The 72,089-nt window shown below is 46.9% G+C and overlaps 1 protein-coding gene across 2 annotated transcripts; it reads left to right on the top strand.

Moving 5' to 3' along the window:
- The first annotated feature begins 24,700 nt into the window (after positions 1-24,700).
- TMEM92 (transmembrane protein 92) lies at positions 24,701-57,719 on the top strand. Of its 2 annotated transcripts, XM_069634356.1 has the most exons (6): positions 24,701-25,111; positions 40,038-40,063; positions 41,305-41,379; positions 44,839-45,049; positions 45,948-46,064; positions 57,035-57,719. In XM_069634356.1, the coding sequence occupies exons 1-5, from the start codon at positions 25,019-25,021 to the stop codon at positions 46,029-46,031; spliced, it is 489 nt and encodes a 162-aa protein (XP_069490457.1). In that variant the 5' UTR covers positions 24,701-25,018; the 3' UTR covers positions 46,032-46,064; positions 57,035-57,719. The 2 variants fall into 2 exon arrangements, with proteins under 2 accessions (XP_069490457.1, XP_069490456.1); XM_069634355.1 differs by lacking the exon at positions 45,948-46,064.
- Positions 57,720-72,089: the final 14,370 nt, after the last annotated feature.

Here is a 72,089-nt window from a genome sequence, read left to right as displayed (position 1 = left end):
TGCTGGTTATAAATGCCCATCTCATCCACCCTGACATTGGTCCGGTATATGGCTGTACTTTGGAACTTGTACTTGTCCCTTTCACTCGAACATACATGTCTGTCACTACTGTCTCTGTGGTTTTCTTCTTCAGTCTCTAGTCTTTCCACTATATCTGCTTCCTTCATTTGGCTCTTTACTTTACTTATAGTGATATTTCCCATAGTAGGCATTCTTTTCTTCTCTGGGGTTTTGATTTGTGGTTCTGCAGTCATTGACACTAGGCCTGTTGCGTGTGCATTCAGTGTTTGCATGAGTGTGGTTGTCAGTAGTCTTTCTTCATTCACTCTTTGTCGACCCTATCTCCGGCCTTTCTTTTTGTTTGTTACCACAAGTGTGTGTGTGTGTGTGTCATTGCTAATCACATCCATTTCAAGCTTGTTCATTCTACCATCAGATCTTCTAGGGACCGGAATGACTATGTAAGGTCTGGGTGCCTTTGTGGGTTTCATGCGTTCATCATTAGGTGGGTTAATGGCAGTAAAACAATGATGAATATGATACACAAATACATTATGCCCCTATAGGTCAGTCGGCAGCATTTACTTCCAGGGTAAGATGGAAGTCTCTCCTCCTGTTGGAAGACAAGATTGCTGCTCTGGATCCCCATCTCGATCGTTCGCAAAATGTCTACCTTTTAAAATTCTTCTTTAAAAAACTTTGCCTGTCAGATTCTGTGATTACGAGGTTCAGGTGCTCTACAAGTGTCCCCCCTCTTGCAGCGTGAATTGTCTCTTATTTCAGGATACAGTTCCTTTGCTGAACTATGGGAAAAAATCAAATCAAATAACACTTCGGCAAGTCCTTTTACTCTGAATGTTCAAAGTAGGTCAGCTCCCAGTCCACGCCTCAGATTTGCTTCAGTCCCGAAGACATGTTGTATACTGGTCAGGATGAAGAATAGAGACAAAATAACAACAAATGTAAGAATGTGAAGCCCTTGACACTGCTTCCTCGATCTGTACCTCGGCGGAAAGCTTTTAGAATCTCCTCAGATAGATCTGTTGATGGTTAGAGAGTTCTATTTGTAGTACGATTCCATGCTAGAGCATGCCCATGTGTGCAACATTAGCTGGATCTCTGATGAATGTGAGGACATCAATATCGATCGGTCTCCCCGCTAGCTCTGGAAAGTCAGTGACTAGACGAAAGAGGACGTTGTGAGCCAACCTGCTGTCTTCTAGTGACAGGGACATCCGTCCTGTCTTGCTGTTTCAGAATTGTATGCTTTCTCTTCAATGTAAACAATGTCTGCACTGTCCGTTCGCGTGGAGTGCAACTAAGATCACAATTTTATTGAGGGGTTGGCTTAGATGTTTTGTATTCACAGGATCTCAAAGAAATGTGAGTTTGTCTGTCGTTCTTCCGACAAGATTTGGACAGTCTTCAATTATTCGAAAGAACAATGTATTGACAAGCTCATTTATTTTCTTCTCTGCTTGAGACATTTGGTTTCTCCTCACTGTATTCAGGAAGTAAGAGGAATTGTTTGCCAATTACACTAAGCAATCTTCTTATTGTCTTTTCATTTTCAGGATCTTGAAGAAAGTCAGTAACACTGGTGAGTCTCCCCACCAATGACGGGTATTATCTTAGCACTAAGTTGAAGTAGGTAACCACATCTTTGGTGATGTCGCTACTGCGGGACACCATAAGTGATTCTGAATAGGGTCTCAGTGTGGAATGAGTCTGGATACTGTATTTTCTTCCAATTTATGTGTCCTCGTTCAAAATTTTGCATGTTGTTTCCTCGCCACAGTTTTAATGTGTCTCGATTCAGGGTTCAAGTTCAGCAGACTATGTTGTGGCTTATACATGCAATTTTCTTCTTCACCCTGTGACTAGGATGCACAGAGTTCCGTTTTTATGTCCTTATCCCCTTTTTTGCTTAGAGGAAGTGTCCAATTTAAGTCACAATTTACAAAACGTTCTTTATCTTTGTTTGGGTGGTCATGCATCCTTTTTCTTTGTCATGGATCTCATCTGCACGTGCTGTGGTACTTCCCCATCGCTCGTAGACTCCTCTCATTGGGGTGCAGCGGGGGGCCTTCTCCGATGTAGGATTTGATATCACCCAGAAATCTTCTGTCTTGTAGTTTTACTGCAGATGGAGTGGAGTCCTCCACTGTGAAGGGACCATTAAATCTTAGCTCATCCCACTTTTTCCTTGTATGGTTCCTTACAAGGACGGTGTCTCCAGGGAAAACGGATGGTACACAAAGTCCCTGTGCTGTGTCTGTAGTAGTATCTCCTTCTGTGTTCCATGCTGCCCTGCACCCCTTTCGTCGTTGCTGCAGCTGGTCTGAAATTACAGTAAGACAAGATGTCATGCAATTCAGGTAATTTTGCATTTCAGACCCTAATATTTCTCCTGTTTACTGGGCATCACATCTAGCTCTATCTCGGGGTGTCAGGGGAGTATGCATTCTTCTTCCTGTGGCTATCTCATGTGGCGTAAGATGATGGTCGGAACCGGGTTGATTCCTAAGTGCATACAGTGCCAAAGGAAGGCAGTGCAACCATCCCTTTCTTAGAGTAAGATTCAACTTGGCTATCATTTCCTTTAATAAGACGTTGAGCTTCTCAAAGATCCCATTACCTTGTGGATGATACGCCGATGAGAACTTTTGCTTTTTACCAAGCAGCAAGCTAATCTGTTTGAATGTCTCGTTTAAAAAGTGAGCTCTGTTATCTGATCTCATGAACTTGCACACCCCCCACCTGGGGAACACTTCTCTCACTAAAAATGTGGCCGCACAGGTAGAGTCTGGGTGTGTACAGAGACCTGCCTCAATCCATCGAGAGAATGGACATCTGTTACATACTTGAATCATGTCGACGTAATCAATATGCAAGTGCTGAAAAGGCCCATTTGGCCTGGGGATGACTCCTCTCATTACCTTTAATGTGTGCCCAGCTGTGAATTGTTGGCAGATTAAACAATTCACTATAAAGAATGCAACGTGCTTGGTTAAAACCGGTATGAACCAGTCTTCTGTGAGTGTTGCTGCTCAATTTTCTTTTGTCATGTGTGCCGGATAATGCAACTGTTCCAGGGCTATTTTTAATAGGGCTACAGGCATCAGTGGTTTATCCCTCGTTGTTTCCAAAGATTCTTCTCTTTCTGTGGTGTCTCCCCTTGGAGTTCCATTCGCTGTGTTTGTCCCAAATTACTGTAACTTTCAGGTGCAATCCGTGCAACCATCATTCTCTCATTGGTATGGGTGATTTCCATTTCCATGATTGTCTCACTTTTGGATGCCATATGCTTGGCTTCCGTGTCTGCTGCTTGATTTCCGCGTGAGATAAAATCTGTATTCTTCATGTGGGCAGCACATTTCATGACAGATATGCCCACTGGGAGCTGTAGTGCCTTAATCAGCATGCCAATAAGGCTGCGTGCTGCCCTGGCATGCCGTCTCCTCAGAGGTAGCCCTCCTTTTTCAGCGCGCTAAGCCTGCGTATACTGTCGATGTCACATAGGCCGAGTCACTGTATTCTGTTACTTCCTGGTCTGCGTGATTCTCGCTAGCAAGTATCAGCACCAATAATTCTGCAGCCTGCGCTGATTAATGAGATGGTATTCTCACACTAATAAGTACTCAAAATTCTCCATTTGTTGTGTGTTTCATCACAGCAACGCCTGGATATCTTTGTCCTTCATTATGATCGATCCTTGAAGAATCGTCAATAAAGACACTCTCTCCTTCTGCAAAGGCATTTTATTTCACCCTGGGAATTTCATAATAGAATTCTTCATAGTTTGCACAGTCATGTATTGACTCTCCTTCAGTGACTGGCTCTGCTATAAACATAGCTGGGTGCACTATCTTGCATCGGACTATCTTAATTGATGGATTTGATATGATCACTTCACAAGCAGAAGCTCTTTGAGATGTCAATGTGCCCTTTGGTTTCTCTAGAATGGCAAAAAGCGAGTGCTCGAAGTACAACGTCATTGAGCAACCCATTACAATGATTGTCGCTTTCTCTATGGCGAACGCTCTCATTACTGCGTCCAAATTTCCACGATAGTATGCCAGGGGCTTGTACCCCAGTGTGGTTCTCTGAGTGAGCACCGCCGTCATGACGCTGCCATTGGGTTGTGAAAACAGGTACAATTCCTCTGCATAAATGGGAATCCCTAGAACTGGTGCTGTGCAAATAGCTTTCTTGAGTTCAGCAAATCCTTCCTCCATGGTCTCAAACCATTCAACCTTTTCATTTGTCACTTGGGCCTTCTTTAGGGCCTGAAGTAAAGGCTTAGTGTAAGAGCTATAGTCGAAGACCCATGCTCTGACATAGTTGCATAGGCCTAAAAAGCTCTTCATCTGTTTTATCGTGTGTGGCTTAGCCGTGTTCTGTATGGCCACAGCCCTTCCTGGGGTTACTCTCTTTCCCTCATGTGAGATCAGCTGGCCTATGTACAGCACTTCCCGTTGACAATATTGCAGCTTCTCCTTGTCAACCTTATATCCTTTCTCAGCCAGTATAGTCAATACCTGAACATAATCATGCCTGCGTTGCTCTTCTGTCGTGCTGCAAACTAAGATGTCATCCACATATTGCAGGACGACACTTTTTAATGTGATATTGCTTAAGTCCATCTGCAGGACTCTATTAAAACTAGAGGGAGACTCACAGTACCCCCGGGGTAGCCTCGTGCTTTTCAGATGCATCTGACATCAGATCTTGTGAGTCATGGTGCAACAGGATTGAGAAAAATGCATTTTTCAAGTCAATCACTGTGAAATATTTTGCCTCAACAGGTATATTACATAGGATTGTAGCCGGGTTAGGGACTAAAGGGAACTCGGCCTCAACAATATCATTTATTGGGCATAAATCCTGGATTAGCCTCCAAGACCCTCCCTTTGATTTCTTGATCGGATAAAAAGCAGTATTGCATGACGACTCTGACATCACTAAGATGCCTTGCTCCATCATAGCCGAAATCGTCTTAAAAATCCCCTCATCTGCCTCTCTGAACATGGGATATTGTCGTGCTTTGGGTAAAATTGCTCCTGTTTTCAGTTTAATTGTCACTTCTCCAACCCCTTTCAGGACGCCTACTTCATAGGGTCTTGTAGTCCATACTGAGACAGGCACCTGGGCCATGTCGTCATCAAGATATTCAGGACGGTTCAGTGCCACCATCATTCTCTGTGGCACTTCTCTTTTGATCATTCTGATCCAAAAAGTGAGACTCACTTCCACCATTGTCTCTCCCATATCTGCTTGCTCTTCAAACAGATCGTCATCGGTGATGTCAGTCAATCGATATCCTTCTTCAGTGGTGATTACTATGCACCATTGTCGGCCTTCATCATCATAACCATCTATTAAGGCCATTCTCCCTCGTACTGCAACTGTGTGTATCATCAAGGGAAATACGTGTCCCTTCTCCTCGTGCATCAGTATTCTTGGTCTAAATGGAAATTCATCTGGGGTTCTCATGATGCTGTCTGCAAGACCCGGCAGCCCTGCCATAAGTATGCGCATACCATACACAAATATTTCTGGCTCTAATGGTCTGGCCCTCATAGCTGTGTGTCCTGCATATGCTTTGATCATTTCGCATACGTTTGAATAGTGCATTCCTGGAGTTGAACATACTATGCCCTCCTCCGTCAATGAGATTGTCATGTTTAACTTTGTCATTAAATCTCGACACAGAATGTTTACTGGAGTCTGACATGAATATAATAAAGGCAGATTCATTTTACATTCTCCTATAGAGACTGGAAATGTGTTTGTAAAGGGAACACGCTTGTAGCTCCTGTGAAACTCTGAGCATTTATGGCCTCGCCGGACAAGGAAAACTTGCCTTTACGTATGCACGAGCGTGTTGCACCCATGTTAACTAAGAAGGAATATTCTTTATCCCCTATAATGACATCTACCCTAGGTTCCTGGTGAGGGTCTGGTGTCACTGATAGGATAGAACACATCAGGGTTCCCAGTGAGCTGTCCTAGTCCATATATAATTTTGTACCACCTTGTGCGAATGGACTTCCCCCATCACCAGTGTTACTCCTTATTCCAGGGTTCATGGTCTGCCCGAGCTCGCTGTTTGTGACAATTGCAGCGGTGACTGTTGGGACTGCCCTTGTGGAAGACTCACTTTATTTTGGGGCTGTGGGTTTTGCTGAGCTCCTGGTGTTTGCTGTTGAACCGTGTGATTCTGTGCAACTCCCTGCTGTAAAACTGCAGGTGGATTCACCACGCCTGCTCCCATACCTTGGCCGTTTTGCATCATGCCTTGGTTTCTGCATGTGCGCACTAAATGCCCAGTCATCCCACACAACCAACATACTGGCGGTGGTTGGATCATTTGCCCATTTGACATATCTCGATTGCCATTCTGCACGTTTTGGAAACCTCCTTGATTATTCTGAAAACCTCCCTGATTACTCTTCCATCCTCTTCCTCTAAATCCTCTTCCCCTTGGGTAAAACCCTGCATTGCCCTGATTATTCTGTTGTGGATTATTGACCTGCTGCATGCTCGATTCAGCTGTGCTAGTTATCATTGCTCCCTCAAGAGCATATTTTGACAATTTCTTCTGCACCAATTTCGCTTCCTCACCCTTTTGTGCAGCTTCCCTTTTGCGATTCTTCTCTTGGATTAGCCTGCAATAGTGTGCAATGGTCAGCTGTATTTCTACCCAGGTTTAGCCTCAATTCCTAGCAGTTCGGGCTGGACTGCCCCTTTTGGGGTGGGGCCAAGCCTGATTTGCATATGGTCTTTCCCTTCTGTAATGGCTTGGCAGGCGAAGAACGGTGGTCTGGAGGGTTGCCCAGAGCGTTGCCAGTGGTTAAGATTAATTCTAAACCTTCCAGCCATCACCTCTTTGTTTTTGCTATGTCACCCCGAGTGGGACGGGTATGCCCAGACGTGGGTCCCGTGCCTGCTGGGCCTAGAGACCCAAGCTACTCCTCACTGATGAGCCCCAACAAGGGCGAAACATGTTTGGGGATGCTTGTGGTCTCGTGCAGAGGGGATGTGGCCTAGCAGTTCGGACTGGACTGCCCCTTTTGGGGTGGGGCCAAGCCTGATTTGCATATGGTCTTTCCCTTCTGTAATGGCTTGGCAGGCGAAGAACGGTGGTCTGGAGGGTTGCCCAGAGCGTTGCCAGTGGTTAAGATTAATTCTAAACCTTCCAGCCATCACCTCTTTGTTTTTGCTATGTCACCCCGAGTGGGACGGGTATGCCCAGACGTGGGTCCCGTGCCTGCTGGGCCTAGAGACCCAAGCTACTCCTCACTGATGAGCCCCAACAAGGGCGAAACATGTTTGGGGATGCTTGTGGTCTCGTGCAGAGGGGATGTGGCCTAGCAGTTCGGGTTGGACTGCCCCTTTTGGGGTGGGGCCAAGCCTGATTTGCATATGGTCTTTCCCTTCTGTAATGGCTTGGCAGGCGAAGAACGGTGGTCTGGAGGGTTGCCCAGAGCGTTGCCAGTGGTTAAGATTAATTCTAAACCTTCCAGCCATCACCTCTTTGTTTTTGCTATGTCACCCCGAGTGGGACGGGTATGCCCAGACGTGGGTCCCGTGCCTGCTGGGCCTAGAGACCCAAGCTACTCCTCACTGATGAGCCCCAACAAGGGCGAAACATGTTTGGGGATGCTTGTGGTCTCGTGCAGAGGGGATGTGGCCTAGCAGTTCGGGCTGGACTGCCCCTTTTGGGGTGGGGTCAAGCCTGATTTGCATATGGTCTTTCCCTTCTGTAATGGCTTGGCAGGCGAAGAACAGTGGTCTGGAGGGTTGCCCAGAGCGTTGCCAGTGGTTAAGATTAATTCTAAACCTTCCAGCCATCACCTCTTTGTTTTTGCTATGTCACCCCGAGTGGGACGGGTATGCCCAGACGTGGGTCCCGTGCCTGCTGGGCCTAGAGACCCAAGCTACTCCTCACTGATGAGCCCCAACAAGGGCGAAACATGTTTGGGGATGCTTGTGGTCTCGTGCAGAGGGGATGTGGCCTAGCAGTTCGGGCTGGACTGCCCCTTTTGGGGTGGGGCCAAGCCTGATTTGCATATGGTCTTTCCCTTCTGTAATGGCTTGGCAGGCGAAGAACGGTGGTCTGGAGGGTTGCCCAGAGCGTTGCCAGTGGTTAAGATTAATTCTAAACCTTCCAGCCATCACCTCTTTGTTTTTGCTATGTCACCCCGAGTGGGACGGGTATGCCCAGACGTGGGTCCCGTGCCTGCTGGGCCTAGAGACCCAAGCTACTCCTCACTGATGAGCCCCAACAAGGGCGAAACATGTTTGGGGATGCTTGTGGTCTCGTGCAGAGGGGATGTGGCCTAGCAGTTCGGGCTGGACTGCCCCTTTTGGGGTGGGGCCAAGCCTGATTTGCATATGGTCTTTCCCTTCTGTAATGGCTTGGCAGGCGAAGAACGGTGGTCTGGAGGGTTGCCCAGAGCGTTGCCAGTGGTTAAGATTAATTCTAAACCTTCCAGCCATCACCTCTTTGTTTTTGCTATGTCACCCCGAGTGGGACGGGTATGCCCAGACGTGGGTCCCGTGCCTGCTGGGCCTAGAGACCCAAGCTACTCCTCACTGATGAGCCCCAACAAGGGCGAAACATGTTTGGGGATGCTTGTGGTCTCGTGCAGAGGGGATGTGGCCTAGCAGTTCGGGCTGGACTGCCCCTTTTGGGGTGGGGCCAAGCCTGATTTGCATATGGTCTTTCCCTTCTGTAATGGCTTGGCAGGCGAAGAACGGTGGTCTGGAGGGTTGCCCAGAGCGTTGCCAGTGGTTAAGATTAATTCTAAACCTTCCAGCCATCACCTCTTTGTTTTTGCTTAGCCTCAATTCCTACCACTTTCTTGAGCTATTTCTGTATTGGCTCTGGCAGCCCTTGGCACAATATATGGTAGCACACAGGTATAGATTTCGTCCAAGATTCATGAGTCTCGAGTACCCACAGATCTTGAAAATTCTGAATGCAAATTAAAGGATCCTCAGACTCCTTCATTTTACGCGTCATTATAGCTCCCATATCGGAAGTGTCTGGGTAAAGCACTCATAGTGCCTTTCATACCGCGGCTCTGCAATTGTTAAATGGAGCTCCGTCATGCACGGTATTAATTGTGGTCACACCGGGGTAACCTGCCCGTGTCCACACGTTGTGTGCTCTCTCACCAAGTAGGGCAATTAGGAGCCCCTTGACATCCCCTATAGCTAACGTATTCCCTCCTGTCATCTTTTCTAGCTCATGTATCCATTTTCCAGGCTCCCAATGTCAGCATTCGAAGCTTGTTTATCAAGTTTTCTCGATCCATGTGTGGCCATGGAATACATTGTGGTCTTGCCCCCCCTTTCTTGAGTAACGGAAATTGGGATGAATAGCTCTCTCTTTCTACTCTCATGGTTTTCCTGTCTAGTGCAGGGGTAATATTCCTGCATCGTCGTCTGCCTGGCAATGTCCTGAGCCTGTCCACATAGGGTGGAGATGACACCCCCCTCTGACCGTGAGATACTCCATCGTGTTGGTCTGTCGGTGTGGCTAACTCTGATGCCCTTGGTGCAGACTCATTAGTGTCAGACCATCGTATCCCTTTCTCCCTTGGGAATCGTCTTTCACTCATTCTCTCTTCCTCCTTTTCCTCCCGTTCCACTCTTTCTGAGTCGGACACTGTCTGTCCCCAACTAGTGCTACTTCTTGTGTCTTCTTGGTTCCTACCTATTCTAATCTGTCCAGGGATAGTTCCCTATTCCCACAACTTCGCGAGACATCCTCAGTGTCATACAGCTGAGTGCTCTGCAGGCGCTCGTCTTCTCCCTCCGCTTGGGGTATTTGTTCTAGCCCCATTTCATCATATATTCTATCAGTCATTTCTCCAATGCTTCTGGTGTCGAAATCATCTTCCATATTTGCCCTAGACATGCCTGGTACTGAATCGTACGCAGGGAAGAATTCTTCTATATCTTCCCAATCTACTACTGGATCAGGTTTTTTAACCTCTCTCTCCAGATATTCAAGATCGCATGCTCTCTGTCTTCGCTTACGTTCTACATCGTCATCGAATTCTTTGCGCTTCCTTGCCTCATCTCTAACCCTATCTTCTTCCTTTTTCTTTTCATTTCTACGTTCATCTGCCTTTTGGATTTCTTCATCCCTCCATCTCTTTATTCTCGTCTCTCAGATTCTTTGCTCTTCATCTGACCTCTGTTGCTTCTGTCTGTCTTGATCATTGGCTGCTCTCTGTTTGCGAACGAGCTGTCTTTCTTGCTCTTTGCGATATAGCTGTTCTCGCCTTTGTCTATCTTTTTTCCTTATTCTTTCGTCTCTCAATTCCTTCTCGTTCCCCTTTCTCTGTACCTCGTCTAGCGTCTCTTTTTGTTTCGCGCTATCAATGCCTTTGCCATTGAGTTTCAATAAAATGTGCCCTCACATCCATTTGTTTTTTGCGAATGCGATCTCATCAGTTCTATCTTCGTTTCCTTACCATCTTTTACCTTCTCTCTCTTTATCGAGAGATGACTTGTCTGTGTCTGGTCCCTTCTTTCATCATCGCATCTCTCCTTGTCCCTTGGCACCATGGAGGCGATATCCTTATCCTTTTCTCTCCCTTGATTTTCGTCACTACTTTGCGTATGTGACTCATATGCCGGATTACTATACCCTGTAGCTGCTTTAAGTTCTCTCAGTGGGTATAACCCCTCGTCTTTATTTTCTTCAACCTTCGTTTCGGATGGGGCGGGTAGCACAGTAGGTGTCTCACCCCCCTCTGTGCATACATTAAGTATCCAATCTATTGGCAGCTCCTCTTCCTTTCCCTGCTCATACATTTTCCAAAGTTCTAGGACAGCAAGGCGTTTGTCTAACTTTTGCCTGTGTGTGTGGCGTGCAAATATATTGTCATGTGTTGCAAAATAGCTTTAGATAAGGACCCCCCTTGGGGCCATGGCATAAACATTTTGTGGGCAGTTCCTTTAACCTATTCTGTACTGTATTTTTTTAAACTTAGGTGCATGTTTCGCCAACTGTTTGCATAGGTGTGCCAATGGAGTTATGTCTTCCATGCTTAAATCTGTTCCCTTTCACCATATATAACACTTTTCAATGCTTCACATGACTTAAACAACTTCCAACAATATGAGCAAGCACCAAACACTGCAAGCTCCAATCCCGATTTTTTTTTCTCCAAAAAGTGTTATATCTTCTATTTTACTGCAAAACATCAATTTGCATGCGATATTATCTTAGCTATTCAATTGCGTAAAATTTAAATCAGTTTCCTCCAAGAAAATGTTTTCCACTTGTGACGTCACAACAAACAACATGTAAGACAGACATTTAACAGACTAGATGAACACCAGCTGGTCACAGGTATCTGTGCCTCTAATCATTACCCCTTCATGGAGTATAACGTATCCCTTTTACGGCGCCTTTAATCACCATGGTAGTCTATTTGTTCCCTTTTAGTTGGGACTGTGGATACACGTTTCTTCTAGCCACTTGTATTAAAAGCGTAGGAATAAGGCGAATCCTCTCACTTCTCGGGTGTCCTCCCCGGTAACCTCTCTCTTCTTGTGTGTCCTCCCTGGTAACCTCTCTTTTTGTTTAATTATTCTCGAGTCATTATTCCATTCCCCTTAGATATATACATTCTTCTCTACTTCTAACTATATTTTGTTTTTTCTCCCGCCTCCTTCCGTTACCTTTTCCCTTTTCTTGTTCTAAAGCATGCCCTTTTGCCAAAACACTCAGTCTTTTTCACTCACCGTTCTCATTTTTTTTCCTCTCTGGACCCTCGGGATCACCGCCTTTGTTACCGCCTTCTTCGGCTTTTTGCCCGCTCAGCTGCCCGTAGGAATGGCAAGGGTTTTACGTGGGGAAACACAGGTCCCTTCAGACCTTTTCCTGCAGGTTTTGCTCTCTTACACTACCACTGTCTACGGGGAGCGTCACGGTCTACTCGGCCGAATGGTAAAGTACTTGTGATATTGCCGAAGACCTAGAGTTAATTTTTGTGAACAGTCAATGGGTGTCTTATTCTAATCGATAATTGATAACCATCAATCTCTGCTACCAAGTGTACTCCAAGACCCCCGGCCAGCCCATACAGCCGCGGTTTGCTCAGAAGTACTTTAAGGCGAGATAGCTGCACCCTTGAGATGGATGGGGGTGCAGATTTATTACTCCAACACCAATCAATAAGGACAACTCAATGGTTTGGCAAAGGGAGTCTGTTTAATCACAAGTACAAAAAACGGGGAGTCATGAATATCAGCAGTGATGCGATCGTCCTTCTCGCTTCAACTCCAACGAACTTCATACAAGTTGTAACATTTATACTCAAAACCTGTCATAATTGATGTGTAACACTCAAATGTTAACATGCAATTCTATTGGTTAGGAAAAGGTAACTTTACTATAGGTACTACATCTGTATATGGTAACGGAGTGAGGGGATTGGGTAAACACTGTCAGGTGGGCGTCTAAGCCCTTCCTTCAAAATGACTACTGTAGACGTCACTAAGTGTACGACCTCTCATTGGTTCTACTAACTATAGGACCCTAGATTATTTGGCCCATTGTGATTGGGTTGGCACCAACCCCATGCATACTTTTCCACTTTGCTTAGCAGCGCGCAGAAAGCCAGGTGCGGGGTGCCCCTTTGTTACCCGGCCTTCCTCCGATTATGGTTACAATCAATCACTACTTTAATAGGCATGTGTCAATTAGTTAATTGTGGTTGGCCTCGCAACTGCATCTTCTGTTTGGAAAGGTTCTGATATCTCTGCTTGGTCCATTGCCAAGCGTATGTGTGAACCCGTGCTTCTTCTTGCTCGGCTGGTCACGTGATTCCCACACTGTGAATTTGTCTCGTTTCTCTTAATTTGTGTATTTGATTTTTGTTTCACCCGCCACCTGCCTTCGACTTCTTATCTCGATCCTTCAGAGGCAGGATATTATATTCTTAGTTTCAATTAAAAGTAGCTACTGTTCACAGCTTCTATTGGTATGACCTTGGCTTCCCTGGCACGAGTTTCCTCTGCCGAGTTTCGATTCTGCCGTCTCTCATCGTGTTGCTAGAATATGAATCGTCTTTGCGTTTGGCCTTTAGTAACCTGGGTTGATTCTGCTTTTGTGCAAAGTAGAAATAAACGTATAATAAGGTGCTTCGTTTGAGGTAGATTAGGTATAATGGCGCTTGCTGCACTACTTTTCTACTAAGCATAGCAAGCCGCACTGTTTCCTTAGCTTTCTTGCGGTTCCAAGCATATTTACAGGTGTAAACTGGTCGACTGTCTTCGTATTGCTTACAGCTCAATTTTCTTACTTTTGGACATCATTCTTTTGTTTTAGGTTCACAATATCCTTACTCATGGCGTTTCGTCTCTTTGTGTCATTCTCGGGTCATCATTTCTTCTATCTGCAAGTCTGTCTGGGCCCTAGTGATGTCACCATTCGTCTTCCATTAAAACCTGTTTGGTTTCTTCCGGGACAGTACTTAGGCAATCTTCATTTTGTTTCATTTGTTGGTAGGGTTTCCTCAATGGATACCTTAGTATCCATGGTTTTCTGGGTACCGGTACTTCAATAGATGTGGCTCTTCTAATAGGCACTGGACAGAGCCCCACTGCGGCTCTCTGCTGGTTTATTTGCTCATCATACGTCACATATTTTGGTGTGAACGTTCCTGTAACTTCAAAATGGGCGACTGGTGTGCAGGTTTTAGTTGGGACCTCCTCTACACTGGTATTGGCTTTATGTATGGATTCTAAATTCTCAATGGAAAAACTACCTTTGGGGTTTTCTGATATCCTCCCAGCTAAACCGCTCCCTAAAGGAGGGTAAAAATCACTACTGGATTCCTGTTTGTTGTTGAGTGTATGCTTCAATCCCTCCCCAAGAGGTAGACCTGTTAGACTTGGTGAACCGCCTAACTGATATTTTGGATACCTACCTGACGTGGGACACTGGTTGTCTACTTATGGGGGATCTAAACAGTGAATGTTTCGACGAAGATTGCTACAAGACCCGAAGAAAAGGGTCTAATGAATTGATTGAACGAAGGTGCTGATCAAAGAATTAATGTAAGTCTGGGACTAGAAGTTGCTAAATGGAAATGTTAAAGCTGATATTACTCCAAATTACACAAGGATAGGTAAATGGTTGGCATCAACTTTGGATTATATATTGGCATCAAAAGATTTGTACTTATGCAGTAACAACTTTTGGTTTAAGATCTGGCAGAGAGTGACCAGAGACCTTTAGTACTATCCTTGCTAATGGAAACTGAATGTGAACCATTAATTTCCAACTTCCATATTGAAATAAGTGAGAGAGACTGCACGTTTATTTGGAAGCCACGTGTGGAACTCCGATTTAATGCACGAATAGCTGAATGCTTGATGGATGACAACTTGGGGGCCCTAATGCCAGGGTGTTTTGTTCCCTTTATTCAGGATACCCTTGTGGGACTGCTTCCTATGAAGTGTCTAGACAATCAACCTGAAAGTTGCCCACATAGGCATAACTTTAACTAAGAGACACATGCCAGAAAGAAACTCTATAGAAAGCAGGTTAGGGATATTAGGAAATGGGGGTATTGGGCTTAGCACTCTTGCGGAAAGTTAAGCAAAATTACTGAAACTGGGTTAAGCCTAAAAGCATTTTAAAATACTAAAGAGATGCTGACAGCATGCTCTCTTACCTGAACAAGAGCAATGGGGCATTATTTTGCTCAATAATTAAATCAGGGGTGTCACAACGATCCCTACAGGAAAATCCAAGTTCAGTACTCACTGGGAACACATCTTTTCAAGATTATATTCTAGTCCTGTTGATCAAACATCTGCCCAAGGAAATAAAGAGAGAGGGTATCGACCAGCCTGGAATTTTCTAATTATTGAATTGGAGGATGTCCAAAGGGCTATCAAAAACTATAAATGGTCGAATGTTCCAGGACCAGATGGTTTATCAAATTCCACTCTGAAATCAGATTATGAACTTTGAGCTAGGATTCTCTTAGAGCAGGCTCGATCGGCAAAGAGACACATTTAATTGACATTTTTAGACATATCAAAAGCCTTTGATACCGTGGATCGATCTCTGTTGTGGGCAAAATTGGGAATACAGGGATGCCCTCTTGCCTTGCTTGATATGCTAAATGCCTTACACATGGACACATGTTTGAAAGTAACGCTAGATAGGACAGGAAGTAGTTCAAAATGGATAAAGAGTGAGTGTGGCCTTTACAAAGGCAGTGTGCTAGTGCCCCTACTCTTTAATGCATATATATCAGACTTGGGGAATTGTCTTGATCAAGTGAGTAGCAATCCCCCTAAAATGGGAGATGTTCGGATACCATATATGTAATGACTTGGTGTGATTTGCATATATCCCAGTAGGGCTTCAAAGTGCACTTAGAGCAGAGAATGAATACTTTGGGAATTTAAATCTTCATCTTAATTTGAATATGTCAAAAGTACAGATATTGAATGCATCAAGGAAAAATAACAAAAAATGTAATTGGATAATTAAGGGCACATAACTCGAAATGTTACAACACTTTTAGTATCAGGGGACAACAATCTATGCAAATCGTAAATTATGTAAGCAACTTTCACTGAGTAAGACTGCAGTTGTATCCTCTGCTGTTCAATTAAGACAACTGGACAAAAAATGTGGATGATTCTCCTTGAGCTCTATACTGACTATACCGTCAGAAGATTGTTCCCAAAGTACTCCATTGTGCAGAGGTATTGCACGAGGAGGGGTGCTGGACACAGTTTGAGGGATGTCTTTGGCATATGGTTCTCTCTTTGCCCAGGGGAACACCTTGGCCAGCTATAAGATATGTCTTAGGTATTATTTCACTAAAAGCTTTGACCGACTGGAGGTGTTTAATTATGTAGAGATTTTTTAGATATTCTGGTTGGTACTCTATTTACAAAATTAAGAATGGTGATGTCATCAGGAAAGTGTAAGTCTCTCTTGGCCTGGACATATAAATGTGCTAAAACGTTGGATCAGTTAGGGAAATCAGAGGAAGCCTTATTGAATGAAGTGAAAAAGCGATTATATGAAAACGATTGGATAGAAAATTGATCTGTGCTAATGAATTATGATATTTATAGTCATTTTATTTATGACATAAAATCCCATAATTCACTAGAAGTCATCTTGCAAAAATTGAACCAATCCCCTAAATTAAAGGTTCTAGGTGCGAGAAAGAAAACCGTAAGGTACAAATTGGAATGTTACAACAACTGACCATGCTGTGCCTCTTTTTTAGTAACGAACGTGAAGCAATATTCGGTCAATTCTTTTGAGTTTCTCGGATAGAGTGTGGAGAAAAACTATGGCATGTGTTACTCTGTGGTCCATCCCCCGCTCTGTTAATTGCTGCTATGAGATTTTTAGAATTGATATTTGGGGTAGTCTTTTAAAGGGGATATCAGCTAAGAATCTAGTTTAGTGAATAATTTCGCATTACAATGGGATGATTTTTAAATCATGTATTTTAATGACTGGTGTTAGTATGATTTTAAATGACTTTTCCATGAAATGTGGTTTTGAAGGAGAGTGTATGTCTCAATTTTTTCTTTCTCTTTTCTCTTTTTCCGCTTCTTTTTCTTTCTCTTTCTCTCATATAGGAATATTTTTTTCTTTTTTCTCTTTCTTGTATATATTAGGTGAATGTAATGTTGAAAGGTTGAATAAGTTTTCTAAATAATCTTATGCAATGTGATGCAATTTTAGAACTTCCTTGTGTTTTTTCTGCTTTTTATATGAAAACTTTGATGTAAACTATAACACAAATTAAAGAAGAGCAGCTTTTCTGCAGCTTTTCTGTTTTTGGAACTTTACTTTGACACTGAAGAAATCAAGAACTGAATTGAGACTATATTACATACATGGATTTCCTTGTTTCTTTTTGTTGAACATTGGAGCTGAGTTTACTTTGAAACCTGGGGAAGGGGAGTTCACCCAGGTTACCAAGAGGTTACCCAGAGAGACTGTGAATATCATTGTTGATGTTATTATGAACTGCCATATATTTGTTTATGCATTTGTTGACTAAGTGTGATAACCAGACATCCTGTGATAGAGTGTTTTCCTTTAGTTTTGATGGGCAGGGAAATCCTTGTCAGAGTAGGGATAGTGAGGCGTTTGATAACATTCATGATTTAATAAAATGGCGTATATTTGAAAAATCATCCAAACGTTGTCCGCCTCACATTTCTATTTCTGACACCTCACACAGAGTTCAAGATGGGAGACAGCTCCAGGTATCAGGTGGCAGGCAGTTCAGCGAGCGAAGCTGGATGGATGGCTACAGGCTGGTTTACAAGGTGGCTCGGTGTGGGAATCGTCTCAGTGCCGGTGTGGTTCTGAAGCACTGGCCGAGGCCTCTCGGATGGCTTTAGCGACTGTGGCATAACAACAGTCTGCAGTGCAGTTGGTTGCAGCTCGACTGGCTCGAAAATGTCTTTTAAGGTAGACGATGGTAGATGCTCGTCGTTTCTCTTCTCCTTGCTTCTTCACTGGGCTTGTGTCATCCTTTAAGGCGGACGGCCCAAAGCCGAGGAGAGTGTTGCAACCTTGACTCTCTGGCACTTCCCACCTAGGAAGCTTGCTGCAGAGCCTAGCAGGGCACGCTGTGTGCTGGCTGGGTACCGGTTCTGGAGCTGCTGGAGGGTGCACTGGATTCAATATCTCCCTCTGTTCCCCAGGAGATGTTTAGGGGAGGGATCTTGCTTCCCTATTGGAGGTACTGGCCTTCCTTCATTGGCGGAAGATGTAAGGCAGACTGTACCTTCAGCCAGGGTCCCATGCTGAGTTCTTCTTGGTACTCCTTGCAGGGTCTTCAGATGATCTGCAAAAAGAGGGGCTGTGCCCTCTTTTAAAGCCAAATGGGTCACAGGGCTTAGTGTAGGCTAAGCCTACCTTAATGAACTAATATTGTGTCACTACCAACAATCTCCTGTATGCATGAGGTCATAACCAGAGTGCTTTGCAACAGAAAAGGTAAAGGGGTGAAAATGTGTAATAGTAAGTCGTACCCATCTTCCTGTCTGTTGTTGATCAAAGGGTCCCTCTGGTTAATAGAGCGCTCTATGGTTCCTGGTTAAAGCGGCAGGTCTCCCTTGAAGCTGCTGTGAGACCAGACTTTTTGGTTCCATCAAACCACGTACTTGTACCTTCTGAATGGGGTCCCCCTGCAGGGATGACTACTGTAAACATGCAGTCCCTGACATGACATTTCACTGTCAATCGATACTGAGGCAGGAGCTGGCTTCAGGTTGACACAGTGCATATGAAAGGGTGTTGCGGTTGCCTGTCTCCTTTGTTAGCCTCTGCAGCCAGGCCCCATGTGGGCCTGTTTGAATTAAACTCTGATTAGTATGCAGATGATGCCACCAGCTACAGGGTTCAACAAAAGGACAGGACAGATCCATGGAGTAGGCTGGCCATGGCAGGGGGGAAGGTTTGGGCCTCCCCCTTCTGGTGATGATGTCCGATCCCAAATAAATATGACAGGGGGGGACAGCACCTGTAGGCTCTGTTCACCCAGATTACACAGGTCTATGCGTATGTCGTCCGGTGAGCATCGTAAAATGTGTGCAGATTAGCTCCACACATTTTCCAGAGGTTGATCTACCATCATTCAATTTCATTTAAAATTTCAAAAAAGCCCAGCCGAGCGCACAGTAATGGGGGATAATTACTTGTAGCACTTACAATATATTGTCTACCTTCAAATTGGTTTCCAACCTGGATCATTGCATAGCATGCAAACAGATGCTTGCTAGTACTGAAGTTAAGTCGTTAGGATTAAGGGGCGTACTGAGTTAGTAAGATTGCTTTACTTGACTCTGCCCTCAATAATACACTTCTAGCTTTACCAATTAAAATATATGTATCGATCTGCACATAAATCTAGGTTCAGTTATATCTAATGAAGTGCAAAGGTTATGAGCATTGACTAATTCCTTACAAAGTATAGCTAGTAAATAGTTGTATTTATTTATATATTGGATATTTGTAATGCACCTATACACAAGTGTTTCCAGGTGCCACAAGACAAGAAGGGGGTGGGGACATGGGAACCACAAAAGTAGAACAACAAAAATTGTTATACTGGCCTTGTGACAATCCTACTGTGCAAGTGTGGTAAGTGCAGGCAGGGGCGGGCGGTAGAGGGAGAAGGGGAAAGAGAAGGGGAGCGAAGGGAGGATGAGTGTGATGGACAGGGAGGACCAGGTGGGGCTAGTCCGCTGAAGGGAGCCTGGAGGCAAGTGCTGGCAAGGGGTGCTGGGTGGACTGGTGAGGGCTGGTCTGGCCCCTGTATGACTCTGAAGGGACCAGGCCCCAGTCGTAGAGGGAGAGTTAGGAAGGGAGTGAGAGAGGGGAGGAAGAGAAGTCTTGAGAAGTTGCCAGAACTTGAGATGATCCGGCTCAAGGCTGGTTGGGGGAGGGAGGCCATTCAGGGGGAGGAGCCAGCCGAGGAGAGGGGTCTACCTCCCACTCTCTGCTTGGAGAAATGTTTGACTAGCAGAGAGTTGGAGCCAGAGGACTGAAGGACTCTGGCCAGGAGGTATTTAGGGCACAGTCGCTGGATGTAGAGAGGTCCCAGGCAGCCTTGTGGATGATGCAAAGGGTCTTGAATGTGATCCTTGCAGTCACCGAGAGCCAGTGGAGAGATTGGCTTGAGGCAGAGGATAAGTCTTGCAGTCCTATTCTGGATTAGTTGGAGGGGCGAAGGGAGGAATGAGGCAGATTGAGGAAGAGGTTATTGCAGTAGTCCAGCCTAGAGAGAACCAAGGCTCTGGAAAGTTATTCTCTATACACTCCTTCCATGACCACTGAGGTTTCGTTTTTACTTCATGTTCATTCTTTCAATTTGCAATTAGTTGGTAGCAGGTCTGTTTGTGGTCTGGAGGCCGCCAAGGAGACGCGTGATGCACAAAGGAGCGCGGTGCATGGGCCGACGAACAAGAGCATCCTACTTCTACTTGGCGCCCATAGGGCAGGCAAAGGACAAGTAAATGGGGTGGAGGGAGGCAGTGGGCGAGAGAGTGGCTGAGAACGGACGTGCTGTGGAATGGGGTGTGGTTGGTGGCCCTCTCAAAATGGCAGCAGGGTGGGAAAAGGGAGAGCGCGAGCTTGCATGGGGCGGCCTTCTGCAGGTGACCCTTTGCAACGGACATTCAGACATATATCCAGCAGGCAACACGACTTCTAAGACCATATGGAACAATGTTTGCCACTCGCGCATGGGTGGGCTTGCTACTGCCCGTGGAAATATGGATGCTAATACCTTATGGTGTTGGTTGTCTACGGATGCAGCAGGTTGCATAGCAGACTTTTCTTCATAATGGCCGCAGTCAACGAGGTCATGACTGAACAGGTTTCAGCCAGGTTTGACAATGCCATTGACTCGACTGTTTCCCACCTCTTCCCTCTCCACCCACACATTCTACATGTGTTTGTAGGGTTGGGAGAAGATAAACAATCCCACAGCTTAACATCTTTCCTAATTTAAGGGAGGACTTCTGCACAGCTCAAGCCCTCAACATACCCACAGACACCCAACTTGAACGTTAAAGAAGCACTGAACAGGGTCAAAAGCACCAAAATGTAACGGGCTTCACCCTACTGCTTCACTTTCTACAATGGGCTCATTGCGGTTCACTCTACTCCTTCACTAAGACTTCTTGCTGGAACCACAGACTAGGAGATCCCCCACGTGCAAGCAGAAACAAGCATTCTACCCATCCTTCTGTTCTACCCCAAAACCAGCTACTATGGTAAATGCTCTTTAATACTCGGGTTGGGTAACTCCAGCTGCAGGCCCAATATATACTTAGGACAAGTCCTGGTGCCGGGGGACTCTTTGGTGGTAGCTGCTTCATTATCAAGGTCAACAGTTTGGGCTTTTCTGTGGGCAGAAATATTCCTGTATGCAGATATGTTCCACATTACCCGTTTTATATATTCCGATTTTCCAAAAAGGATCCCAATAAAATGATTGCCGTGTTCTACTAAGATATGTGAAACTTTACTTTTTAACTACAAGGGAAAAAATGAGAAAAGCGAAGACCTGTGATTGGGGGCTGGGTTCTACGATGCTGCAGCGCCTGGAAGTCAAGTGGTGGGAGGAGTCCCTGGAGTAGCAAGTTTTATTTCACCAGAAGCTGCTTCCGGGTAGCTTTAATGAACCCATTACCTTTCAAACAGAGGCACTTTTTCAAGCAGAAGTTGAGATTTTAACTCAAATGTGCAATTAATCTAGGTACAGTTCTGCTGAATGGGCGCAATTCAGCCATTGCCATTCAGAGGCCTTTGTTTTCAGGTAGAAAGGACTGTATCACCAGGGCCACCCAATAGAAACAAAGCTTGCAAATAAGAGAGACTGCCCAAAAGTGCCCAGCTAGAGAGGCTGGGTAAACATACAAGGCACCGCGTCCCTCCTGAAATGCCAAAGGTATACCATTTGCTTTGCCTCATAGAGGTGTCGCTAAAGTGACCCTTACGACCAAAAAAGGCCGATGCGTTTAGAAGAAAATGCAGCATACAGGAGTGGGCGGGGACAGGAAGTAGGATCAGGCACCAAAGAAGAAGCAGACCAGGCTCATCTGCAAATCACAATGCGTGATGCTTCACGACAGTTGCTTTATGTTGTGCCTCCAGCAAGTGCGAGCAACTTGGAAAATCAGATTGTGCATTTTAGTGCACATTGGGTTAGTAGCCTTAATTGGGTTAAAACTACCAACGGCACTGTGCACCGAGTCATGAAAATGTACCACACTGGTATGTCGGGCCGGGCTCGCCTGCCAGACATGGCCCCACTGCCCTGCTTGACACATGGGTAAGTTCCTAAGGGAATACTGCAAATATGATACCTCCAAACAGCACTGGCATTGAATCAAGCAAATGGTTAATTGCCTCTTATTCCCCACTGCACTGGGATATATGAATGACTCCAACTAATATATATCATGGATCTGCAGTCTTTGGCTCGCCAGATGTTTTGGATCACTACTCACATCAGCACCAGCCAGCATAGACAACAGCAAGGGATCATGGGAGTCGTGGTCCAAAACGTCAAGAGAGCTACAGGTTGCAGACCCCTGATACATATCAACAGAGTGATACCTTAGTTAGGCTAACAAAGTCATTTATTTGGAAGATTTCATAATCTTCAGAAAACTTCATCAGGCATAGGAATAATGAAGTGCTTGGAAAAATTGGGCAATTTAAGAATTCACCTCTGGGATGCCTTGTCTGCTTGTGTAACTTTTTTAGTTTGGTGCTACTAGGTGGCGTTCTAGCGCTATCTCAAAGCCAAAAACAATTGCATTTGAGTATGGATAGGGAGAAATGGCAGATGAGGAGGTAAACAAAGCTTTTAGGTGTTGTTTGGTTACTTGCTCACCCACTGACTGCCTGTAGCCATGCTAATCCCTCTGGCCATTCCCACCCTTTTCCTGCCCCTCCGTGCCCAAAACACTGACTCATGCGAACTCTTTAAGCTTGCTTTAACAAGCCTTACCAACAATTTTCCACCCAAAGTGCACGCCAGTGTTGTTTTCAAAGCAGTCTTCTAAGAGTTAATTTCTTAAATGCAGTTGTAAACACGCTACTGGTGTAATAAACATGTCTTAACCAGGTCTGGCTTCAGCCACTCGCAGTGAATCCCTATTAAAAAAAAAAGCATTGGCAAAGCCAACTTGACTTTGCCAGGCACTGCTATTACGCTATTACTGCAGGGGTGTTGCTAGGTCTGCAAAAGATCAGGGGCTAATGTCGAGACTGGCAGGACTCAGGGCTAGCTAGCCTTTTGGTTGTCCTGAGCTTCTATCCGGGGCTACAACCAAAAGACCCGGGGCTATAGCCCCCTCAGCCCCCTTAGCAAAGCCTCTGGCTATTAGATAGCCAGGTACCCGCATCATTTTGCAGCTGCTATGATCAATGGCCTGTTAATACCACTATGGCAGTTCCTGGAAATGGCCTTGCCCATGCCTACACAAGAGCCCAAACTATTGGCATTGATTCCTTCACACAGAGCCTTACTCTTCAGAGCTTACCTCCACCCATTCCAGTCTGGCAGATAGGGGCTTGCAAACCGTATGCAAGCAGGCAAGCAAAAGAAACACTGCTGGGAAGAATTGTCGTCCGGCCTAGTATGATAGTCCATGTCTGTTCCTCTCCTTGCACCCCACCCTCTGCCCACCTCATCCTTTTGATCACTCCCCTTGCACTATCTGAAATGTCGTCAGGCCAAGTACGATAGTTTAATTTGCCCATTCTAAATGTCTCAAGGCCTTGAAGAATGTTATTGTATCTTCCCTTGCTCCCTTCCCTGCCTTGAAGCGCTTTGAAACACAGTGTGTGTAGGCGCTATACAAATAAACTATCAATATCATGAAGGGATGGGGTAGTGCCAGTCTGACCAAGGTCTTTAGCAATCTAGGTTGTTATTGCACACGATCAAATAATACGTGAAAAAGCACCACTGGGTTATAACAAAAGTTCATATTTACAAACACTTGCATTACAGCACAGGAATCTGCAGCCATCACTATGCCCCAAAACATGTGCCACTCGTTGTGCTCAACCTCAGATGGGTGAGAGTATCAGTCAACCTGGCCTGCAGGTTGCATACGAATACAATAACCTAAAGAGCTATCTTGTATTTAGACTGAAAATGGGGAAACCCTCTGGGATTATACCTGGTGGGAGGGGAGTGATTTAGTGGAGGCAGGAGTAATGCAGTCAGAGATAAAATAACAGGGCATTTTTATAAAGAAGTCTTAAATTATGCACAAATCCCATGATAAACCGACCTGACAAGATATACAGTTATATAATCTGTTGAAAAAAAGGAGAATACTTTATTTTCCACATTTTGAACGGAAGCCTACAGTCACTGGCATGCATAGTTATTGTGACACCTGAGGGTCTGGGCGTTACTAACAAATGCAATACATAAATAAATACCTATATAGATAGTTGATTTAGCTGCATAACATATAACCTGGATTTAAATGTTCCAACAAGATTTACACAGTGAAAGAAAAGGACCAATGATCATCTGAATTAAGTCATTATTTCAAACCTTATGCACCCTCCCACTTCTAATAACCCACCCTGTGCTCCTCTTAAGGGGCATTGGGCATGCTTGCAGCTGTTTCTCCAGAGAGCTCCTGCCAGTTGCAATGTATTCTGCGTAAATATAAAACAAAGACAGCCCGTAGCAGAGCCCTCGCTCAGTTCAGGCGTCCATCTCTGGGTACCGGGAACAGCTGATCAATGTGAGTGCAGCGTGTGGCCATGGCATGCCTCTTCATTGCCCGGATTTGGACAATATTCGCGGTTTTCGAATCCAGGGAAATCCGGTCGAATCCCGACACTGCTTAATTGACTTTGTGATGACCCGGGCTGAGATGAGCAGGTTTCCGAAGGTTATATGTTTTTCACTGTCAGGAATCGAGCAGCTGGTGGCTAAATAATACGTTACGTGTATCCTACTCAATTGTGTTTATTTCATGTGTGTCAGTACCATAAAAGTCCGAGCGATGCTCCCTTTGAGGATTTGAACCTGTGATCCGTAGGTTACGGACATCTGCAGTAGGCGCCTCAACCAACCGAGCTGGCCTGCCCGTTTAAGGACCAACTCACCTGAGGATCAGTGGCCTGGCTGTGCTAGTGTACCTTTAACAGCAAGAGCCCCAACGCCTCCCCGCACCTTCAGCCTCGCTCGCCATGAGTCTGACCTCACTCTCTAGCCCCGCCTCCCCTTCCTTTGTGTGAGTCACTTTCTTTGTGTAATGAGGCGACGTGAGGAGGGGGAGCTGCTGTGGAACTTGGCTGGCGTGTTGGGAGGCGAGGCTGCTGGGCCAGCCTTCCTCCCGCCGGGTGTAGTTAAGAGCGGGGTGAGCGCGCACCCACCGACAGAGCAGACTCTGGAGTGGAGGGGAGAGGAGAGGGCAGACTTCCTTCCGTCTGAGGATGACGATGCTTCTTCACCTGGGAGCTTCCCGCTCGGCGCCAAACCTCCACACGAAACTTCTGCTGGTGGCCGCCTTCGGCAGCTACCCGACGGTAAAAGGCGCCTGCCAGAACTGGTTACCTCCCACCGACTCGCCGAGCACACGGCCATGTGTGAACTCGCAGTCATTCGCAGGCTTTCTTTCATTTCTCACCAGCCTTCTAGACGGTACTCTCGCAGATCCACTGCTCCAAAAATATCACGCAACCACCAAGTCCCGACTTAAGTCGCTCCCAATCTCACTGTCACCATTACAACTAGTAATCACTCACAAAAGCAGCGTCACTCGTGAACTCCACTTCTCTCAAATGTATTCTCGACACTGCCTCTCTCCTGCCACTCTCCCCACAACCATCTTTCTCGCCAACCCGCTGCAACTAGACTGGCACTGCTTTCATTCCTGGCCCACTACTAGACTGGCACTGCTTTCGTACCTGGCACTGCTTTTCGCACCTGGCCCACGCTGCTAGACTTGCACTGCTTTTGGTACCTGGCCCACGCTGCTAGACTTGCACTGCTTTTCGCACCTGGCCCACGCTGCTAGACTTGCACTGCTTGTGGTACCTGGCCCACGCTGTTAGACTTGCACTGCTTTTGGCACCTGGCCCACGCTGCTAGACTTGCACTGCTTTTGGTACCTGGCCCACGCTGCTAGACTTGCACTGCTTTTGGTACCTGGCCCACGCTGCTAGACTTGCACTGCTTTTCGCACCTGGCCCACGCTGCTAGACTTGCACTGCTTTTCGCACCTGGCCCACGCTGCTAGACTTGCACTGCTTGTGGTACCTGGCCCACGCTGCTAGACTTGCACTGCTTTTCGCACCTGGCCCACGCTGCTAGACTTGCACTGCTTTTCGCACCTGGCCCACACTGATAGGACCCCCCCTACCCATCCACTATCAAACTCCCTCACCCAACACACTTACCCTACCAACAGAGGGCCCAATTCTCACGTGGGTGTTAAGTACCGAAAAGGTCTTAAAAGGCGTTAACAACCTTTTCAGTACTCAAGACCTATTCTGAAGGTGGCACATTCTTCCGAGGTTGGTATGAATGATGAATGCGCCACTTTTGGAATATATGTGGTGGTTGCTGGGATGGGTGTGAAAGCAACCGCCACATTCGTAACCTGCCATTTAAGACGGGTATTCTTGTGGTACTCTCTCACTTTTTAATGTGCGTTAAAGTGGGGCACATATCGAGTACCATTTTGGTGCCAGTATTGTGGACGAGTGCCACGGCAGCCAGTTGCAATGCAGGTCGGTGGCCAAAGATTAATGGGTGGGGTGGGGTGGGGTGGGGGGATGGGTGAATAATTTGTAATGTAATTGTGAATATTGGCCTACAGCGAACACACTGCATGGGAATAAGGAATGCCGTTATTTAAGGTGTTCTCTCAGCAGCACTTTCGTAAATTAACGATTATGTCCTTATTTAAGGAAAGTGCTGGCGAGAATTTCCACTGCGCCGGTTGTCGCCAGAAACGGGCGCAATGAAGGCGGTGCACTGGCATGCACTACGAGGATGCCCAGCCAGGACCACTTGAGAATACTGGTGGAACCTGGGTGCCCGGATTTGGCGCGGTGATTCGTGCTCTTCAGCACACTCGCTGTGCCAACCTCCGAATCGGGCCCAACTGTACTCGTAACGCCCTTTCCTCCACATGACTTCCCTGGCAAGTTCTCCATGTAAAATGGATGCAATAAAAAGGCCCACAGTGTCCTCGAGGCAGAAACACTTGTGTATAGGCGTGTTATAAATGCCTTTTCATATATGTAAACCTATGCATGTTATTTTGCTCTGGCTGCCACAGGTTTTTTTTTTCTCTAGTAACGATGTAAAGTCCGCGGTGGTCCTGTTCCTGGATGCGCTGCTTGAAAGCACGTATTCATCTGTTCTGCGTGCTATTGTGTGCAGTCTGTGCACGGATCGCAAGCTCTGATTTCGGCCCTCCCTCTCCGCCATAGACATCGGGCGGCATCTCCGCCTGTTTGCGATTTTGCTGCATGCTGGGCTGCTGTGCTTTCATTGGCATCCCTGTGCTTTTTCCACCCATGCATTACAGATTTTTTAGAAATCCATCAGGAAGCCTTCTGCCCTGCATAGGGAGGCTCACTCTTCTGCCGTTCCCTACATGCAGTGTAGGGAACATTTGAAATTACCCCTCTGTCGCCTAACTCTTACCCTCAACAACACTATTCACCACCCTCAGCTGGATGAAGGCGTATGCTAGGTATTCATGCCTAACTTGCACGTAAGGTTCTGATTTTAGGGAACAACATTGCTGGGAGCTATTGCTGGGAGCTGTTTTTTTTTTCCTAGTGTGTGACTCTTGTGTGTCTTGGAAGGGGCATTGGGCTCACCTGGCTTGCATCTTGTGGGGAAGTTAGATTGTGTGTGTGTGTGCCAGCTCCTGAGTACCACGTGACATCGGACGCCAAGGAGGTGTGTTGGCTCCTGCAGGTGACTGAGCAGTCCAAATGGCTAGGTACGCAATGATGCTTCAGAGCAAGCCCCACCCCCTCCGCATGGGGCGCCGTCAGAAGATGGCGGACTCGTGTATTTTATTTTTATTTTGTATAGCGCACCTAGCCCGGAGGCATCTGGGTGCTTTTTGCCTAAAATGGAGGGTTACATTGGTTGCTTGCATAGGTATTGGGTTACAGAAGTTGCTTGCATAGGCTACAGACATTAGTTATGTTAATTGTATTGTTTAAAGCCCAGGCCTAGCTCGAGAGCAGGTGCGGGCTGAACCAGGTTACGGCTGGCATCTTTTCTCAGTAGTGTGAGTTGCGTCATCGGTCCATGGTCTCTTTCTCTGCGGTGTGAGCCTTTTAGGCTGGGCAGTAGGATTTGCTTCTGGTGCATCCTGCAGTGGTGGAAATGCCAGCCGTCCTGCACTGGCTTACTGGCTACCCAGGTAAACGGAAGCCGCAGCCTCTTGGAACCCCCCTCTTTGTTTGTGGTGCTTTCTTGCCCCCCCCCCCCCCGCCCCTTCCCACACGCATCTTGTTTTTCATCAACACTCGGCACTGCTTAGCCATTGTATTTTCCTGTGAGGTGGCTTTGGGAGTTGTTTAATCCACATGTTGGTTTAATCTTGTGCATACAAGGTACAGTGGGTTGTGCTAGTCACGGTGGAGGGGGGGGTCAGTGTTTATATAACTTTGAGACTTGTTTCAACCACATGTCTGTGTGTGTGTAAAGTGTGTTGTGCGTTGTAGCAGTTTATATTATTGTCAATGTGCCCCTGGGTTCTTTGGGAGTTGTTTAAACCGCATGGTGTGGTGTCATCTTGTCGATACCGGGTACAGTGGGCTGTGCTAGTCACGGTGGGGGGAGGGAGGGCAGTGTTTATATAACTTTGAGACTTGTTTAAACCACATGTCGGTGTATGTGTAAAGTGTGTTGTAGCAGTGTTTATATTATTAATGTGCCCCTGGGTTTTTGGAAGTTTTTACCACATGTTGGTGGTGTAGTCTTGTTTATGCAGGGTACAGTGCGTTGTAGTAGTCACGGTGGCAGTGTTTACAGTATGTGCCCCTGGCCTAGTAGAAAGTTTCGCTTGTGTATCTGATTTCTAGTTCCTAGGTGTGGTTCACGGCTTGGTGTGCGCGGGGTGAGGTCCATTCGGTACCCACCAGGAGCGTGGGGGCGGGCTCCATCGGCACTGCTCTTCTTTGTGCTACGTGCAATACGCTGTTCACCTCGTGTTGATTATTGCCTCGCTGGCGTGGCTATTGCGTCGCTGTTGAATGCGGCGGAATTGACTTCCAAGGCCAACCTGTCGCGAGTGAATCGCAACCCAGCTGGGCTGTAACCCCCGCGCAGGCTTGGGCGCGGCGCTCTTCAAGGGTGCGGGTGGCGCTGTGCTACAGATCTCCGCATTAATTGGCCCATTCGCTCACAAATTCCCTTTAGCAGTCCCTCCAATCTCGCGCACGTTCACGCAAAAGTCACTGATGCGCACAAAAATATGCCACCACCACAAAAAAGCGCGCTGCCCGGCCGCGCACATGGCAATTACAGCGGAGCCATAGGTTTGCCAGATGGCATAGGTCCCCATGGACACTTTTGTACCAAGTAGATTATTTTTTTTTTGTTTAAACTCACTTTTTTTTTTTTTTAACCCACACTTTTTTTTTTGGGTGCGTGTTTTTTCGTCGTTTTGTTCACTGCTGTGATGACCCCGCTACATAAGGACGACTCTTTCTGGCCCGAAAGGCGCCTCGTTGAACTTTGGCAAGGGTGGGAGGGGGGCAGAGGAGAAGTAGGGGCCGGGCGGACCAGCAATGGCATCTCCGCTCCTGCACAGGGAGGCCAAGGGTTGTCCAACAGACCAGATGATCCCAGTGCTGGCTTCCTCTTTCCTGCCGGGGGCAGAGCAGTGTCCGGGCGAAACCAGAACCAGCGGCAACACTACTCGGCCCTCAGCCCATCCGGTCTGGTGCCTCGGAGGCGCATGCCAAGCTTCTGATGATTGTAGTCTGGGATCGAGTTTACACCCGTGGCCGGGTTGTCCCCAGAGTTGGTGTGTTTCATAGCAGTGACAGTCCACACTGGGCCATCTGTCAGTCTACCCGGGTAGATGAACCATATTAACCTTCACTTCCTGTGTTTTCCCGCGTCTTCTCGGAGGACACGTCATTGCCTACGAGGGGTTTACCCCATAAACCCCCACTGCCCTTTCTACAAGGCCACTGTTTTGTATCCCACCCAACATGTTGGACTTCCGGCTGCCCTCCGCATTTACTTCCAGGGCCTCCCAGAAGTCTTGTACTGCTGAGCGGCACTTTTCTAAACGTCTGTGTTTCCAGAGGAATGCAGCATGTATTAAGCACTCTGCTGTGCAGGGAAGAGACTGCAGGGCCAGCACTCTGTGTTGTAGGCCCACCTTCCTTCCTTCCGGAAGGAACAAACCGATTTCAGCCCCCCTCACCCACGCCCCTTCAACTGCGAAAATGCCCAGCCTTCAACAGACCCCTTCATTGATTATGCAGTTGCATGGGCGGGGGCTAATTTGCCTTCGGATCCGTTTGGCAACACTGCTAAGAGAAGGGACCTCCAAAGACTCCCACGCTCGGTGTGAACCACGGGTTTCTTTTGCGCGTGACAATGAACCCCACATAGCGGGGAGATCCCCACCTCCTTTGTTCTGTACAATAAACAATGCAGTGACTACACAGACAACTTTTAAAGTTTGGAAAACACAAGGTCACAGTTTATTAGGGGCAAGACAATTTGGGACGGTCCCAGCCACATTACAAACAGTCAGATACGGGTGACACTGTCACCTCTTTAGCCACTGGCCAAACTGACAAACTGCTGGTTACTTCCAGCTACACTGGTACACCAGTGGGACACTCGGGCACTGACCAGGAGATTGTTGGCCTATCGCCCTAAGGAAGGGAGCTGCTGGAACAAAGACTGACGGACAGCAGCTCCCGCCCTTATAAGTGTCCCCGAGAGACCTGACCGGAAGCCAGGTGTCCCCGGGGACGCCCCTTCCGCCTCCCTGAAGGGAGTGGGGGGAGGAAGAAGAGAGGCATGACCCTCACCCGGAAGGGGGTGGCCAGAGGGGACAGCCCGCTATGTAGGCTGTCTCTCTAGCGCCCCCTGCGGGGGCCGGTCAGCCTCTGTCTCGGTGCAACTCGGCTATTCTACCGGCCCTTTTGGTTTGTGAAACTTTCTCTCAAGTTTACTGACTCGCTCATTCACTGAACTGTTGCCTCCCAAACTAGGCAACAAAACGACTGATGATTAGAGTAGTAAGTTTCATCACGGACAAAACACAGAATATTTTTAAATTTTTATTATTTGTAATTTTTTGGGGGGATCCTCCCAACCCCTCCTTTTTTTTTTTTTTTTTATTTTTTAAATTTTTTTTACCTCTTACCCAACTACCCTTTTTTCTGTTATTGTCCGCTCTGAAATGTACCACTCTGTTTTTGTTTGCATAAAATGATTGGATACCGAAAACAACAGTGTTGTGTTCTGATTGGTGTGCATTGTATACATGTTGCTTGCATGTTATTTCAGAGCACCACTGGGCCAAGGCAGTGCAAAATCGTCAAAAAATGGGGTCCTCCGGGGAAGGGAGGCGCCTGCTGCCGTTGGGTTTGGTGTACGCCCTCTAATCGCTCTCTTAAGGGTCTTGCTGAATGAGTTTGTGGTTTTGCTCTTTATTCCGGGGACAGGGCTAAATCCTTCCACTCCTGATGGTGGTTCCTGTGACCCATCCTTCTTGGAACCTGGGAGCCGCTGAGTGAGTGGGGGGACGCCTGTCTGTAGGTAACTTTCTGGCTGCTGCCCAGGAGGAGATGGTTGTCTCCTTGTAGCACTCATGACCTTCCATTGAACTTTAGTAGCTACTGGGACCCGGGACTTTCTCTTGCAGTTATTGTGACATGCACGCTTGCCTCCTTTCCTTGGACGTCAATCGTGCCACACTATTCTGCGAGTGGTATCTGGTAGCGAGCACACTTGGCTTCCTGGTGCATGCTTATGTTAATATGCTCTTAATTTCACCAACTCATCACCGTAGCTGTATCGGAGCACCTTAAGCTGTGCGTTGAGTGGCATCCTGTGCCCCTGCCAGGGGTATGCAGACCTTGCTTTGCTAAATAAGCGAGAGGAAGACCAGGGTGTAAGTAGATTGTACATGTACAAACACAGACGGGGAGGTGGAAATGCAGCCGGGTTTTGTGATGTCATGGGTGTGTGCCAATCTAGTGTGGTGAACCTTGCTTCTGCAAAAGGGAGGAGGTGGACACGTCCCAAATGTTTGGATAATAGATTTGCATCAATATGTCATGTGTCGTTCAAACTGGACCACTTGATGGCCCTGGGCGAGGACATATCGATGGTGGTTTGTTCGAAAAGCAGTTGGAATTTTGGCCAATGGAAGCTGCGCCTCTGAGCCGTCTGGTGGGTTGAAGGACGGGTTGTGATCAGTTTGGATCCTTGCTTCTGGAATCACGGCTGGGGCCGGTACCATATAATGGCATCGTTTGTAAATGGGTGGCGACTGAAAACAGATCTGTCAAGAGCACCACTGTTGTGCTGCCATTAAAGATGTACTCGCTGGTACTGCGTTTGTGAAAGGCAGCTTTGGTTTCTTTTCTCCACCCCACCTGCCCCATACCACCCAATGCGTCCACGAGCCGGGTATTGTCTGTGTACATCTGCTCCTCCCCACGTATGCTCCAAGGTGGCTGCATGGACACCCGTTATGCATTGCTTGATTTCTGTAATGCAATGTCAGTCCAGGCTGCTCAGCACTTCGAGGGCAGAGTAATGACGTCCAATCACCTTACAAATTCCATGCGACATCTTTCACCACCTGCTCTTGAAGATTCTGCTTTAGTTTTTACCGTTTTCTATGCAATTGTGGTTCCTAAAGGTATCTGCTACCCAAATCTACATTTCTCAAGCTATTGGCAAATTGCCTAATCCTGGAGTCTGTTTTGGAGTCGACAGGCTTGCAATCTCAACTGTTTATATTTAATTATTATTATGACTTTGTGGATATTAGTTATTTTACGTTAAAAAAAACATGTTTTAGGTGGGTTGCAAGTGTACCAGATGCTCAGATCACCATTTCTCTTGTCTGTGGGTCCATTTTGGAGCAAATCTACTGGTTTCGATCTCATTGTCTCCACTATGGGCCTAAACGTTGACCTGAATTCCTCTCAATTCTCGCCTACTTGGAAATACTGCACCGCACAAAGCGCTCAATGTCGGTGATTTTGTGTAATAAACAAACATCATTCTAGTGATCAGACAATGTTCTGACAGTGGCCAGATAACTTTGGTCTCTCTCCACCTCCCCATATTTATCCTCCCTCCCCCAATTTTTGTAGGTTTAGCTCAATGGTGTAAAAAGCGTGGGTTGTCCAGTAAAAGGTATTTTTTTTTTCCTTCTCCAGAAGCTATCTGGGTTCCTAACTATGCAACTGCAGCTTTTGGGATAAAGGGGGGTTCGAAACAATCAGATTATTTCCTGAGGAGCCCACAAGCACCAAGAGGCACTGCAGTCTCCACCTCTCCTGTTCTCCCCCCTCCCCCCAAGGCCATCTGTTTCCAGACAAGTCCAATCTATGAAAGTGTCTGCCAAGCAGGTGATCCCCTGCTCTTCCAGATCTATTGGCCGATTTCTGTAATCACTCTTTCGCCACTGGATCTTTCCCCTCTCTCCTCAAGCACTCCCTTGTGCACCCACTCCTAAAAAAGCCATCTGCCGATCCTACCTTTCCGGGAAACTATCGCCCGATTGGGCAAACCCATGGAAAAGCTGGCCATTTCCCATCTTACACTCCACACTGAATCTTTTGGTAGACACCATGACCAACAGTCTCGCTTCAGAGCAGCCAGAGGCACGGAAACTGCTCTCCTGAACGCCCGTGACAATCTGCTTTCTAATCTTGATTCCAGCTCACCCTCTGCTCTCTTCCTCCTTGGCCTTTCCTCTTCTTTTTGATACGGTCAATCACACCATTTTGACGAGAACCTGGGCATCACAGATCGGGCCCTGGAGTGGCTTACCTCCTTCCTCCTGGACTGACCCTCCCAGGTCTAATTTGTGTCTGTTCTCTCCACTACCTTTTTCTCCACATGTGATGTCCCCCACGGGTCTATCCTCTCACCCTGGCTCTTTAATATCTATCTGGCCCCTTTGGGTCACTTGGTCTCCACCTTCTCGTGTAACTTTCAGTGTTATGTGGATGACAATTGGCACTCTTTCTGGCTTCCCTCAGCCTCCCCTCCTTCCCAGCTCATTCCTAACTGTCTATCTGCGATTTAGGATTGGTGCACTTCCAATGATCTCTGCCTTAATGCCAGTAAGACTGAGATACTGCTCCCACATTCCCTCTTACTCTGACCACTCTCCTTGGACCCTCTACCTTCCACTTCGTGTGAGGCAAAAAAACTCAACAAAACACATCTCCTTCTCTCCCAACAATCCGGATGTTACCAAGAAGTCCCACTTCCTGCTGCACCTCTTCAGAGGTATTCTACCTTTTCTCACCTTTCTCCAGAAGCTCATTATCTCCAGAGCCCTGGTTCTCTCCAGGCCAGACTACTGCAACAGCCTGTCTCCTAATCTGCCAAACGCTACTCTTTGCCACTTGCAACTAATCCAGAACAGGACTGCAAGACATATCCTTGGCCTCAATCCCAGGGACGGCATCTCCCCAGCCCTGAAGTTTCTCCACTGGCTCCCGGTGGCTGCAAGGATAAAGTTCAAGACCCTCTGCATCGTCCATAAGGCTCTCTGGGGCTGTACCCCTCACTCTATCCAACTCTCTCTGCCTAAATACCTACCTACTAGAGCCCTTTGCTCAGCTACCTCCTAACGTTTTGAGGGTCAGACGCTTCGCCAAGCAGAGAATGGGGCAGGGGTAGATCTCTCCCTCCCTGCCCCCTCAGACTTGAGCCAGACCATCCTTTTCTCCTCTGCCTTCTCTCTCTTGGTTCCTTGGTGGACCGACTGGTTGCTTGCTACCCTCCGTCTCACCGGTTACCAGGCTACTCCATAACCAGTCCTCCTTGCACTGCCTTCTGGCCTATGGCGCACTTGCACACTGTAACCTCTACAACCCCCTGCCTCCTGCACTTACCCAGAGCCACGCTGCCCTGGTTGATCTTACTCTGAGCCATGCTGCCCGTATTACACCCCCCCCACCCCCTCCTTTCCCCCCTGCACTTCTCATTGTCGCACTTGCACGATCTGAATGTCGGATTGTTAATCTTGCCTCCCCTCCCTTGTGGCGCCTTGAAACACTTGTGTACTGGCGCATTGTAATTTACCCACTCTGCACACCTTCCTAGGAATCCCTATATTTGTGCTGGCATGACTCTGATTGCTTGGCAGCAGCTTCAGTGCTGTATTCTGAGCAAGGGTCCTACATACTGAAAGCCCCCTAACATACACACGTGCGTTCATGGTTACCCTAATACAGCTGCTTTAAAAATGACTGACTGTGGCCACTCCAGGGTAATGAGCCCTTGGGTGCGCTGGTTCTTCCATGGTTTGCCTGGGGCCCCTCCCTCTCCTCTTTACTGTAACCTAAAGTGATCCATAAGCAACTAGCATTTCCTAAGCATATGTGGTGGCAGTCCTGTAAAAAAACATAGCCCCCCCTTTACACAAACCCCAAGCTGCGCAGCCACTGCCCTCTCAATCTTTAATCGGAGGGGGGGCGTCCACTATTCCCTTCCACTGCACCATTCCAGTTTGTGGCCATGCAGTTCTGACAACTTGAGGGATGGACCACATGCCCAATTACTCTTCTGTGTCTCCACCTCCTTCACCTTGCAAAATCCACTAAATGCCCATCGTATCTGACAGATGGTTGGGCACCCCCGATTTACCGCTGGGGTTCCTTGGTTTATGGTTGCAAAATCCACTAAATGCCCATCGTATCTGATAGATGGTTGGGCACCCCCGATGTACTGCTGGGGTTCCTTGGTTTATGGTAACACCTGATGTGCAGACAAGCCTACACGCGTCAAGGGTACACTTGAGCACACCTTCAGGTCATCACACAACAGCTTGCTGTCTCATTCCATCACTTTCTCCAAGTACTAGCAGCTACCCTCCCCCATCCCCCTCCACAGGTTTACACTTACTTTGCAAAAGCATGAAGAAGTTTCCCTTCCCTGGTCAGCATTATGCTTTCATTGCTCTACATTGACTCCGGAGGTGCTGGAATCAAAAACGCCATGCTTGCCCGTCACATGACCCAATGCATAATTTGTAACACAATGACCAATTGCAATGTCTGTAACAGTATGATGATCTGTAGTATTCATAATGTATCAACGTCCGCCACTATGCCTGTACCTCTGTAACTAAGTTTTTTGCAAGTAACCGCGCCTCAATGCCATTGGGCTGCTTGCGCGCTATATAAATATAAATAAATAAAAAATCCTTTTCCCACCTATTTAGATCCTTTCTCCCCCTTTAGCTTCCCTGGCTCTCCTTTCCTATACTCGCAGACCAAGTTCTGGATGTCTCTGAGGGCACAATGCGCCACTCTCTGTGCAAGCCTCTGCACTGCCATATCATTATTGTGGTAACTGTTGGCAGCAGGAAAAAACATCAAATGCTGTTGAATAAATGGAGAGTGGAGCCTATGTCGACCCCTCTCCACAGTAAGAGGGGTTTCCTCACCAGCCGTATGGACCTTCACATGCTATGCATGTCCTGCACGCAATGATTGCAGCAAATGCTATGCTTTCCCATGGCTATCATCTGCTATACCAGTGTCGCATAGAGATTTTCTATGTAATTATGTGCACCCCCGTTTGGTGTGGAGGCCCGTGTGTGTGGAGCTTCTCTGCAGGTGTGGAAGCCCGTGTGTGCGGTGCTTCTCTGCAGGTGTGGAGGCCCGTGTGTGTGGAGCTTCTCTGCAGGTGTGGAAGCCCGTGTGTGCGGTGCTTCTCTGCAGGTGTGGAGGCCCGTGTGTGTGGAGCTTCTCTGCAGGTGTGGAAGCCCGTGTGTGCGGTGCTTCTCTGCAGGTGTGGAGGCCCGTGTGTGTGGAGCTTCTCTGCAGGCGTGGAGGGCCGTGTGTGCGGAGCTTCTCTGCAAAACACCCCCGTTTGGTGTGGAGGCCCGCGTGTGCGGAGCTTCTCTGCAAAACACCCCCGTTTGGTGTGGAGGCCCGTGTGTGCGGAGCTTCTCTGCAAAACACCCCCGTTTGGTGTGGAGGCCCGTGTGTGCGGAGCTTCTCTCCGAAATCCATTTGGAAAGGCAAAGTGTGGGGACGCGTTATTGGTCTCACCTTCCCTCCACACACGGGTGGGATGGACTGTGATGGCATTCAGTGTGAATGAATATTAATGATGGAGATTACGGGCAAGTACCCGCTCGCTTGCAATTCTGGACAGGGGGAGAGGATGTAATATAGGATATCATTTATATCAGAGAAATAATTAAGGCAGGATTTTTTTTTTCTCCCGATCTTCTAATGCTTCCTCCATTACATAGTCGCAAACATGACAACTGGTAGGAAAAGATGGAATTGAGGGCAAGAAAAAAAAATGGCAAGATGCAAGAATACATCGTAAAGAGGCAAAGAAAAGGATGAAGACCAACAAAAATAGAGTACAAAAAAAAAAAACACTGGAAAGGCACAACTGGACGACAAAAGCCAGGATTGGTTGGTTATTTCACACGGACATGGGACAACTTAAGGTCCTGTCCTATGCGTTGTACTGTTTAGAGATTACTCGCAAGAACCTGTGGGATCAAGTGACCTGTTTGTAGTCAGTTTGGCCTGGGCATGCATCGTGAAATGCTCAACCTACACAACGTTTGCAGTTCCACAAAACAAATGAACATGTTTTGTGACTGTCCAAGAAGCAGTCATGATGCACCCTCGTCTGTCAGGAACAGGTCAGCTGAAGTCCATGTAGGCAGATGGCACCCTGGTAGGCTGGCCAACTGTCCCGTAATTTGCGGGATTGTCCTGCAATTGGGGACTGTGTCCCGCAGTTTGCAGAGTGGCTCTGCAGGATGCAGGTTTTCCCGACTTGCTATGTTCGAGCACAATTTGTGCAAGTGAGGAGTCCCAATTAGGCATGCTGGCGGCTGGGGCTGGCCGCTGCAGGGCGCTGTCTCACAGACTAGCTGCCGCGGAGGGGGTCAGATACATACATTTCCTGTGAATGGAAATAACAGTGGCTGGCAAGTGGCCGCTAATTTGTGAATAAGAGTCCTATTGCATTGCATTGCATTGCACCCATGTCGGCAGCTGCGGGTGCATGCGTTGATTCTGCCCGGTGAACTACGCTGACACGTCATCACCACCTTGTGTCCCGCAAAAGGATCTCACAAAGTTGGCCACCCTACACCCTAGCCAGGGCGGCCGCCCGGCAATCCTGGCCTTTGGCCCCCTTCATGTTGAATGCTCTTCTAAGCTAGGCTGGCCATCAATGCACAGTGACGTGCAAGAATGGCCGGTTTAGTGAACAGGACTTCTCTGCATATTTTTGAGTAACCAGAGAGAGGTTGCGAGTGGTTTGCAGCACCAGCCTTGGAATGTTCAGACTTGAAGGAATATCTATCGCCACCAGAGTGGTCCCCCGTGCTCTGGCGGATCTAACAGGAAAGAAGGTAGGGTGGGTTAGTGGGGCTCGGCAGGAAAGAGCACGAGAACTGTGATATGCTGCCGGCAGCACCAGTTCGGTTTGCGCCGTTTTTGTTGGTAGCCACCGTGTGCTGCTGTGCGATGTGTGGTTTGTGGTGTAGTTATTTTGCACGCAGAAGAGACTTTAGCTAAGCCAATTAAGTTAATAAAAAAGAGGGCTGGGCATATATAAATCTCTAGAGACCGCATGTGTATGCATTCTGAAAGGAACTTTTCATTTTTTCCTTTCATGCAGTTACTAAATAGTTCAGGGGGTCATTTGAAGGCGGGGGTAAATCACACACATTACTGCATCCAGGGGCCAGATGCTTTTATTGGGTTACTGCTTGGGGAGAAAGAGTCCAGGGAGTCTTTGGTTCCACGACCTTTTCCCACGCCGGACAGTAAAGCAAGTGGGACTGGAAGCCGCCATCTTCCCGCAGGACTTGCAACGTTCCAATAAATCGCCATGCCGGTTAACCGTCGGCAGACTCGTGGGTCTACCAGCCCTTCCGCATTCGAGAAGAGCAGACCCACGGTAGGGAAACTGTGCCGCTTTTATGCCCCCACCTCGTTTAGGTTATCAATCCAAAATGGCGCAGCGTGTCTCCTCCCCTTTTTTATGATTGCTGTCATTAAGCACCTGATGTAAAATTGGCATGCCAGTCGGGCAATCCGTTTTTAGTTTTGGCTTTTGGGAGGCGCTAAAGTAAAAACGATTGCATTAGAGTACAGCTAGTGAGAAATGGCATATGAGGAGGGACTCGCAGCTGGCATGTGTTTAGTTATTTACCAACCCATCTACGGCCATGCTAATCCCTATGGCTATTCCCAACCAGTTCTTGCCCCTCTCAAAACATCCTGGGATGTCTTTGAACTAGCTTTACCCAGCCTTACCATCAAACTGCCCCACAAGTGCCTTTCGGTGTTTTTTTTGTTGTTGTTTTTTTTTCTTCTTCTTCAAAGCAGTCTTCTGAGATGTAATTGAAGCTGTAAATTAATCTACTGTAATAAAAATGTCTTAGCCAAGTCTGCCGCAAGCCCACTCGTTTTTTAAACACTATGGGCCCGATTCATGGAATATTTGCCCGGCTAAAAGTAACTTTGCATGCACAAAGTATATATTTTTTTCCGTGCATAGTAATTTTGAACAGCAAAAATGACTATACGCGACTTTGCTCGGACTTTGCAATGCAAAAATACACTTTGCACGGTTCCATGAATCGGGGTTTGTGTCTGCATTGCAAATTCAACCTGGAAAATATTCCATGAATTGGGCCCTGTGCGTGTCTTCACTGAAGTCCTGTTTAAAAACAGTTTTGGCTTGTGTATTAGTATTATGCCTTTTGTCAGGCACTGCTATTATATGCCAAGCGACTTGCACCCTTTTGCAGCTGCTGCCATTGATGACCAGTTAATGGCACTACGCATTGTGTAGGCATGGCAAATGAATTTCCCACGCCTACACAAAAGCCAGAACTGTTGGCATTGCCAATGCTTGTTGATATTCTCCCAAAATTATAATTTCAGGCTTGTGCTCTTGTACGCACACTCCAAAAATCAATCTCTTGCCCTATGTGGACGTTTATGCACTGCAAGCCCACCCAGTGGAAGACCCTAGCTAAACAACTGGTGGTGATTACCTCCATGTTTAAAGAAATGCATGAATTGTGACGGTGACTCCACCGCTCGGCTGCAACTCGACTCTCGCTTTGCTATAAATCAATCTGGCAGCGCTTCACTTACTCACATGTATGTTGTAGAAGGAAAGACATGCAGAAGGTTACTTGTGTGAGCTGTTTAGGGGAGAGTAACGTGATTAACGGACCTCTCTTTCTCTTTGCAGGTGGCTTTACACTGTGGAATATTTGAGTAAGTTCATCATATATTTCTACTTCCTCTGGTCTCTTTATAGTGATGTCCCCTCGGTGGCCCAAAAAATCCTGGCCTGCGACCTTCCCATTGAAGAGTCATGGAGAAGCTTGCGGGGATACGACAGGAAGGTGCGCGTGCGGAGCGCCTCGCTGAACTGGCGAGACACGCTCACACGCCAGGGGTGGAGATGAGATCAGAGGAGGTTACATAGTGAAAGGCAGAAGGCAGTGCTAGTGAGATCTGTAGATGGAACTGGTCAGAGGGAGATCTGGAGATGATTGTAAAGCAGGCATCTGCAGCTTTCCAGATGGTCTGGACTCTGGTTCCCAAGATCCCTCACTGTTAACTATGCTGGCTAGGGTTGATGGTGGTTGTAGTCCAAAACCTCTAGGGGGGGAAATGTTGCAGACCCCTATTGTAGAAAAAGAGATTAGAGGAAGGTTTATAGCGGGGAGGGAGATTGTGTGTAGCAATGAGGGGAACATATGAGGAGAGAAATGGGGAGGGTTGAGATCCCACCTGGGGTCTGGGTAGGGGTTAAGGGGATTCGTCAAGTTTGAAGATGAGCCGTACAATGTGGGTTTTAATTTGTCCCTGATTCAGGATGGTGTGTGCGAGAAGCCTTGGGGCCGCCCAAGCCAAATGTACGCTACTGCTTGAGGAGTCATCAAAGCTTGCAGCACATTTCCACCGCCCCCTCTGTGGCTTCAGGGGAGGAGACAAACATTTGTCATTTTTACTCCCAGTGCCGTCTCCCAACTGTAGTATTCCAACCCGCCTGTATCCCCTTTTTGTGGTCTTTTGTGTGTGTGTATTTCTCTTTAGTACACTCTGCCCAGGTTCTAATCCTTTCTGCAGTGTCTAGTTCCCATGAAAGTCCTCATCCATAACCCATCCTGACCAGTGTTGCTACATTCCTGAAATGCTGTCCTTCTGTTTGCTGCACCATCATGTCCACCTGCAGGTGTCATTGAAGTGTTTGCTGGGGTTTGATCTTCTAATGCCCTCCCTGTGAGGGTGTTACCCTCCCATATTGTTCACCCTCTGTCTACAACCCCCTTTAGAAGACGAGATTGAATTTTATTAGCCATTCTGGGACTTTAGACTTTCATTGCCCGGCTTTTATCTTTGCATGTGTTCGCCCTCACTAGCACCCATTGCCTAAGCAGACTCTTCCACGTGTCTGTCCTCCAGACTGCTGGCTGTCTGTGACCTGGTCTCTCTTCTTTGCTCCACAGGTGCACAGGGGATTATTGCTGCAATGGACAGTGCTGTATAAGGGACAAGATCTACCTGGACAACAGCTGGTATGGGTAAGTTTTGTGTGTGTGTGTCAGTCATTCCTTGCCTGTGTGTGTCAGTGTCAGTCATTCCTTGCCTGTGTGTGTGTGTGTGTGTGTGTCTCATTCCTTGCCTGTAAACTAAGCTCAATCCTGTTTATCGATGGACATTGTCTACCTTACCTTCCTGCACTCAAGCCAAACTGGTAGTGTATCTTGATTGGTTGGGAAACCCAGCAAAGACTTCTTGGGCCATGATCTGTTGCTTCCAGCTAGAGTTGAGCTTTAGAAATCTCATAACCGATGATGCACTGCAATATGTCCGAGCCCACTCTTCCTGTTGAGAATATGGCTGCTTGAAATATTCCTATTCCACCACCCTCAAGATGCAGTGAAGTTTGCCTGGGATTTAAGCCTCCTACACCAGGAATATGGCACCACATGAATACCAGCTCTGATGACAATCCACACACGCCACTCCTTCAGAGGCTGCGACGTGGATCTTGAGTTTGTACAACAGAAAGACATTCTTTCAGACTCCTATCCAGTGTGGTTTGTGGTGAAAACTGATAACGCACCAGGAGTATCTTCAGAGTATCTTCAGAGTTCAAGAACTGAAATCTTGATACCTTCATGGCATTGGTCAATGCAAGACGGAGAAGGAACAATAGCACTATACGATAAGGTTCAAGAACGGCTCCCAATTGGGAGTGTAGTCTTGATTACTTTAAATTGATCCCTTTCGAACAAATTTGTACCTACTCCAAATCCTGACATTATAGAATGTGTGTTTTCCCAGCCAGCCCCCAATAGTACGTGGTTGAGATTTCATGGCGCGAAAGCGATCCAACTGAAGTGCACAAAGTTATTATGCCTTCAATCCACATGCTTTTTGGTAATGTTGACATTCTGTTCAGTGGTTTGTGAGATGTTGTGCAAAAGTGTCACTTCTGAGCTTGCGCAAATCTCTACCATGAATATTTCAATCCTGTTTTTAGTTAAAAGAAACTCTGCAAAGCACCCATTCTGGGTTCACTAGTCCATGCCAGCTTCCCAAATCCTCTCTGAAGAATAGAAATTCAATAGCAGTTTGTCGCACAGCTCTCCTGTTTTAGCCGCCGGATCCGTTAGACACTAGCTTGGTAGTATTTTTAAAAAGTATTTTTTTTCTGCATTAGATCCAGACCTTGGGTTTTGCAAATCCAGTAGCTGCAATACAGAACCTGTGAATATCACTAAAATAGTGGTGGTGCTGAGGAACGTCCCCTCATTGTCTGATCAAAGGGCTTATGCAGCCCAAATGAACACTGGCATCCAACATATTCATCCACTGCATCAGCCTCTCTGCAAAGGCTTGATTTTTGGAGGGAGGTCACTTAAAGTTACTACTTTAATTGGTGAATTTTGCAACTTTGATTGCTTCAAACTTTCTTTGAGACAAAGATGGCACACTACCTAGGGTTTGTTCTTCTTTGTTCAGACCCTCACATCTGTTTCTGGTCTTCAAGGGCTTTCCCTCATGTCTTCAGCTCGCACATACATATACACTGAGTGATCATTGATTACCACCAGTCTTCTTATTCTTCTATGGTAATGTAGAGCATGGAAGCCTAACTGGCCACCTGGCCCGCGTTCATCTACTTGGGCTCTACTTTATGCATATTGGTGTATGTTCTTTCACACATGTAGAGTTATTTCAGAGCTCTCATAAACATGTTACTTCTCACACATCCATGTATGCAAGTCTCCAGGGGTCCCCAATAGGCACTAAGGTGTTCTCAAAATGCAGGCTTTTACCTGAATACAACTGTAGAGGAGCAGTGCATGCCTCTGCAGGAAATCCCGCTCCTCTACCTCCTATATGTTGGAAGCCTGAGATTGTGCCATGCTTAACACCAGTAGTTGTGCCAATTCCGCAGAAAGTGTTACAGAGAGGGTATCCTCTGAGAAAACCCTACAAAATGTACCCCGAAGAGACGACAATCTGAGGGAGGAACTCCTTGAAGGAATAGGAAAAGGTGCAAAAAGAGGAGCTGGCGACGTCACGTAAGACGAAAGTGATGCCCTGAGGTTATTGGCTAAAGAGAATGTATGGATCTTGCAGAAACTGATGACTAAGTTAGAATCGAGTAAACTTTCATATGTGAAAAGAAGATTTCCTGCAGTGCTTCGCACACATGCAATGAAAGCCGTTCAATAACTGTACAGATGCAGTAATGCAAGTAGATTAACCCTAGAAGCTGGCTATAGGTAGTGAATAGACTGGAGGCGAAGCCGCCATTTTATAGAAACTGGACATCGGTGTCCTGAATTTAGTAAACCAGGACTCCTGGAGAGGAAAGGCTGAGAACTGTCACAGAAAGAATAAGCTGATCCCAAAGCTGAAGCAACCAATGTTGGTTATCTATTCTTGAAGGCAGTAAGCATGTGGAGTTGAATCATCCCTTGTTAAGGTGCAAAGAAAGAACATCAAGCATGCCAAGTTTTATTAATTTGAGATATTATTTAAATGCTGCAAAATGGACCAAATCGTGGTCTCCTGTCACGTGAGCCAAGGATGGAAATGGAGTTGAGCGTGTTGTAGAACAACGATGCGGAGTGCTCGCACTCCCATATATTCCCAAAGACAAGAATACTTTGCAAGGCCAAGTTCAAAGACAATCTTCATGGCAGAAGGCATGGGTGATGAGAGATGTTTGGCTAATTGGGTGTGGAGGTAAAGTCAAGTCCACCTCTTGGTACCTGGGTCTGGGCTTACGTGCTGCTAAGTGAACCAAATGTTCCAGAAATGGCATGAACGTGCCAACCAATATAGAGGGCTGTATAACGAAGTGCCTTTTAGTTTGAGAGCCAATTATATACTGTGTACTTAATAGTGTTGAAGATTACATGTTTTTAGAGGTAGGCTTAAGTTGTCCACCTGATGATAGATGACCAATCACAGTCCCACCCCTTGTAGAATGTATAATTGGATGTTCCCCTTGAACGTATGACAATCCTTCGTAGGTTTTTATTATTTACCACGTAGTATAGCATCACGTCCGATGTATTTTTTGCATATAATGCTGTTTTTATGAGCAATGCACTTAGAGCTCGAGTGAACGTCCCTTGTAACTCCCGGTTTTAGATAATTGTTAATAAAACGGCACCTTTGCCATCTTCCTGAGTTGGTTTGGTTATATGGTGTTAGAGTTATTCTGCATTCCCATCCAGATACCCAACGGGCCATATGCTCACTTCACTGTGTGAAGGAGGACTTTCTTACACCTTGTATGTGTCCTCCGAGCTTGTGCACATATTTATGAGAGCTCCTCAGTTCTTGGCCATGTAAGTTATGCCCACATAGAAATACACCTTCAACTTTTACGTGCTTCATTGAAGGGTCGCGGGCACCTATGCGTAGGTGTTTGGTGGTTAGACTGGTTGTGCTGTATGATATTGGGGTAATTATTTCTCAATAATGACCCTTTGTTGCTTTTCTTCTTCTTTCAGACCCCTCTTTATTTCCATAATGGTAGCCTTTGCCTTCATGTGCTTGTGTGGACTGTGTAATCGTCTATGCCGGTCCAGTGTAGAACGACGCGCTCAAGATGTTGAATCGCGGCATCCTCAGGAGTCCCCAGTGTCGCCAACATACTCTGGTGCATCACCCCTTCCTGTACTGCCACAAGAGAACTACGGGCAGCCACCCCCATACAGCGAGGTAAGGGCTGCCATTCGTTTTGCTTAATCTCCTGTCCCTTTGAGGATTTTAGGAGCACAACTTGATTTGCAGAAGTAGCCAAAAGATGTTGGAATGACGCAATCTTGTGACAAAGACGAATGTGCTGTACCCAGTGATAGACCGGCACTAAGCCTTTATTGTTGCTTCTGAAGAACCATTCAATTTCTATATCAATTTAATTCATGTTTATTAAGCATAAATGTTCACCCTTTGGTAGCTTGGCGCTCAGAAGTAACAGATTTCCAAACGTGATCATTAATGGTTCTATTACAGAGAGGCCATTAGAGGGGCATAGGGTTAGGATCCTAGAGAGACCATTAAATGGGATAAGGTTAGGATCCTAGAGAGACCATTAGATGGGGATAGGGTTAGGATCCTAGAGAGACCATTAAACGGGATAAGGTTAGGATCCTATAGAGACTATTAGATGGGGGGGGGGGGAAAGGTTGGGCTCCTAGAGGGGCTATTAGATGGGGATAATGTTGGGATCCTAGAGAGACCATCAGATACAATAGGTTATTTATAAGGTGCTTAATACCCAGAGGTTTCTAAGCACGGACCCGGGGATCGAACCTGTGTTGCTCCGTGTCGTCTTGCTTCCAAGGCGAGCACGTTGCTCCTGAGCTATCCTCCCTGGGAAAAGATTAGGATCCTAGAGAGACCATTAGATAGATACGGTTAGGATCCTAGAGATCCCATTAGATGGGATAAGGTTAGGTGGCTCCTCCCTGCACTGCGAGTGGAGAGTTTGATGTTCTGTAAAATCATTTATTGCAGATATAAGAAGGACGTGTCTTCCAGGAGAGGCACGGATAGCCTAACCAAGTAGGATCTTCTTGGAAATTGTTGCTAAGTTTCCATATTTTCCCCATTCTAGTTCGGCATCTTGATGTGGCAGATCATTGTTACATTTCGATTCAGCCACAAGTTAAAAGAGAAGTTACTCTTCTGGATCAGATGAGCCAAGGTGGACACCTGCCGTAGAGAGATTCAGGTATAGAGGGGAGCTCAATGAGGAGTGGAGGGTGGTTTATAGTGATAATGTCGAAAAACATAATGTCGAAAGTCGAAATGTCAAACATGTCGAGAAAAAAAAATTTCGAATGTCTTTTTTTTTCTTTTTTGTTTGAAGGGGGGGGGTTCCCCACCCCAACCCCCCCTTTTTTAAAAACATTTTTCTGTTTTAACCTTTTTTTTTTTTAACTTGAGGAACCCAAAAAAAACATGTAAATATTAATAGTTTTTTTCAACATTTTTTTTTTTTTTTTAGACCTTATGACTTTCGACATAATGTTTTCGACTTTTTCACTGCCCACCGTGGAGGGTCCTTTGGAGGAGTCTAAACTGATGGGTTGGGTGGGGCAAATGATGGAGCTGGATATTGGTGTAAAAAAAAAGGTATTCGTACCTTGAGGGGAGCTCCAACTGCACAGAGCTTGACTAGTATCACAAGAGAATGGAGTGGGGAAGTTGGTCCTTTCCAATTGAAGGAATCCTTCCAGGTTCCTCACTTGGAATCTGCATGCGCTTCAGCTGGAGGATCCATGAATGCGCTTCAGCTGGAGGATCCATGCATGCGCTTCAGCTGGAGGATCCATGCATGCGCTTCAGCTGGAGGATCCAGGCATGAAAAGAACTTGGCACTGGTCGCGGTCAAGCAAAAAAAGAAAAACTGCCCCTAAACATGGTGGAGACATGGGCACAAGGTAAAGATTATGAGATGCTGGGGAAGCAGATCCACTTGTAGCAGACAACATGGGGGGCACTAAAAACAAACAGCTGGTTCAGTTGCAGAAGCCTTCCTGCCTCTCTAAGATTTCAGCCGGACTTCCTTAAGTTCCAGAAACTGCTCAAAACTCTTCCTCTTTCGCTTCCCTGCTAATCACCCCACTGCTGCCTTGACCGGCGGTCTGATCCTCTGTTCCTCCCAGTTATTACCAGCACCCCCCACACTGCATAGCCTCGCGGGGCCCTGCCTGACAGCTCCACTTACTACCGTTGAGAGCTGCCTCTACCAGCACTTAGCCTGAGGTACCCTCCTCCCCTGCACTTCTCACTTCACTTGCACTGCCGAATGCCACTTTTTACTTTTTTGTTTACTTGCCACTGTTATCCTCCCCCCCCCCCGTTCCCTTCCCATTTGTGGCGCTTTGAAACACATTACAAATGACCAATGAAATAATTACAAAATAAGCGTTTTGTGAATAAGTGGTTGTCTAGCTATACTCCAAGTAAGGTGGCACCACTTATCGAGGTAATGAAAGAAATTGGATTCCTGCTTCTTACCCTACTGGTCCTGCCTGGCCCTTCCCTGGGTTATTAAATGGGCCTTCCACAGGACACCAAAGAGAACACTTTTAAGGCCATCTTTCGTGTTGCCAGTGTAGAATCTGTAGCTGCCAAAGAAAGCTTTCCACAGTTGATTAACCCTTGTGCATTTTGATTTTATTTTTTATCCTGGTTGTCTCGGCCCCTTCCGCAGGGTTGGGGCGTTACAGGCAGCTGGCACTCAAAAGGTTAAAAAACAGAATGTGATGTAGATGGGCTTCGTCCAATGGCAACCTCTTTTTAGGATTATGAAGTCAGGCAAGGAGAGACTTTTTAAGGACTTTGACTGAGACCAGACTAGACTCTTTCATTTCCAGGGATGTGGCCTGTGGCTGATGGAAGTACCTGGACACCAGATAGCAAGCAGCTCCTAGGTCATTGAAGGAGGAAATTGGCACAAAGTTAAACCTAATGTTCGGGGTGTGGGGTTGGGGGGGTTCTGTAACCTTTGGGTTACTAGATGTGCTGGACTACAACGGCCATCAGCCATAGCCTGTAAATGCCATGATAAGGGATCGTGGGATGTGTAGTTCAAAACATCTGGAGAGCCTCACGATGCAGACCCTGTGTGGTCCTCATGCACCCTGTGACCTTCAATTTGGAATGCTTGTTATATACATTATTTATTTTGAGGGAAAAAAAGGAATGATTTGGAAGGACCGCTTGAGTGGTTGTTCAAAATTCACCCATCATTACTCGCGCGGGCACAGAGGCTGGCAGGCTCAGCTGGACCAGAAGCTCGAAGTTGCATGTAAGGTAAGTATCTCTGTCAGCATCAGAACACCCCGCCCCCTCCCATCCCCAACCATTGTCTGTGCATCCGTAAAAATGTCGAATGATCGTTGGCATGGAACCAAATACTCCTCGAGAAGTGAGCCATAGTTGTTAATCAGCAAGTTCCTGGGGTGTCCCATAGCAGTAGACTTTACATTTACAGAAAGCACTCCTTGGGCACGAACCCTCACGGAATGCCATGTAGGTGCATAGCGGCATCGGGGCAGCCTGTTACTGCCCGGCAACAACGTCTTCCACTGCGCATTCCGGGCCTTAATCTTGTCCTTCTAGGACTGTGCTGTCGTTTTCAAGAATTCCAATTCTTCGAGGTAGTCGGCCCCAAATCCAAGGGACTGTGTAAAAAAGTGACTCGTTTAGTTAAACGTGTAACCAATATTTTCTGCCCTCAGCAAAGATGGCAGGCTGGCATCTTCCTGGAAAATGGCCGACCGGGATCTATGGGTTTAAACAAATGGTATGATACATTGTAGCTTTCACTGGGCAGCATTGCAGACCCCCAAATCCTTTGAGACTCCTCAGTGCAAAATAATGCGAGTCAGGATACTTTTCACAAAGATTTCAAAGGACTGCCCATCAGGATAAACTTCTGCAACCTGGTCCACGAGGGCAGGAGACGTAGTTTGACCAGAGGCTATATTTTCAACAGCGCGGCCTATGGTGGTTCACATTCAGAAGCCAAGCATTGAGTACTGTATGGCTCACTGTATGGTGGTAACGCTGGCCAAGCTCTAGACCTTAATTTCAACCAAAGCTGCCTGGAAGTGCAGCAATGAACGCGCACAATTGCTATACAGGTTCGCATGATCGTTTGTTTTAAAAAGCATGAGCAACCACAAGGAATCAGGATGATAAATGGAGGGAAATATTAAATATCTTGCAGCAGATGCATGGATAGTCTAGGATTTTCTGTCGGCTGTGCAGTGGTTGTAGGGATTTTGTAAAAAATATACGAGCTGCATCCGGTCCCGTGGCTTAGCAGTCAATGAAGCAAAGTGTGATGGGAAAATGAGCACATTTATACAGAACGACCTCTGATAAAATCCAGAACAAATAACAAAAATGAGTAGCGAGAAACACCTGTCCTGCAAGAATGAGGGGTAATGAAAGCATAAGCGAGGGTTGCTGGGGGGGGGGGGGGAGGAGTGAGTTGCATGAGAATGGATATAGAAGCACATCCTACGTGCACAAACTGGCCTAATTGCACTTGGACCCCTCGGAGGTTGTACCAACTTCATCAAACCCTTGCAAAATATTGCTTCAAGCTAAATCAGGCTTGGACCGGTGCTGAAAGACTCAGTCTGGCCCAAGCTGCTAGGCCACACCCCTGCTGCATGAGACCACAGGGACACACTGATATGGTTTCCCCTTATTGGGCATCAGTGAGGCTCAGTTTAGGGCTCTAGGTGCAAACTAAATCTCTCTTCTGAATATGCATCATTTTTGATTTCCAACGTTTCCGTTCCTGTTGTCCGGAACATAAAAAATGCTTGGTGTCGCCATTGACGCAGAGCTTACCATGCGATCTCGCGTGGCTAAGACTCGTGCCTCATGCTGTTGGATTAACAAGCAGCTCTGCTCTTTGCGCCCGTTTGTCTGTTAACAATATGTCTATTCTAGCGGCTCATCAAATCGAGGCTAGATTATTGTAACAGTCTCTTGGCAGGCAATCTAACCTGGCCGCCCTCCAGATTACACAAAATGGAGCGGTCGGAGCAGTGCTGGGTCTTCCAAGGCGGCATTCCATTACTGAAGCCAGACAAAAACTGCACTGGTTGCCCAACAAGCACAGGATTTTTTAAAATCCTTACAATTACTTTAAGTGTCTGAACGCTGTAGCTCCTAGCTACCTTTATGGAGCGTATTCAGCGATCTATACTGGTACGACCTCTTAGGTCACTGGAACAGGCTAGGCCTTGCCAGCCCTGATTCCGCCTTGCCAAATTTGGGAAAACTAGGTTTGATGTCGCCCCAGTCATGTGGAACTCTATTCCATTCCACCTTAAGTTATCCACCTCTCTGATTGAATTAAAAAAGAAACTGAAGACTTTTCTTTTTACGGCCCCTTAGCTTCCTGCACTTTCCTGGATTCTTGAGCTCTCCTCTTTGTCTGTTCTGTGTTTTTTGTCCACCTTGAGGCCTGCCGGCGATTTGGCACTTTATGAAGAATTAAAATAGCGTTGACAGAAATCTCAAACCTCTGCATTCGTTCTCTAGTGCGAATATGAAAATTGGCTGCTCTAGACTCTCGCAAATGAGTCGGTTTGCATTTCCTTCCAGCTATGTGGCCATCGTTTGCGATCCCGGCAGCCCCTAATACCGATGAACCCTTCGTCATGTTCTGCTCCATTGACAAGTTGGTCATATTGCTTAACCCATCAGTGAAGACGTACCAGAATGACTCTATACGCCTCTGCCGAGAAAATGGGCGTTCTGTTTGGTCAGATGTGATCCTGCACCTTTGATGGCTTTGCCAGATTTTCTCAGGCTGTTTCCTGGGGCACAGAGGATGACTTTCAAGCTAATAAATGCCAACCGATCTGTGCCTGCGCCGGTCAGCCCTGGCATACTTTGATGGGCAAGCCAAAGGCATAGATTTGATGAATAGAACTAGACCTCTTTGTACTCCGTTCCCAACCCGAGCGCTGTCGTTTGCATCGTGAATGGGCAAAGAACCGTCTAACATCGGCCGCCTTTTTGCTGGATTGTCAAGGTAAGGTTCCCTAAAGACTTCCTTCTTCTCTCCAGGATTATAGTGAAAGGAAGTCTACTTCATGGACCATGCGTGTGGTTGTTCCTTGCGTATTTATGTGGAGTTGGTCTTCGAATGTACTTGGATCCTACCCTAGTGCTCCCTCGTTCTTGGGTCTCGATGCAGGGGCGGGCCTTCTTTATGAGAAGCAAAGTCTACCTCGTTACCCCTGCACTCCTTCACAGACCTTTGGCACCAGGTTCTGGAGCAACATGCTCTTGGGACTGCATTTGATTCGCCAGTCTGCGTTCTCTCATCGCTGGGATCCGAAATAGGATCCACACTCGAGGTTTCTGATACAATTGGCCCTTGTGCAGAGAAAGGATGTGCGTTTCGTGACGTTAAATGTCTAGACTCTTGCTTCTCTCCATTCTAAGCAATTCAACTACTCGGAGTTTGACTGAGATCAGCATAAACTCTCTTGCCTGATGCATTCTGTACCCTGCAAACCAGTTGCATGTTGCTAAAGCTGATCTTTCTTGCCCAGCCTTGACTGCTCCAAGTTCTAGGTGGAAGGGGTCGCCACCTTGTCCTGCCTGAACGGAGTCCTAGGGCTACAGTCCCCTCTCAGCTGGTGATCAGCAGATGGTAATGCACCGACATCTTATTCCTGTTCCACCGAGAGGGAGAGACGAATGTGTAAGTGACAGGGATTGCCAGATTCCATCATGGGGGGCAGAAGTGAGAATTCAAAAATATGGGCTTGGAGCTGATCTGGTCCTAAACGCATTTTCTGGATGGGCTTTAGGGCTGAGTAAGCAATACTTGCAGACTAGCTTGCTCTGGGGGTTAGAAGTGTTGCCCCCACCCGCAAGGGTCCACGAAGTATACTCTGGGCTGTTGTCCGTCCAGCACAAGGCGCCTGGTCTTCTCTCATGAACCCTACTTCATCCAGTCCAAAAAAGGCAGGTTCACAAGTCCTCCACGTCAAATGCACTAATGGGCTTGTGCATGGATGATACCTTTTTACTAGGCAAGTCTATTAGCTGGCGTTTGAGACCACGTGGGCCTCTTTCCCAGGAATAGCAGGAACTCGATTTGGCCTCTTTCCCAGGAATAGCAGGAAGCCGAATTGGCCTCCAAAAAACCAGCAGCATACAATTGGTATCTTTATTATTTTTAACACAAACTGCTTTTTGTCTCCCCAAGATGCTCATTGCTAAACTTTAAAGGACAGTTCATGCGAGTGTTTACAGAACATGCAGATTTCCAGGAAGTAGTAAGGACTCCACTTGATTTAAGTACATAAACAAAAGGAACACGTTTTGTTGTGAGTCTCCAGTCAACGTTTTGTGACTTGAAAGACTGAGTTCCTAGTAACCATTACTTCACTGCCAAGCACACGTGTGCTTCGTGCACTCTTTTTTTTTTTTTTTTTTTTTTTTTTCCAATGCGTTCTTGAGGCTTAATGGTTTTGTACATCCAATTTTTCTTTTTGATTCTCTCCCCTTGAAATGGACCGTAATAGGTTAATTTAGTGTTATTACGTCTGAGGGTGTCCATGACAATTTCCTTTTGGTCCAAGGAAGTACAGGCTTCTTTCCAGGGGAGGAGGCTGGGGCTGTCCCACCAAGAGTGACCCGAGAATGCAGGGGCTACTCATGACGACATTGATTCTAATAACCACCAGCTGTGATGCATGTACCTAACATAGGAGGTTTGACTTGGTTCAAAGGCAGCACAGAACATTTGTCATGCAGACGAGGATCAAAAACAAACTCCACTCAACAATTCATCATTACTGTAGGTTTATTGCACCAAACACTGGAGTAAAGTCTACCACCCAGGACGTGCTCTCAAAATTAGCCCGCTGAAGGCTCCATGAAGGCACAAATCAGCAGATGGGCGGTTTCACCTCCAACCCTATATAACCGTTAATTTTTAGGGTAGCTGCCTGAAGGATATGTATAGGGGTCTCTCAAAAGTTACTTGGGGCTCTCAAGGTCTGTGAACCCCTCTGTAAAATTTGCTGGTGAACGTTGGCCCTTCGCGACATTGTTTGCTTGGCTTCCAAGTCACAATTGACTTATGTTTGTTTTGGGTAAATTCTAGGCTGAAGTAACAGTTCCAGGGAGACGGCACCCCCCTTCCTGGCTTACAATTCTCTTTTAGTCTCCCCGACTCCACTTCCTTACAATGCTTCTCCCTTGTGGAGTGCATGGTGCCCACAGAATCCAAGCTACGGCTTGGAGCTAGCCCAGCTCTTCTCCACATTTTGCTAAGTTTCTAGGCTCTCGGCCCAGCCAATGTATGAACCCAGGTTGACCAGTCTCCACCTTTCTTGCACTTGCCCTCTTTCCTCCAGCTGGAAGCCTGCTGGTCTCGCCCTCACTTGGCCCTCTTGTCTTGTGCTGAATTCTTGTTCTGGACTTCGTCCACCTCCTTGACCACTATGTCCCCTCTCTATCTACAACCTCACCCTACCTCTGATGGCCGCCTCCCTGTATCTCTTTTCACCTCATCTGTGTCCGTCCTCCAACTCTGACCTTTCCCTCATCCTGTCCTCCTCCTCTTCTCTTTCTTCATAGCCTCTTCTCCCTGCCATGCCTTCTTTCGCTGACTGGCTTCCTGCATTTTTTTCACTATGTACCACTTGCCTTCACACACCCTCAACCTTTTCTGTTTTTCCTTTTATGCTCTGGTGAATGGGTGCTTGCCTAGGGACACATGGGCCATGTAGTCCACCATTGGTTGATGGACTACATGCCCTGCATCCTTCCATGTGTAGCAGCTAATGGGTTCTCGGCTCATTGTCTGCCCGCAGGTCTGAATGCAGATTCTATTTCTGGGTGGGGGAGGGGCGAGAGTGTCTGCCATCTTGGGATAGAGTGGCTTTTTCATGCAGCCCTTATGCTGTTGAGGCCTTTCTCTGCCAGTGTGTGGGCCTTGCCCTCTCTGCTTCGCTTCTTCTCCTGTCCAAGCACCTGTTGTCTCCTCTCTGATTCTCTTTTGGGACTTGGCAAGTGGGAATTCTGCTACCCGTGAACTGTACCAACTCCGCAGTTCTCTCGCTCCCCGCTTCTACTTTGCCCCTAGTCTGCAGATCACAATCTCTGCTGGCACCCCTCTGCATGCCAACCTTCTCCCTTGGCACTGTGTTGGGTGCGATCGAATGTTCAGTATCTGCATGGAAGACTTTCCCAGTGACTGGGAGTCAATGGGCCAAGTGTGGGAGGACCTAGTGGACCCTCTGCAGTTCACATCGCTTAGTGGGGGGACATTGCTTGGCCCCCCACATTCCACCTCCACTCGGTCCCATCTTTCTCTTTATAGACTGTTTGGTATCACAACTGGATAACCTGACCGCGTGCCATGCCACCTGCACACTGATGGAATGGCCATCTGATGGGGAAAGTGTTATGGAGGCCATCCATGCGACCGTGTCATGTGTCTTGCCGTGCCACCTGCACACTGATGGAATGGCATGTCATGCCACCTGCACACTGATGGAATGGCATGTCATGCCACCTGCACACTGATGGAATGGCATGTCATGTGTCTTCAGCGTAGAATAATGAACACTTTATATTTCCTGGCTAAATCTGGCCTTTGTTCCCCAACTGCAAAAGTTAGTTTAGGAGTGATTACGGCCTATGGGAGGTCACTCTCATTGTCACTGTCTATTTCCCGCTGGGAGATAAATGATGTCCTTTCTAAATTAACAGGGCCACCTTTCAACGCTATGGGCAATACAACATGAGCCGTGTCTTGCAAATTGGCTTTTGTAGTGGCGAGTGAGTCATTTGGGGGAGGGAGGCAGGGTTGGCGTTAAGTTCAGGCCCTGTCGTGTTTCATGAGAACGAGGCATTCCTTTGGCATTAGTCCACGCTTTACTGAAGGTCCTCGCACTTTGAGATCAACCAACACATTCCCCTGCCATCTTTTATTCCTAAAGCATCCTCATTTGAGGGCTGCTCATGTAAAAAGAGGTTGCCAGTTTTCCTTGAATAGGGCATTGGCCATCAGAAAGGCAACCCCCCCACCCCTTTTTTGTGTTTTTAAATTCTATTGAACGCGTGGGCAAATTATAGTGAACACGTGGGCCATGACTCGCAAAGGTTTGCACTGGCCCATGCCTGGGAGTGGCACTAATTTGCATCTTTGTAGAACCCGACGCGTGAAGCACCAGCACTGGAGTTTGCAGTGCCCGCCTTTCTCATGAGTCTGAATGGACTCTTTCTACCATTACGATATTCTGCACTTCAGAATACAGCAGATAGTTATTGCCCTGATTTGATAACGGCATACTAGGAATGCCGAAACACGTGTCATCTTAAAGGGCCACATTAAAGACTTAACACATAAAACAAACCAGCCAATGGAAACCTGGTTAATATTGTGGCGCAGTAACTGATGTGTGCAGAACTCTTCTCTAATTTGCATCTGCTACTCTTATAATAGATTCTCAAAGCCTAAACTGTTTGGGCTGTGGAGATGCCTGGAGCATCTTTTTCTAATGCTTTGATCTGGCATTATTTAAGAACCGGTTTTCCAAGATCCTATCGTGGCCCGGGACGTTCAGTGTCTTATAATTAAACGAGGATCTCCGTGATGGGGAACTGGGCTTGCAAGTAAGCAGCTGTTCCTTCACTCTTACATTTATTGAGGATTTTGCGTGCAGAGAATGTAGATTCTGCACACCAGGGATACACCATCCTATTTATAGAAACCTCTTGTAACCCGGTGGAGGGTCTCCTACTAATTTGATTATAAGAATCCTGCGATGGACTAGGAGAGTCTTCTAGTGGTCACTTGTGATCTGGGGTGGACAGAATGTTTTTGGAAGGTAAATGGGTGGCTCCAAACCTCCAAATCCATTCTAGACCACGCGACTGGATCTGCTGCTGAAAACTGCATCGAGCATCCAATCGTGTCCCGTCAGAGGACAGTCGCTCCCGCCACTGGACTGGCTGTGCTGCCATTGGACAGTCGCGTCTGTTCACTGGCTCCACAGAGCGGATCTTGCACAGCGGGCTGGCTGATTTTCTCCATCCATCGCAAGGGTTTGAAAGAGAGGCGAGCTGGGGGCAATTTAGCTTCTGCTTCTGGCCTAGGACAGCCTGGCTGGCTTAAAACCAGCTGCCAGCAGGAGGTATTTGGGCTCTCCAGGCCAGTCGGTGCCTTACAACCATGCGTATGTGAAATTACCTTTAGGTATATGAGAACGCTTGTAAAGAAGATTTAGGGCACATCTAGTACACATTTAAACACAATGAATCATGCGAAATGTACCGGAAGGTGAACTGTGCAACTAATGTGGAAGAGAGGTTTGCGGTGCGCTGGGTACTCGCACCTGGTTCCGAAGCACTGGCGTCTGCCTACTGGATGATGCCAACCACCCAGGAGCTCGTTTTAGTTCCTACTCATTGAATCTTAATTTTTAACCCTGCAATCGCATCCCTTTTTACTTAATTTCATGTTTTGTAAGGCGCCAAGTGCCATCGCAGTTGCTTTGTATAGTGGAAAGAAGAGGAAGGGGAGGAAAATGGGGGGGGCTCTACACGCTCAAAGCTGTGAAGTATTCAGCAAATATTAAATGCCAAGAGAGGGGAAGGGGAGAAGTGCAAGATGGCCAAGTAGCAGCCAAACTATACATTGGATGACAGTTCAAGGTCAGGCAAACTGTAAATGGATGACTCTGTGGTGGGAGTGCAGTCCTGAACAGGTGACGCTCGACAGAGAAGGGTACGGAGCTGCACATGTTTTAGACCAGCAATGCCTCCATGCCAGAAAGGATGTGTTTTGCGTCAAAGAGGAAATGACCATCCAGAGGCTTCAATGTGACTGAGATTATTCCAAAGAGAAGCTCCAGCAGCATTTAACATTCTGCCTTAATTTCTTTCTCCTGGAGCGAGGCAAGGAGAGGGGTAAGGAATGTGTAGAATGACCAGCTCGGTGACCGATCTAGCCATGGGTGTGTTGGCGCTTTCTGTCACCTGATAGCCTGAGTAGAAAGCTTGCATGTTGGGTCATTGGTCCCCTTTGATCACCTGTTATCAGACTGTTGCTTTAGTTCTCTGCTCATAAACATCAGTTGTGTAATGTACGATGTCCATGTCTGCAAATCATTTATGAATTATTTTCCTTCGCAGGTGACGTCTAAACCTTTCCTGTATCCAGCCCCAGAAGGTCAGCCTCCTCCCTACAGCAGTTTGATGACTGAAGATTCGAATTCCAGGCCAGGGCAAGTCTACATTCAGTCTGCACTGTGAGGGACAGGCCACCCTCTGCTGCCTGCCTCAGGAATACTAGACGTGCCTTCTTGAATCAAAGCCTCCTGGGAGAGAGAGTCCAGAGAGGAGGACCAGAGACATTCAGTGCCTCATTTCCCAATTGGCCTCTTCAGGTGTGCACCTGTAGCATGGTCTTCAGAACGGTATCCCAGCTACACTGGAATCAGTAAGTCCTCCTGTGAGGAAGGTGCTGCTTCTGTGTTTAACTTTGTGCCTCTGGTAAGCCAAGGATTCCAAAAACCTGCAAAGCCTTTAGTGACTCGCTGGATGATCCAGCGACTGATGTTCTCGAGATCTTCTGAATCTGCGGGAGTATTGCACGTCTGTGTGTTTGTTGTTGAGGTTGCGCGTTTCATACGCCGACTCAAGAGCCTGTGATGGAGGGGACATTTTGAGAACAAAGGGGCAAATATTTATGTAAGCATTGTGAAGTGCCTTGTACACCACACATTTCTCTACTGTGTAGATGGGAACAGCCTATTTATATGATGTACTGTTGTGTTTTATCTTTGTAAAAAAATAAATATTTTTTCCAGAAAAAAAATTTGCAAATGTTATTCAACTGTGATGTAAATGCTCGGACGAGTTTAGACCAGAGATCGATCTTTTTTGTTACAACCGGACATGGTTTCGAGTAGGCACCAGGTGCAGGTATCGGGATGTCTCAGTGGATATGATTAATTGCAGTATAAATTAACTGGAAGGCTCCGAACACAAGCTTTTGCATGAATCGAACACAATACAAGTGCAGAGAATACTAGTAGGGTAGTGCCAGGATGTTCAACGTTGGCATGGGAGGAGATAGGAATCCATCAAAAGAAATTTATCACACTACATACCATCAAGCACACTTTCTCCCTTCAAGTAACCCAACTCTGGAACTGCCTACCCATGCCTCCCAAAAGAGAAGACCACCTAACCTTCAGATCACAAATAAAAACCTGGCTTTTCAACAAATTTCACCACAAGACAAAACTGTACACCAACCTGTCTCAACTTTGCCCCATGGAAGGCACCCTTTAAGCTATGGGACCCATGTGCATCCCTTTGATAAACCTATTGGAAAACCTGACTCCCTTGGGCTGACCCGCTTGGGTAGGGCATCACACAGCCCACCCCAAATTGACAATTATCACTGCAAACCTTGAATAAACTCATTCACTTCACCTTTATTCACACTGCCTCACTTTTGAAATGAACCCTCCTTCAGCCACCTCCACAACCCCCCCCCCCCCCTCCTTTCCACTGCTCAAACTAGAGGTGTACCGAACTTCTGCTTCGAGTAAGTATTCGGCCGAATTCTAGCTGAAAAAAAGCTATTCAGATCCGGCCGAATAGCTTCTTGTTATTTAGCTCTTGCCGAATACTTTCATTCTCATTTGAATACAATACAACAAGAACTCAAAGGCAAATATAGACTACAGTTTGCAAAACTGAATAGCATTAGACCAGACACTCAGCCACAAGACCAGACAAATTGCTATCACACAGCTGTAAAATATCTTCTATTTTAATCTGCTCTTTAGGGCATGTTTTGTTACAGATTTTTAGATGTAAAAGGTGGTCAGCTTTTTATACTTGGCCAGCAACAATGCAGGAAAATCTTTCTTTTGGTGAATGTTTATATGCAATGTGCACTTTCTTTAGTTTGAGCCTCCAACCCATTTTTTTTCTTTTTACCCACCACCGCCGACCTTCTTCAACACTCACCCTAGAGATGGGCACCTCTGAAAGCTATCGACCTGGAACCCTACGAGCTGGGTAGAGCATGAGTGACATGTTTTCCTCAAGAGTGCACATGCGCGTGTGAACCAACGGAGTGGAGCGGGAGTTAAGGAAGTATTTATACTTGTCTAGCATCCCCCACCATCAGGTAGTCCCTCGCAGGCCCCAGACTCCTCAAGATGGTGGATGGTGAAGCAGCAGCTCATGGCACAAGTTAATGAAAAGCTGGGCTGGCAGGCCTTAACTGGCATGCAAGAGGTGACCCTGGCTGAAGAACGCAGCAGGGATGGGACGTAGAGATGAAGCACGCGGATTAAGTATTTCACTGGAACTGCTGTAGTCTTATGACACACTAATAACGTTTTCAGGCAGAAAGTATGGGCAGAGAGACCTCTTTTATAGGATGAAGTTGTGCAAAGTAAATCAGAGTTCCCCTCTGTGGTACCTTCAGAGAGCACTGAGAACTATGGAGCCAGTGACCTGTAATTGACAGATACCAGCAACCCATTATCATGTCATGACTAGGTTTATTCTTTTAGCTGTCACTTGCCCCTTGTCTCTGTGGGTAACGTTACCCAAAGCACTTGCAGCATCGCTGAACCTGGGCATTCCATTCTGTTTAACACATCCCCAACTGTCTTTGCCAAACCCATCAGCCTGAAGTGAGAGGAAGTATCTCCTTCTACATTTCGAAAACAGTATTGGAAAATTAAACCCAATTCAATCATCTCAAATAAGGATCTATGTTGGGGGATTTGAATAATAAAGGAGCACACCCTCAACAGGATTAATCAACGAACATATGAACAGTATACACATCTTTATAAACATTATACACCTCCTGAGGGTCCCCACATAGTGGTGAAACACACATAGAGGTTTCTCTTGACAAATTTACAGAATTATATGTCGAACTAAGTACAGTTTGATTTTGGATGAACACTATAGGCCTCATTACAAGGATGGCGGTAAGGGTTTACCGGTATTTTACGGTACCAGTAAATCCTTACCGCCTTACTACGAGGTCCCTTTGCGGGTTGGGGAATTTAACGCCTGCTTTTTGCAGGCGTTAAAAAACCAACCCGCAAAGGGACCAGGGAGCTAATTACGGTACCGCAATTTGCGGTACCGTAATTGGCGCCTTCCCCATTCCCATAGAGCCCTATGGGGAAGGAATGGGGAAGGGCAATGGTGGAAGGGGGAATTACCGCCCCGCCAACCTTGGAATAGGGCGGCCTTTCCACCAAGGCGGTGCCGGTATTTTACCGGCATGAACCATGGCGCTAATAGCGCCATGGTTCACCGCCATCCGTGTAATGAGGCCCTATGTATTGATTATCATGAAATACAGCAAACAAATAAACAAAAATTGGAAAATTGAAGCTTCATCTTTCCTTAGCGTATGAAACCTGAAGACCGGCCGACCTCGCTATACTATTACTGTTGGGCAAACACACCAGTGAATCTTTAGTCCAGCGACAAGGAAACCAAAATGAGTTATTAGAATACTCGACAAGAAACAGAGCGATTGTTTGCCAACCCATTGACATATATAAATCACTCTCAAACACTGTACATCTGACCCCTAATTTTCCACAAATGTGACCCAAACGCCTGTAAATTGTTCCAAAAAAAAAAAAAACGCCTGCAATGTTAAGCCCAAATGCTAGAAAACTGGCTCAAAATGCTCTAAACCACTGAAACGCACTTGCCTCAAAAGTATAACCAAAAATGCTTAGGCTGGACAAAAAGGTTATTCATTCAGCCCTGTTATTGGATGCTGTAGAGCTTCTCATTGAGGGAACAATGTGCTTCAACCAAAAACACTTGGAGCGAAAGTACAGTATTGGGGGCAATTTCAACAGGTGCCTTGAGCAAAAATGTGGTAGAACTGAGTGGCATATGACCGTGCGTAGAAAATGGATGAGGCCGGACACACGACTGACAGAAGTGCAAGGGGACACAATATGCCTCTGTTGCAATATACAGAGGAAAGACCCGTTGGGGAGACAGGCACCCGTGTGGTTTTGGGTTGAAGGTATGCCTTTACAGATCATGACATGCTGCTTAAGTGAGGATTTGGGTGTTAGTTGAGGATTTCTGATGGGACTGGGCGGTAGATATGCTGGCAAAATTCTTATTCTGTTCTCGTTATCAATCTGGCCTCCGAAGTGCTAAGGAACTGGTGAGCCTGTGACGTAGCAATCTGGTGACACAAGGTTCCATTATTAGAAAGTAAGACTCCATCTTGCCATTGCTACGACTGGGTAGAGCTTTGAAGGGCTGACAGCAACGGTGGGGGGGGGGGTGGGAGGGAGAGGGTGTTGACTAACCGGACACCCACCAGCCTACACTGGTTGTACTTCATTTTTGAACTTTTTAGCTGGGCTTGCCCCTTTTGTAAAGACTATCATAATGTGTAAGCAGCGAGGAGGTGGCTCAGAACATCAAGAGTCAAGGGAACTAGTTCATCATATTTAGCAGTGAGCTTGCTGTTTGGCCTGTACACAAAGGCCTGCACAACAATAACATTGCAGAAGACCGGTTTGGTTGCTTAAAGGTAAAATGACGCTTGTAGTAACTGCTGGTTTTGCCCCGTTTAGTTCAGCTTCCAGCATTTGGTTCCAGTTTAATGCAACTTGTTCCGTAAATCTATCTGTTGATGCAAAGCCTTAAGGAAAACGTATACAACTAAATAAATGCAATTCCTGCCTTCTTGCCTCCAACCCGAAAAACAGGCCACCTAATCTTCCCACGCAAACTAGTTGCAATAGTTAGTGATCTCTGACCCAAACTAGGCAGTCGGTGAAAGGGAGGGGGTCGGGGTGTGGGAAGGTGGTACCGTCACTATCTCAAGTCCATAGGCTGCATTGGCCTTTGCATGTGGCGCGTCTGAAAGCGAGTGGTTTCTCGCATGAACCGTCCAGCCTGGCGAGCATCCCCGTTTACAAAACAGGACTCGTCATGAGCATGGTGGTAAATCTGTGGAATTACCGACAAACTTTGTTACCACTGCTCTGTCCACTGGGATTGCCAGCGGTGGTAAGGTAGTGTAAATCCCAATTTCTGGAGCCTTTTCAATGGATTTACTGTAGGGGGGTAATACATGCACTGAGTTTTGTGGGTAAAGTAGAGCATTTAGATGCAGAAAAAGGCTAGAGGTAAATCTGACACTTTACCATGAAACCTGTAGTACAGTGGCGCAGTAATCTGACTATTACGGACTTGCCATCACGTTGAATGCTATGTTTGCAGCATCACCGTACTTGTAATGAGGCCCAATGACCTTCGGGTGGAATTATTTGTGCTCCTACAAGAATTCGTCCACATGCCAAAAAAAACTCCCAGGGCAACATCTTTCTGGTGAACTTTCATTCTGGAATTAGAAGTTGGTGATCAATTATTTAGTTTTACTCTGTGTGATCAAATCCTCGGAGGATGACCCAGTGATCAATAGTCCTATTCACAGTGACTGGCACCCAGAGGAAGACTCGAGGGAGAAAACTCGCGTGGTAAAGCCCCCACGGCGACATGCACAAGCACACTCGTAGACGTGCAGTGCTGCAAGTGGAACACCGGAGCTAGTGGCACTCTGGCTGCGAGGAGGAGGATTATTAAACCAGGCACTATTTGAAATGCATCTCTTTAGAGCATGTTTATTAGTGTTATCCGCGAATCCTCATTTACACTCAAATGCACAACTGGAACATCATTTCAGTACTTTCAGCAGGCTCGAGGCTCATACCTTGAACTCTGTGCACTTCGTGGTGCCAGTAATCGCCTGGCTGTAGTCGCGTTAATAGAATCCAAGCATTGACAAATACAACAGGTTTGGCTTTTGTGTAGGGATGTGTTAAGATGGATTTCTGAACTCTGTCCTGGAGGGGCAGAGGTTCAGAAGGCGAACCTAGTTTCTTGGAACAGGGTAACCTCTGGACAAGCCAGACCAATCAAGGTAGCGACCGCGGCCATCAAGATTAGGTCTCAAGAAGGGTGAGGGTGACTGAAAGCCTGCAATGAGAACACAAAGCAAGGACACTTACAAATTACTCCAAGCAGGTGTTATATTAAAAATATAGACACATTTATTACAAGGCCTTTGTAACATTGACCGTAGCGAGAAATCACAATAAAACTCAAGTAAACCAACACATCACAATCAAATACAATACATATACAATTACCAATGAGTCTAACGAGTTAGACACACGAAATGTGCAGACCACCTAGATGGGGAGGAAAACAGGCAGTGCGAATAATAGTTAGAACCCGTCCGCCTTCAGAGGCACCTAACTAGAAGGAAGTCCGAGCCCTACAAAGAGTGGAGCCTTGTGCTCAAAAGTACCTACACACGCGGGTGCCAACGGGCAAAGGGGAGTCTCTTCGAGGGAATCGGGCAGTTCAGTTCGGTGAACAAATGAAGATGAACAGAGCTCCGCAACTCACGCGCAGCCTCCACTGTGGGCAGAAGCAGAGCGCGAGTACGGAAAGGCGTGCTGTTTGACACAGCGGGGAAAAGCTATGGGCTACTGCAGGAGGGCGACCAGTTCCTAGCGATGCTACTCACCGGTCCCCGAAGCAGGCAGACCCAGGCTTCTCCGCGTCAGTTTCAGTGCTGGCAGGTTCAGATACGAGCAGGGGACGTCTCGGCGTTGTGTAGATTCCGTGGCAGCAGAAGTTAGAGTTGAGGATGTCCCAAACGCAGTGAACCCGCACAGTTTGTTAGCACAGCAGGGCAACGGAGCGGCCGTGTGTATTTCAGCCCAATGTACACTGCTCACTTTAGACCTGGGAATGCCAAGTGTATGAATCGTGTGAGAGTGGCAATGACTCGTAATACAGCAGCAACCTGACGGCGGTTACAGAGCAAGACTCCTGGGTAGGCTGGTCAGTCCACTGGATGGCCCAGAGACACTTCCGAAGGCTTACGTGCAGGAGATGGTGAAGATGCCGAGCATAGTTGTTCCCACTATTCCAAAGGGTTGAAGTACCAGTTCAGGCCTTCTCGTTCGATCAGAGGTAGAAAGGGTTTCACAAAGCGACAGCAGTGCAGAGGAGCAGTCCTTCAGCGGGTCACCAGCGATTCCTCGTTTCAGCCTCGTAGTTGCAGGATACTTGGCTCCTGTATTCCTTTGTTCGTGAGAACTCAGGAGATCGACATGGTAGTGGTGTTTCCAGCCTCCTCTTATCCAGAGTTCCCTTCGCGCCAAAATGGAGGGGACCCAATGGGAGATCGGCTCACAAAACACTCGCACCATACGTGGACCTATCACAGACCACGGTGGTCCCAGGCATTCACGACACACTAGACTCTCTGGCACCCAGGATGTGTATTGGGACCAGACATCCCAGCCCACATCCTGGAGGCACACACAAGGCCTGTAGAAGCCCGCAAAAGCATCGGTGTTTCGCAGGAAAGTACATGCCCAAATATGGAAGGCCCCGGGTCGGCTCGACCTGAGGAAGGTGAAGGGGGCAAGACGGTCAGCGGGCAGGACAAAGAGCCTCGTGGTCTGGCCATTTTGGAAGCAAGGCCACCATTGAGGGCTAAGCGCGAGAAACATGCTTAAACAGCCAAAAGGAGCTCAAAACACAAAGAAACGATCGCTGCCACCAGTCCCGTCCGTGATTCACTTGCACCGTTCGTCAACAATCTCAAGAGAGTGTCTAGGGCCTGTAGAAGACTAGAGACCCAAGAGAGCAGTAACTTAGCTTACAGTGCCCTCTTGTGCCATGTTGCACGAAAGCTGCAACATGATGAAAGAACTACGGAAAACGTTTCCTGGTACTGACTGTCTTAAGGGCATGTCAGTTTCCCCGTAAGAATGGAGCGAAAGCCCAGAGAAGTGCGGCCGAAGGCTGCACTTCTCTGGCAAAGTCTAGATCATGGTGAAAACAGCAAAAAGTTTAGGGGTTGCCACATGGAAGGAAAATTACCCACAATTAAGACATCTTTCCTAACAGGATGGGATAGGAATTTGTCAGGCACTGCCATAATGGTACTACCTGGCTATATGATGCAACAGCGGGAACATGGTTCGATTATCAGGCATGCAAGTGTTTGGCATGTGCCTTTCTAATATCTATACACAGGCCAAAACTGTTGGCTTTGCCAATGTTTGTTTAGACAGGACCTCAGTGCAAGGGACATCTATGAATCAAGTAGTTGAAGGTACACGTGTTTAAGGCATTTTTTTAATTACATCTGTGGCACATTTGTGGCTGCAGTTAAGCCATTATCTCAACAGACAAACTAGAAATAACACTGAAAGGTCAAGGTTCAATGCCACTGCTTGAAAGCGCAAGCGAGACATCCCAGGACAATACGTTTTGGCGAAGGAGGAGCAGGTGGTGGATGGGAACGGATGTAGAGATTAGCATTGCCAGCTGCAGTCAATGGGCTAGTAAACACCCCCCACCAGCTGTGTATCCCTACTCTCCTGTAATATCCCTCCTAGCTTTACTCTAAGGCAGCACTTTCACATTCTAAGCACCACCTAGGGGCCACAACAAAAATGGACTGGATTGAATTATGGGAAAATCAAAGCTCTGTAGTCGGTTTCCCCTCTGGTCGTAGCCCCCCTGTTTTGTGGCTCCCCTTCTGGTGAGATGATCTCCTTCTGGTTTTGGATCCCTTGGGAGCTGCTCCTCCGGTCCAGCTCTCGTCTGGTCCTTGGCTCCCTGATGAGTCGCTGGCAAAAAACAAACCGTATTGATTAGAAACCGGTATGGTAACCATGGCTGCTTCAAAAATACTCTATTCCCCCTACACCCCAACCTAACTGTCAATACATCACAGCACACAACCTGTCCATCGAAACAACACAGGTTGCACAATGGAACATTCAACTGAAGGCATGTGCCTGCAATGTGTTTCCCCAAATACAAAAATGTACCCCTCACTGGTGCACCAACATAACTCCCCAGACTCCTTATGCAGCTCCCTAACAGACTCGCAACCACACAGACCAGTGCCATAGCAACCTGGTGTGCAGATTAACTACTGCCCCAGACAGCCTACAACATATCTAAACATGTATACTGCATGACGCCCAGTCTTCAGATTGGTACACATCAACATTGCAAAAAAAGCACTTGCCCTGCTCCCTCCTCCCTGCACTGCATTAGTCCCCTGCCCCACTGCTTGCAGACCCTGAAGTCCCTAGAAAGTGAGCAAATGGCAGAGGGTGTGGTGTAAAAGACACAATAACATGACATAGCAGTTTATCTCATTCTCCTGTGGGATGGTACTCTGCTTGGGCCAAGCACCTGTGTGACTGGCAGCATCAGGGAAGATGAGGAATGTTCTCTGCCACACTTGCTGCACCAAATGTTCTAGTATAGCAGACTGGCTGGCTGCTGAGATAATGGGCCCATCAAACCAAGGGATATAGGGCTGAGGGAGGGCCAGGCCACAAGTAATGCCATTGTAGCAGACTGGGCCTGTCAAACCAAAAGATATAGGGCTGAGGTAAGGCCAGGGCACCAGTAATGCCAGTATAGCAGACTGGCTGGTTGCTGAGATAATGGGCCCGTAAAACCAAGGGATATAGGGTTGAGGGAGGGCCAAGGCACCAGTAATGCCAGTATAGAAGACTTAGTGGCTGCTGAGATAATGGGCCCATCAAACCAAGGGATATAGGGCTGAGGGAGGGCCAGGGCACCAGTAATGCCAGTATAGCAGACTTGGCGGCTGCTGAGATAATGGGCCTGTCAAACCAAGGGATATAGGCCTGAGAGGGTCAGGGCACCAGTAATGGAAGTATAGCAGACTGACTGGCTGCTGAGATAATGGGCCTGTCAAACCAAGGGATATAGGGCTGAGGGAGGGCCAGGGCACCAGTAATGCCAGTATAGCAGACTGGCTGGCTGCTGAGATAATTGGCCTGTCAAACCAAGAGATATAGGGCTGAGGTAGGGCCAGGCACCAGTAATGCCAGTATAGCAGACTGACTGGCTGCTGAGATAATGGACCCGTCAAACCAAGGGGTATAGGGCTGAGGGAGGGCCAGGGCACCAGTAATGCCAGTTTAGCAGACTGGGCCTGTCAAACCAAGGGATATTGGGCTGAGGGAGGGCCAGGGCACCGGTAATGCCAGTATAGCAGACTTGGCGGCTGCTGAGATAATGGGCCCGTCAAACCAAAGGATCTAGGGCTGAGGGAGGGCCAGGGCACCAGTAATGCCAGTATAGCAGACTTGGTGGCTGCTAAGACGATTGGCCCGTCAAGCCAAGGGATATAGGGCTGAGGGAGGGCCAGGGCACCAGTAATGCCAGTATAGCAGACTGACTGGCTGCTGAGATAATTGACCCATCAAACCAAGGGGTATAGGGCTGAGGGAGGGCCAGGGCACCAGTAATGCAGGTATAGCAGACTGACTGGCTGCTAAGATAATGGACCCGTCAAACCAAGGGGTATAGGGCTGAGGGAGGGCCAGGGCACCAGTAATGCCATTTTAGGTGACCGCTTTGCGGAGCATTAACCAAGGAGCATGATTGTACACCATTTTGTTCCTAATCATTAAGCCTGTTACATTGCAAGGGTGTCTTTTTTTCAAATGGTGTGAACTTAAAGTGAGATTTCATTATTTGACCAGTCTCACACACTTTAGTTTAACAGTGAAGCAGATATTTTAACCCACTCTGCAAATGTTACATACCTTCCAAGCTTTCCTTGCTACAGATATTTAAGTTTTGGATTTCAAGGCCTACAATAGTACGGTCTTATAGAGTTTACTTAAAAAGTACACAAATTGTAAAGTAAAGCCAAATGGCAGCATGTTAATTCCGATAGCAACACGTTAAACCAAAGGAATAATATTCTAGTTTTATTTTCCAAATCCTGAATGCAAGGAAATTTAATCTATTGAACCTCAGGGTACTTTCAAGGCTTTAAAATATGGAATCAAATGATGTGTAGTTAGATTTGGAGATTCTTTGTCACAAACCTCCCTCCTTGTTTGTATGCATGATGTCAACATTTGACTGTCTACGTTAAACAATCTTAATTTTTTGCATGTCAAGCTAGTGGTCCTCATGGATATAAAGGCATCATTAATAGGGGGCTTTGTGTTGGGCACTTCTCACAGATTTGCAAGGCAACTGGTGCTTTGCGAGGTCTTTCAGTTGGAAATGACCCATCCTGCATAAGAAAGGCTCTGCTGCTGACAAAAGAAATGAGGAGATGCAGTTTCAGGGTTGGTGGGTGTGTGTGTGTGCGTGTGTCTGTCTGTCTACGCCTGGTCGTGACGTGGGAAATGGGCAGGGCTTGTTCGTCTGAGCCGAGCTGACCTGATGCTAACCTTGGCTTGGGAGAATGAAAGTGTCCAGGATGTTTTCCGTGAGCTTTTAAACTAAAGGTACTACTCTCTTTAAAGGCCCAAAGTACTAGTGGTACGCCATACCAATGATTTAGGACACTTCCACCTCTGCACACATGACCTATTTATCTTGTGACATGTATGTGTGGGAATCTGGTCCACATTGCATCCATATGTTTAGATGAACATGTTCCAAGACTCATTCACTGCCGACCTTTTCAGTGGAAAGTTCAGGTTTTGACAGCATTACATGTCCTAGTGGTGCATGGTGGTGATTACGGTCTGCCATGTCTCCCTTGTGGGGGCTCTCTTGGTTCTGACTCGCCTTTTGACTGCATGCATGTGTTTTGATCACACGCAGGTGTATTCATCAATTGCATTATCAGAGTCGCTCCGTTGAGTTCATGGTCTACTGAACACTGAATACAGGGATGCCCCTAATCCCAAATCTTAGTCTTTAGGAATTCAGGTTTGGTTGAAAATGCATGAGGGCAGAAGTAACAAAAGTCAAATAACTGACAGCCACAGCTTCTCCTGCAAACACAAGCTGGCAGGGTGGGTTCTCCAATGCTGGAAGAACTGTGGGCAAAGGTGGATCTGCCAGCTGGGCATGTGTCGCACCTTCTGCCAGTTAGTGAGCCTGCCAAAAGAACAACATTCCTGCCCACCCTCCTGCCCCTACTAGATCCCCCTGGCTTTATGCCAACTAGGTACTGTCTGAATTGCTTTAAGAACGTTTATTTGTTTCTCAATTTCTTCCCTCCCTACCGTCAGCCACGGTTCTCTCTTCCTCTTTTAACCTTGGGAGTTCTCCGGCTTTGCTCTTCCACTCGCTTGTCATTTGATTTGACACGTAGATGAGCTCAAATATGGTTCTCCATGTTATTCCAGGCCATGTCAAAATCCTTGAATTGTGTTCTCCCTCTCTTTGTGGGTGTTGCTTACTATTGCCCAAAACACCCCTATCATTCAGCGTGGTTCCCTCTCTGCTGTAGCCACGTGTGTTTAATAAAATAAATAAAAATAACGGTCAACTGACGCGCTCCTCCATGTCCAACTGTCTCCATGTCTCCTCCAGCCAATCTCTCGTCCTGACCTTCAATTCTTTCAAGTCTCCTCTTCATGTCGTTGCGATCTTCACCAACACATCTTTTCTGTCTCTACCTGCCAGAATTTAATTTCTGCCACGCCCGCTCTTAACCCATTTCATATTGACTCCACTAGATCGCTTTATCTCGGTCACTTGACTTTCCATCTTTGCTGCCTGCAAGAGATTGTAACACTTGGGTGCCCCTGACAGGGCACCCCTCCTTTTTTGTTTGCCAAACTCCATTATTCCAATGAGAGACATTTCAGGACCTTATGCCTTGTTTATCGGGACCTCTCTGATCATGGGCCTGGCTTCTGTCTCCTGACCTTAGCACTAAATTCTCACCCACTCACTTCTATCTCCTAGTCATTCCTTGCACACCCAACTTTGCTTGTCATGATGGATGGTGGTGATGTCTTCGAAGTCCTTGCTCCCACTCTCCGGAACTCTTTCCCACCATTTCGTCAGATGATTCCTCCTTTCTACCTTTTGTCACATGGCACTGCTCTTCTTCCTTCCATGGCGAGGGCCCTATCTGTCGCCACTAAGGCTAGCGCCAAGAAACCACGTAGAACACGTGCAGTGAATAAAAAGAATCAGAACATGAAATTGAAATACATGCAGGTTACAAAATACAAGGTTCTGTTTGCTGAGAAAAAAATGTACTGGCTGAAGGCACAGCACATATAATATGAGATCACTTAACAGCTATTCCTTATGTGAGCTGCTGGGTAGTCACTCATTTGCAAGAAGGGGTGAAATGTGTGCACCCGGGGCAGGGTCCTTGGTTTGCGGGCTTCACTACTGATTTATGGCCATGTTCCATGGGACCGGTTGATTGCTTCCCACGCCCTGCAGTGCCATCTTCTCCCCACCCGCCTTTCCATTCCTTTTTGATGTCACCCCAGCCTCCCTTGCCAGACCCACTTACTGAATTGTGGCGGCGGTGGCGGCGACGCCCGCCGCAGCTTTTCTCCATCTCCCTTTGCAGGCTGCCATGAACATGGAAGAGTGGCTCCATAGGGAGCCCTGCGTTCCAGCTCTGAGGCGGCCATCTTATGAAAGTATTTTCTTTCCATGAACGGGACGCCGCAACACGTCCTGTTCATTGTAAGAAAATACACGCACTCAGCACCCCAAATTCCCGGATTGGTAACCTGGGGTGCTAATTGCGTTAACCACCCGTTCCAAGGGCTGTTACGAGTGGTAACGTCCCAGGTCCTCGTTAAATGCCCTCGCTATGCTCAGGCCTTTAACTCTGGCAACGGGCGGTTACTACTCGTTACAGCCCTTGGAACGGGTGGTTAACTCTAGATCATATGGGTACATGAGGAGTGCAGATAATTGCTCTGCACGACGTGGACTGGAGCAATTTGAAGGCTAAACAAGATTTCATAAAGGGTGTGGCAGCAGCCTGCGAGCGTCAGTCACTAAACAGATCAGGGTCGGAGAGCTCCGAGCATCAATGTATCTAGTGCAGTGGTCTGTGTGCAACCTACAGGCCACAGTGTTGCCTCTGGATAGTGTTGCTACAGCCTTTCATTCTTCCAGAGCGATTCATAACTTTAGTCCTTGTAATGAAATTTGAGAAATAAGATGCACGTTTTTTAATAAATATATATATATATACCAAATTGTTCCAGCTTTAAAGCAATGGAATAGTAACTGTCATTGCCACCACATTTAATGGTATTGATCACCTTTACAGGGAGGAAGTGCTGAGCCTGCACTGCCAGCATGAGTACTTGCTAAGTGAAGGATTTCCTCATCCCCCGATGCTAGACTCCAGAGAATTTAGACACTAGAAGAAGGTGCCTGTGCAATATAGCAACATGCAAGTGAAAGGCATTTGATGCTAATGCACGGCATATGATACCTTTTGGCCAAGATTCGATTGTATGAAACTTGATTCCAAAATCACAAATGATGGGAGTACCTCTATATTTGATGGAAATGCATGGCTTGTGATTGATGTGAATCCCTGCTGAATGCTGTTTGTTTCTGGAAATATGGCAACACTAGCTAGTAACACCAACTAGTTTATTATACAAAAGCTGAAACATTTGCCTTTGCCTACTTATTTTATTTCTGTGGTTCTGGGTCCTTGGCCTTCAAGAGTATAGGCAACTAACTCACTGACCTCTCCACTCCTCAGCTTTCAACCATTCCAACAACATATTCCTAGGAGACCTCCATCTGGCAGGAACACAAGCAATCTAGTATAAAAAAAAGCCACTCTCCTGGACACCCCCCACATCGCACAACTCATCATTGATCCCACTCACACCAACTGCGGCGCTCTTGGCCTAGTATTCTCCACATAGCCGGACGTCATCTGCCTCCCACCTATGCAACTCGACTGACCATGCAGCTATACCTACCCAGCTCCAGCACTCCAAACCCTCCCATACAGGACAACTGAAAGCAACAAAGACGCCTCCTTGCTCATTCAACAGCATCCCCTTTGACACAGTGGTCCAAAGTGTACAAAAAGAAGTTGTGGAACTATGTTCGTAACTGGCCTGCCCCCGCCCCCCATCATTGCCCCCACCCCATGCACAATACAAATCCCCAAACACATGCACCGGCTGAAAGTGCAAGTTTCAACTTCTTCCTACACTTTTATTCTAAAAAGAAACCATTCCAGAATGGTTTCTTTTTGAAATAAAAGTTCAGGAACAGTAAAACGTAATTTAAAAAAAAAGTAGAGGAGCACTGCTACCACCCACTTCGACCACTTCTTAGAAACCTTAGAAGAAAAGCTTACCAACCCTGCTTC

Source organism: Ambystoma mexicanum, chromosome 13 (assembly GCF_040938575.1).
Source record: "Ambystoma mexicanum isolate Mex_15411 chromosome 13, UKY_AmexF1_1, whole genome shotgun sequence".
NCBI lineage: Eukaryota > Metazoa > Chordata > Amphibia > Caudata > Ambystomatidae > Ambystoma > Ambystoma mexicanum.
The sequence above is the reverse complement of the archived record's forward strand: the minus strand, read 5'-3'. Positions and strand labels throughout refer to the sequence as shown.

Bases quoted from the DNA above. Each gene is read 5' to 3' on its own strand.
- TMEM92 (XM_069634355.1), top strand. From the start codon at position 25,019: ATGACGATGCTTCTTCACCTGGGAGCTTCCCGCTCGGCGCCAAACCTC. The intron at 41,380-44,838 runs GTAAGTTTTGTG...TTCTTCTTTCAG, and splicing joins CTGGACAACAGCTGGTATGG to ACCCCTCTTTATTTCCATAA. The intron at 45,050-57,034 runs GTAAGGGCTGCC...TTTCCTTCGCAG, and splicing joins AGCCACCCCCATACAGCGAG to GTGACGTCTAAACCTTTCCT.